Source organism: Talpa occidentalis, unplaced genomic scaffold (assembly GCF_014898055.3).
Source record: "Talpa occidentalis isolate TD23 unplaced genomic scaffold, MPIMG_talOcc4v2.1 talOcc4.5, whole genome shotgun sequence".
Taxonomy (NCBI): Eukaryota; Metazoa; Chordata; class Mammalia; order Eulipotyphla; family Talpidae; genus Talpa; species Talpa occidentalis.
In genome coordinates this window covers 95,530,724-95,602,812 of record NW_023604861.1, presented here as the reverse complement: position 1 = coordinate 95,602,812, position 72,089 = coordinate 95,530,724, and the positions used below count along the sequence as shown (strand labels likewise).

The following is a 72,089-nucleotide window of genomic DNA, read 5'->3' as shown; positions in this document are numbered from 1 at the left end:
GTAAGGACATGAGACATGAGGAAGATCAGCCCAACTGAGTTTCTCACAAGTGATCAGAGACTCTGCTTCTCTGTTTTAACTTAATAATCCTGCCTGGGACTGCTCCAATGAGCTGTAATGTTTTTGAATTCATTCATTACTGGTCTTTCATTCAAATATGTCAGGAGGAGAATGGAGTCCTGAGAAAATAGGAAACTAAGGTCTATAAACATCCACCTTCTCACAGTGTTTAGAGAATATACGGCCTCAGAGGAAATCCACGTCTACTGAGAACTCTTTGAACTGATAGTAAATCAGAATGTGCATCTACGACCTATTTGCTGGTGGGTGACCATCTGCTGTTAGGAAGCAAAGACACCGCCTAACACAGGTGTCAGAGCGCAGGATCCCACTGTGGTCCACTGGCAGCTTGGGCAGCTCTGCTGCTGCGGGGTTGGTCTCCATTCTCATGGAAGAAAAGGTCTCACTTTTCCTTTTTTGTCTTTCCCCGACTCTTACAACAACCATCTTTATCATGTGTGTGTCTGAGCACTGCCCTGTATCCCTTACAGAATGCTTCCTCAACACTGCCTGAGCACTCACTCTTCTCACTCTTAGAACCATCTTCGTTGCATGTTTTCAAACGCTGCTCTAAGGCATCACAGAATGTCTATCACCTCATTCCATTAAAGAACATCACTTTCTATGCCCCAACCTAGTAATACAAACAATTTTTTCAACTAACATATATGTCACATAGAAGGCTGTGTAAGTTTACAGTGTGTGTTTACAAGTTGACACTGCAATGTGTTCTTTGCATATATTTACACATTGTAATATCCATTAAGCATCCATTTCTATTTGTTTAGTAACTCCATGTTCTTTTCACCAGCTTACTTTTCCTTCATCCATGGGCAAGGCTGCCTAGATAATAGCCATGTAACAGGGATGAGGGGATCTCTCTTTTGAGTTTGGATTTACATTTCTTGATGATTAAGGATATGATCATCTCTTCAAGTACCTATTGACCGTTTCTATACTTTCTTTAGAAAAAGAACTGTTCAGTTATTATGCCCAATTTTTTAATCAAATTCTCTCCCTTTTTTATCAAACTCAGCCTTTTTGAAATGACGAAATGTCTCCGATTCATGGAAAAACACGTGGGAAACTTGCCGAATGCCACTTAAAGTTGCTGGTTCAACTTTTCCCATATGAACCCAAGGACCCCACTCTTCGACTCCAACATCTCCAAAATCATTTTATCAGGAACAAATGTAGCAGATGAACTAAATCAAACAGAAACTAACACGAGGATTATGAACCGATGATGCTTACCAGAAAGAAGGATGTTGGGTAATTAGGTGGAAAAGGGACAATTGTGTGGTGGAGGATAGAAGCAGACTTTCAGGGCTGAACTTAATGTAGCAACACAATGACTTCCAATGGTAAATGCCTGAAACAAGATGTTATAACACAATGTTAGATCAAAATAATGATAATAATAATTGGAATAACAACAAAAGAGAAACCCTTCCAATGGTGTCCTTCATTTCTGGCCTCACAAAGAGTTACAGTCTCTCCCCAAAGTGTCAATTTAGCTGCCAATCAGGAGCTTCCTGGTCAGCCCTTGGGGCTCACCCTCAAGACAACATCCCCAAATGGACGTGGCTTTTCCTAATTTATTTTTTTTACTTCTCCCACCATCTTTCCAACTGTAATACCATCCATTTTGAGTAACTTTTTGAACAACATGTGCACTTTCTAGAAGGGATGCGGACTGTTTGTTAGTCATTTAATAAAAACAATTAGAGCTATAAATTTAGCAAGGTTGAAAGTTTGCTTTTTAACAGATACATAACAGGGAATTCTTGGATAAGATCCAGTCTGTGATGATATTGGAAGGAAACTGTGATGATGGACAACTTGAGTGGCTGGGGAGGAAGGGAAAGTGAGGGAGGATGGGATTCAGGAGACAAAATTTTCTAGTGTTTTGATATTTATTATAAATTTGAGACTTGAAGCAATGAAAGTGCTGGAAGAAAAAGCAAGAGGTAAAAGTTGAGTTAAGTGGTTCAGCATGAGTTAAGGATGTCAACAGAAGATTCTAAAATCATGGACACTGAGGGATGGCAGGGCTGCTCTCTGTCAGGTCCAGTCCCTGGCCCTGGGCCAGCCTCTCACAGCCTGATCCTCCCAGCACCACTGCAGGAGCACGGACTCCACCACATGCATTTCCTCCAAACAGAGATGATACTGTGTTCTCTCTCCTCACAAGAGCTTCCTGCGTCCCCTTTTTGGCTCTCCCCACCCAGCTGCCCCCAACCCAGAGCATTTGCATGAGGGTCCTCAGGGAGGAGCTGCCCTTGCAAGTCTGAGCTAAAAGGTCAGCTCTGATCTTGCCTTGACTCAGGGGGCTCCTCAGTTCAGCTTCTGAAAATGAGGTTCCCAGCTGAGCTGTTGGGGCAACTGATGCTCTGGACCCCAGGTAAGGCAGAGGGGAGGGGAGAAAAGAGCAGGGGTGGGGAGGTTGAATCAGGGTGACCACTCCTGTGTATTCTGTACACGCTTTAGACACATACCTCTCAGTGTCTGGGGAGCAGCAGGAGAGGATTAGGACTCAGTGTCAAGGACTTGTGCTCTAGTGAACTGTGACACAGAAAGAGAAGGAGGGTGTAGAAGGATTCTAGAGATTCGTGCAAGTCAAAACCACAGTGATGTAGCAGGAAATAATTACCAAAGGAAATGTACGAAAAGGTTCATTAAATTTGTTCATAACTTTGTATTTCTTCCTCATTTCTTCAGGATCCAGTGGGGAGGTTGTGCTGACCCAGACCCCTCTCTCCCTGCCCATTGTCCCTGGGGAGCAGGTCTCCCTCTCCTGCAGGGCAAGTAGAGCCTCTGACATAGTGATGGAAACACCTATTTGCATTGGTACCAGCAGAAGCCTGGCCAGTATCCAAGGGAACTGATCTATAAAGTGTCCAACAGGGCCTAATGGAAAATCCTATAAGTTGCTGCATCACACATCAGCCATTAGAGGTCACCAAACCCCAAGTAAACAGCAGACTAGATCTGCTAAAAGAAATACTTAGTAAGAGGGAGCCCCTAAGGCAAGATGGTCTCTGGCTGGATGGGGAGCCTGGGGGACTCCAGTGCTGAGTGGGAGCAAACCTGCCAGCACCTGAGCTCAGTGTCTGGAATCAGCTTTGCCCTCCCCACTGCGGCCTGTGTCCCCACAACCATATTTTACCTGGAACACATTTGTTAACCTTTTCCTGTGTTCATTTTTCATTTTGTTCAATGAACTTTGGAGAAATTGCTTTGTTTTGTTTTGTTTTACTACATCTTAAAACATTATCAGGGCTTCCCTGGGGGCCCAAGTGCTTAAGTCTCAGCACTATGAAGCTGTCTGCAGCCTCTGCAGCATGATTTCGATCCAGGACAGGGAGCTGACCCACAGGGCACAGCAGACCTCTCCTGTTTCGTCTTCTCCTCTCCTCAGCAGTGTATTTCAGTCGATCTGCCTGTTCTGCCCCCCACTCTGTCTCTGGTGAATCCTCTCACCACTGCCCCGTATCTCTTGCCTGCAACCCAGCTCTTGCGTGCATACATAAACACAATCTTTAAAAATAAATCACCTGTCCTTAAACAATGAAAACATTACCAGCCCCAGGCCCTGGTAAACACATACTACTCTTTTTATGGGTTCAATTCTTTAGACTTCAGAAAAAAGAGATGTCATATAATTATTATCTTTACTTTTCTGACTTATCTCACTTAGCATAATGATATCAAGGCTCATTCATGTTCTCTATATTATATAAATTAGCCCCCAATTGTTTCCACTCTGTTGATAGGTTGTTTCCATATGTTGGCTACTGTGAATAATAACCAGGGGAGTGCTGCTATATCTGATAACCAACCTATTCTAGTTTCTTCCCAGATATACTCATAATTGTAATTACTGAATCATATGGTAATTCTAGTTGCAATTCTTTCTGAGTAACTCCATACACTTTTTCAGAGCGGTTCACCAACTTACATTTCCACTAACAATGTGTAAAGTTTTCTTGATGACCACCCATAAGAGGGGTGTGGTGATATCTCACTGGGGTTTTGATTTACATCTCCTGGTGACTAGTGATGTCGCTCCTGTTATCATGTAAGTAGGGTTGAGCCTTGAACAAACTTCTATTCAGTTCCACTGCCCAATTTTTTAATCAGATTGTGTTTTGTCTTGGTACTGAGTTGTATGGATTCTTAATGTATTTTGTATTTACCTCTTATCCACTATGTAGCTTGGAAATATTTCACCCTAGTCCTTGGTTACTTTTTGAATCAGTGGCCAACTTCTTTTCTGTGATGTTTCTTAGATTGATGTGGTCCCACTTAATGATTTTTGCTTTTGTTGCTCACACTTTGGTGTCTTATCCAAAAAAAAAAAAAAAAAAAATCATCACTTAGACCAATGTCAAGCAGTTTCTCTGCTTCATTTCCTTTTAGGAGTTCCACTCTCTTATGCAAGTCAGTTTTGCATTAGTTATTTAATTCATTTAACTTAATTCTGTGAGTGGTATGAGAGAGGGATCAATTTTATTTTCAGCACGTGGTCATCCGAGTTTCCAATATATCTGTTGTGGCGACTCTCCTTCCCCATTGAGTGCTCTTGCTCCCTTGCAAAAAAAGCTAATTAAATGTATATGTGGATGTTTATTTCTGGGCCTTTGATGCAGTTCCACTGGTTTAAGTGTCTGTTTTTCTGATAAATACCATAAACGATGCTCAGGGCTGGTGGGGCTGTTCTCTCCAGGCCTGTCCCTGCCCCTTGGCCAGCCTCTCACAGCCAGATCCTCCAGGTACCACTGCAGGAGCACCGACTCCACCACATACATTTCCTCCACACAGAAAGAATACTGTGTTCTCTCTCCTCACAAGAGCTTCCTTTGGACTCCCTCCACCCAGGTGCACACCCCCAGGGCATTTGCATGAGGGCCCCCAGGGAGGAGCTGCCCTGGCAAGTCTGAGCTAAAAGGCCAGCTCTGATCTTGCCTTGATTCAGGGGGCTCCTCAGTTCAGCTTCTCAAAATGAGGTTCCCTGCTGAGCTGCTGGGGCTGCTGCTGCTCTGGACCCCAGGTAAGGCAGAGGGGAGGGGGGAGAGGACATGGGGTGGGGAGACTGAGCCCAGGGGATATCAGTCCCTGTGTATCTGTGCACTGCTATATTCCTACGCCTTACTCTCTGGGAATCAGCAGGGAATGTTTAAAGCTGTGAGAATTAGAAGAGTTTTCTATCAAGGGCCTGTGCTTCAGGGAGCTCTGTAACACGGAAAGAAGAGGAGGATGTAGGAAAATTCTAGAGACACTTGTGTGCATACGAATCTATTTTCTAGTGGATAAGTGTCAATGATATATCCCAGAAGACTATGTAGTAAGAAATAATACTAAAAATTCCAAGAAAAAGGATCATGACAATTGTCTGTAACCTTCTATTACTCTCTTTTATTTCAGGATCCAGTGGGGAGGTTGTGCTGACTCAGACCCCCCTCTCCCTGCCCGTCGTCCCTGGGGAGCAGGTCTCCATCTCCTGCAGGGCCAGTCAGAGCCTCCTACACAGTGATGGAAACACCTATTTGAGCTGGTTGCAGCAGAAGCCAGGCCAGTCTCCAAGGGGCCTGATCTATAAGGTTTCCAACAGGTATTCTGGTGTCCCAGACAGGTTCAGGGGCAGCGGGTCAGGCACAGATTTCACCCTGAAGATCAGCAGGGTGGAGGCTGAGGATGTTGGAATCTATTACTGCGTTCAGGGTACCAAATTTCCTCCCACAGTGGTTCAGCCTTGAACAAAAACCTCCCTGTTCAGCAGCCCCAGATGTCCACACATGCTCCTACTCTGGGGACCAGGTCAGAAGCTCTGTGTGTGAGGAGAGGAAGCTGATGGGGACTCAGGAGACTGAATGAGGCTCATGGCTCTGTGCCAAGGCCAACTGCAGGCACCCACTTTTCTAGCCCAGTCAGCACACAGCCTGGGCCTGCACAGCAGCAGGGAGATGCAAGGAGTCAGAGCCCCAGTCATGAAGAAGGGGAGATGAGGCATCACCCTCATCCTCCCTGTCTGTGTGCAGTGTGGTCACATCAGCCTGGAGCACACAGGGGGAGGGGCAGGAACAATCCAATTGAAGCATGTTGAGATTCTGCATTTTTTGTCATATACTTTGGATAATATTTGATTATATTCAGGAATTAGTATTTCCCCATTTCTAGAATTCCTGCTCAATTTTATACTTTATCTCCCCATCAAGAAAACTGTTTAGTGATAATATTGCACATAATATATCCTCAGCGAGAGTATTTCTAAAAATCAGTATTTGAGTTTACATGTAAACTGTTATAAATTCTTAGTTGTTCAAGGTCCCTGTGCTATTGTATAAAAAGTTTTTGAATCATCACAATGACCTCTTTCTTTCTTTTTTAAAAAAAATATTTATTTTATTTACGCAGACAAGAACTGGGTAGAGGCCAGAGGTGTGGGGGGTAAGAGGATTCACCAGAGAGAATGGGGAGTCAACAGGAGGATCTACTGAAATACACTGCTGAAGGGAGCAGCAGGTGAGACAGGAGAGTCTGCTGTGCCATGTTTGCTGCTCTCTGGCCAGCAGGAGATCAGTCTCTCTCTAGGGATTGAACTCGTGCTGTGGTGGCTGCCAAATGCTTGACAGAGCTGTCTTTAACACCTGTGGCACCAGGGAGGCCCCACAATGACCTCTTTCTAAAAGAGTGTAAAAGTCCTTGAAATGCCAAAAGTTGAATTTCAAAAATGAGAAGGACATATGGGAAGGTGTAGAGCATGCATCTTGTACCAATAGCATTGAAAGAACACACATGGTATGAGATTTAAAAAATAGAAAACATGTTGAAGCACAGCACATTCAGGGAATCAGTCTGCTTGGTCCTGACTCTAGTCCTTTCCTTTGCCTGACCCTAGGGCCCTGGTGTTGGCTGAGGATGGTGTGTTCGGGTCATGAGGGACACAGGTGTATAGCTCTTTTTTAGCATCTTGGATGCTGACCTCATAGAGTGAGTCACAAAGAGTCCCCTCCTTATGCATTTTGAGGAGTTTTATTGCAGAAAGATCAGTATTAGTATACTTGTAAAAATAATTGACCCTTGAAGCCACCTGGTTCAGGACTTTTCTTGTTGGAATGTGTTGGATTCATGCTCCAAACTAGCCTCATCCCTCCTGAATGACTCTGCTCTTTCTCTGGGTTGTGTGAGCAGAGTCCAGCAGAGCCACATTCCACATCATCACCTTGTGCCCCTCAGAGGGAGTCGCCCACCACCCCACTACAAGGGGAGGAGACTCGGCAGTGTATCAGCATGTTCTGTAAACCCTCACTCCTGAGCTGCTTCCTACTTGAAAACAGAGGGAGGCCTGGTAATTTAATTAAATAGGAGAAGGCTCTAAAGCAAACTTTCTAAGTTATCCTGATCTTCAGAAAGTCAGTTTTCCATAGCAATTAGTCCAGGTTATCCTAGACACCTTGGGTCAAGGTCTGAGAGCTCATCAATATAGAGACCTTTTCAGCCTAAGAGTCTTGTCCCTCATGGCTGTGCTCTCCAGCATGGGAGAAGCACACGGCGAGACAGACGAGAAGCTCTGGGTCTGCACAGTGAGACACACGAGGCCTGATCACCATCAGAGAGTTACACTCAGTGTTTCAACATTCATTCAGGTCTAGTTACTCACAATCCCCCTTCCCTCAAGACACCCCTAACTAGGAAGTGGAAAACCAAAATTATTTTCTGTGAAAGGATTTTTTGGGGTTCGCCTACTGTTGATGTTTGGGGACAGATAATTCCACATCTGGGAATTCAGCCTATGAAAATAAAATGAACACTGCTACACTGTGTGTGGTGCGGAATGATTTCAACAGAGTAAATGTCCTTCACTATGATGAGTTTCTTTGAAATTGTGTCTATTCCATCTGTGATACTCTACAGCCATTAGAAAAAGTTACTTTGATAGGGCCTCCATGGTGGCGCAGCAGTTGAGCTCTGTGCTACGAAGTTGCCCACAGCCTCTGCAGGGCTGGTTCAATCCCCGGCCACTGCTGAGCATCACACATGGCGCGCAGACCTCTCCTGCCGCCCGCTGCTCCCCTCAGCAGTGTACTTCGGTCCTTCTGCCTGCTCTGCTCCCCGCTCTGGCTCTGGTGGATTCTCTCACTCTCCCGTGCTTCTGACTGTACCCAGTGCATGTATAAATAAATAAATAAATCTTTAAAAAAAAGTTACTTTGATAAACGCAGGACTATTCACTCAGATTCCCCTGATGGGCTGACATGTGACAAGAAGTCACTTGGTCAACAAAAAGATAAAAACTATTTTTGATAAAATAAAACTATGAATATGTTCAGAAATTTGGTTTAAAATCTCAGAAAAATGACTCTTCTTTTCCTGTTGCCTTAAACTCTTTTACTAAACTGTTTTAATTTTTTTATTTTATATACCTTTGACTTCATTCTTCACTTTTGTACAATGCATGCTTTTCCTCTCAAGTGTAGTCCCGGTGAAATTCCTACCACCAATTCATCCGGGCACCATCACCCCAGTCCCTTGTGCTCTTTCACCCCGTTTTCATCCTTCCCTCCACATCCTCTGAAGAATGTTTCTGTTACATATTTGTTTTTCAAACATTTTTTTTTTCTTATTACTGTATTGTGTGACATGGGCAAAATCAACCAATAAATTTTATTTAGGCACTAACACCTGTTGTGATTCCTTCTATTGTCCATCACTTCAGTTCCTCCAAAGTTTGATTCATAGTCATCAAAATATTTCTTTAACAGGAATTTTGCATCATCTACTGATTATATTTATCAGCCCAGGATAATCAAGCTCCATGACCTGCATCACACACTGATGACATCTCCCAGATGTCACCCTCATTCGTTGAGACCCCATTTCTTCAAGCAGTTTAACTCTGGGTCATTTTTAGGGTCACAGTGGATGGATCTGCTGCTGCTCAGTGTCAGACACCTCCAAGCCTGAGGAAGAGTCCAGTCACCAGACCCTGCAGCCTATCTGCCATGACATTCCTCATCCTGGGGGCCAACGTGTTCTCTTTGCAACTTTCCCTCCCACAGCGCCACGTGTCTGTGTCTCTGCTCACAGGGGACTTCTCTCTCCACCCTGCTGCCCCACCAGGGGATTTGCATGTGGGTCCCCAGGGGGTTTGCCCTGGCAGGGCTGAGATAAAAGGTCAGCTGTAGTCTGGCCTTGCCTGCTCAGGACTCTAGCTCAAACTCTCAAAATGAGAGTCTGAACTCAGCTCCTGGCACTGCTGATGCTCTGGACTCCAGGTAAGGGCTGAGGGGATGAAAAAGGACATGGAGTAGGAGGGGCTCTGGGGGAGCCAAGTGTTCTGTGTCTTCTCTGTCTGGGTGATATGAGATAAAGTTCTCATCCAGAATGAGTGTGTGATGCTTACATCTGTAAGAGTGAGGAATAGTCCAGAAGGAGCATGGACTGTCATCATGGTTGTGACGGGAAGTAGACAATGATGTCTGGGACTCCTAAAGGCACCTTCACACCTCCTGGTTCATGGTTCTTTATGTGGTTGCATAATTTGGGAGTGTGATTCTGAGTCACACAATTATAACAGTGAAATGAAATAGTATTTTACTTATATCAGAAAATTAAATCATGAAGTGGCTAATGATTTCATTCATAACCTTGCATTTCTCTCTCATTTTTCAGGATCCAGTGGGGAGGTTATGCTGACCCAGAGCCCCCGAACCCAGGCCGTTGTCCTTGGGGAGCAGGTCTCCATCTCCTGCAGGGCCAGTCAGAGCCTCCAAAGTAGTGATGGAAACACCTATTGGAGTGGTTCCAGCAGAAGCCAGGCCAGTCTCCAAAGCTCCTGTTGCATTCGGTTTCCCGCAGGCCCCCTGGGATCCCAGACACGTTCAGTGGCAGCGGGGCAGGCACAGATTTCACCCTGAAAATCAGCAGGGTGGAGGCTGAGGATGTTGCAGTCTATTACTGCTTTCAGGGTACACATGCTCCTCCACAGTGGTTGAACCCCAAACAAAAACCTCCCTGTTCAGCAGCCCCAGCTGCCCACATGTGCTGCTTCTCAAGGGAGCAGGCTCAGAAGCTCTGTGTGTGGAGAGGCAGATGTTGGGGACTCAGCGGAATGAGTGAGGCTCAGGGTTCTGCACCAAGGCTACCTCACAGGAGCCCCTTTCCTGGCCCTGTCAGCACAGCCTGGACTTGCACAGCAGCAGGGAAATGCAAGGAGCTCTGAGCCTCAGTCACGACAAAGGGGGGATGAGTAGGGCACCCACATGATCCATGTGTGTGTGCAGTGTGGTCACATCAGCACAGGAAGGGGCGGGTCCCATCAATGTAACAATGCATCTTGAAAATTTTCATATTTTGATGCATTCTTAGGATAATATTTGATTATATTGAGAAATCAGTATTTTCCATATTTCTCAGATTACTACTCCACTTATAATATCTTCCCATTCAAACATGTCTTGTGATATCATTACAAACAAATATTCTCAGGGTATTATGACTGAAAACAAATTAGTAAAAATGTTTATATTTGCATCTGTACTTAACCTTCCATAAATTCAGAACAAATTGAAGTGCCAGTGTTATCATGCAAAAAGTCTTTGATTCAACATCTTGACCTCTTTCTGAAGAAAGTGTAAAACTTTGAAATTGGAGAGCTGGGTTTCAAAAATAAGAAGGCCAAGGTGAAGACATAAAACATGGAAATTGGCCCAGGTAGCCCTGTGAGAACACGGAGTGTATGGGCTTAAAATAAACAAGTATGCATGTATGTTGTCACCCACGTGCATTCAGGGACTCCATCCCGCTCTAATCCTTTCCTGTGCTGTGTGTCCCAGCCCTGGTGTTGGCTGAGGGTGGTGCCTCTGTATCCTGAAGGACACAGGTGTGTAGTTGCCTTTCCTTTGGAATTTTGGTCAAACTTGGGGTAAGGAAGATGCTGACCTCATAGAGTGATTAACAAATTGCCCATCTCAATATTTTTTAAGGGTTTTTCAAAGATTGGCATCTGTATATATTTTTCCATTGTATTGGGGGTTTTTTTGAATTTTTAGTTTTAATTTATTTTTTAATATTTTATTTTATATAATTCTTACATCATTTTTCACTTTTGCACAATGTATGCATTTTCATTTTGGTTATATTCCCCATACAATTGCACCCCCCCTTATTTTGACCCTAATCCTTCCTCTCCCCGCCCCTCCCCCAAGTGTGTCTCTGGTTTATAGTTGCTTGTTGATTTTGATTTTGTATTAAATCCAAAGGGCACTTGCACCCTATGTTTATAGCAGCACTATTTACAATAGCTAAGCCATGGAAACAATCCAAATGCCCAAAAATAGATGACTGGATCAAGAAGATGTGGTACATATACACCATGGAATATTACTGAGCAATCAAAAAAGATAAACACATGCAGTTTGCAGCAACATGGATGAAGCTGGAAGGGATCATGCTCAGAGAAATAAGTCAGAAAGAAAAAAAAATACTGGATGGTCTCACTCATAACAGGAATTTAGAAAACCTAAATAAGGGACCAGGAAAAAGTGTTTTTTTAACGGATGGACAGAATTCACCCTGGAAGCCATCTGGTTCAGCACTTTTCTTCTTGGGACAGTTGGAGTCATTCTCCAAACGAGCCTCCCTCCCTTTTGAATGACTCAGCTCTTTCCGTGGGCTGTGTGTCAGAGTCCAGCATATTCACACCCCAGAGCCCCCACCAGTGATCCCAGAGGGAGCCTCCAACTGCCCAGGCACAGGGGCAGTCAACTGGGAGCTGCTGTATCACAGAACGGCCGTTAGAGGGCAGCAAACCCCACAGAAACATAAGACTCAGGCTGAGGTTTGGAATCCTGAGACAGCAGGAGGGAGGCTGTCCCAATATCTAGTGGGAGCCCCCAAGATTGGAGAGTCTCTGGGGGATGGGACACCTGAAGGATCTTTAGTGTGCTGAGTGATAGTCATTCACCATTTCTCTTGGTCTTTGGTGTCAGGACTTGTTTTAATACAGAGAGTTAGAGTTTAAACTAGAATCTTTTAATTAACTGGTTGGTGTGTGGTCAGGGAGGCAAATATTAGAACTGGGGATTGTTGCTGCTCCCCAAGAGACCAGAGCAATCTTCCTTGATCTTTCATTATGGCCTCTGAACATGTGGAGCAAAGAGAGCAAAAAAGCAGAGACGGGTATTTCTCCTATGCCTCCTGAGTCTGCATTGCAGTGATTGTTGCTTATTTCGGTTGTTTGTGAATAATGGTGATCTTTACCTGTTAGGGAAAAGGGTAATTTGGTTCTGGCTATAAAGAGAATTTCTAGAAAAATGATTTGCACAGCAAATCCTATAGGGGAATCAAGCACAAGATCTCAGCCTGAAGAACATAAAATGTATTATGTATAACTTGGTTGCTCTTAAAATGATCATATTTGAGAGTTTGATATATTTAGAGATGTGAGGACCAGGGAATTAAAGAAATTCAGAAGTATGTCTGAGTTCATTTTCCTGTTTTTCCGGTATGGCAAGTATGAGAAGAAAAAGAGAAAAGGTCTAGGAATAAAATTCTTGAGGGCTTCCCCTTCTTGGATTGACATAACTCCCTAACCCCAGGTATGCAAGATGCTACAGTGTATACCCCACTGCAGGGCCAGACCAGAGACAGCAAAGAATGGGCCACAGGGAAGTCCTTTGCCAAAAAGCCCGGTCCATGCCATTTTTCTGAAGTTTCATAAATGTCTTGCTCCTCTCTAAAGGAAAAACAGAACTGACATTTATCAAGTTGCCACTTTAAAGTTGTTCCTTTCTGGCAGCCTCCCTGGTGTCGCAAGGGGTTGAGCACAGCACTGTGAAGCTGTCCACGGCCTCTGCAGCATGAGTTCGATCCCCAGTGGACCAGGGAGCTACCCCCATGGTGCTGCAGACCTCTCCTGTCTCTCCTGCTGCTTCTCTCAGCAGTGTATTTCAGTCAATCTGCCTGTTCTACTCCCCACTCTGTCTCTGGTGAACCTTCTCACCCCCCACAGCTCTGGCCTGCATCCTAGTTCTTGTATGTATAAATACATAAGTCTTTAAAAAAAAAAAAAAAAAAGATCTCAGCCTGGTTGCTACCAGGCAACCCAGAAAGAGAGAAAGAGCTCCCTGATCAGTTTCAGCAAGTTTTCAGTTTTGGATACAATTACTGGGCTATAAACTGCTTGGAATACTCCAAAATTTGACTTTTCTCTCCATTTTCGACGAGTAAGTTCAACACAGTTTTTAGTTTCACTATTATGATACTTAAATTTGAGCTATAACTTCCATACTTTTGTACCTACTTCTTATAGGTTCAGTAACTGCACACTGGGGGTGGGGGCAGGTGCAACTGCAATTCTCAGTAGACTTTCATCCTCTTTCGAATTTTGCTCCAAAATATGCATTTTGCAATTTTTTTGAAGCTGGTAATAAATACTATGGATATGTTTAATGAAGTCATGCCATTCTCTCTCTCTCTCTTTGTTGCTCTTTTTCTGGGTTGTGTGAGCTGAGTCCAACATAGCCACACCGCACAATCACTATCCAGTGAACCCCTGAGGGAGGCACCTAGCACCCCACTACAGGGGGAGGAGACTGGGCAGTGTGTCAGCATGTTCTGGAAACCCTCACTCCTGAGCATGGTATATGAATGTGTCATATGTAAATATGAAGAATTCCTCCTCATAACTCTAGTTATAACATAGGAACAGGACAGGGTGTGAGCAGAACACAAAGGTCACGGCAGGGAGGCGGCCACCGTTACATCTCCACGTGCTCCTGCTGCTGTGGGAGAGGAGAGAAGTTTCGTTTAAAACCAAAACTGGTTCAATTTTAAATGCTGATTTCCTACAAATATTTGGCATCCACTTCTACAATGCTTAAAGCAGAAGAGTGGATGTGATATTTAAAATATTTAAATCATTTTTCCCTTTTTTAGCACTCCGTGTCCATGTAGCTAGCTGTCAACTCCAAAAGCTGAGCAGGCTGTGTGACTTTTCCTGCCTTGTTCCACCCTCCAGTGCTGAGAATGTGCTACCCAGTCTCCACGTGTCCCACTCGAAACTCCAGGAAGGAGACACATATCTGCTAATAGCAAGTGTCTGCATTGACACCAAAATAAAATGGCAGCAAAAGCAGCTGATCAGCTTAAACCACCTCTTGTGAATTATGCTTCCCAGGTGCTCCTTAACATTGTGGCCCTATTCAGCGGGGTGGACCCAACACAGATTTCACACTCACTATCTGTAGCTTGACTCTTGAGGAAGGTGAAGATGTCCAGTCCCTAAGGGGACACCGAATGAAGGGCCCCATGTGTAACGTGCTCTCCTGGAGAGAGCAGAACCTTTGAGGACCTCAACCCATAGACTACGCAAAGGTTGTCATTCCAAGAACTCCCAAGCGTGCCCAGGGATGCTGTTCCTGTAGGGGTGTCGCATTCTGTAGACGGTGCCTGTCTAGCAGACCAGAGTCCCTGCTGGCCTTGAGCAAGGGAACTGCTGTGCTGTGGATCACAGTGGAGAGTGAGACTTGCAGGGACCTGCCAGCACTTCCAGGATCTGAGAGAAACCTCCAGTCAATTGCTCATAAGTAGGTGAATCCTCAGACATCCCGCCCAAGGAAATGACTTTTGCAATAACCTTGGAGAGCTGTGAAGAGGGAATTTTCTCCTGGGAGTCTCCAGAAGACGATGCAGCCCTGTCACCCCTTGGCGCAGCCTGTGAGATCTGGAGCAGAACACCCAGCAGAGCCTTATGCAGACCCCTGACCCTCAGAAACAGCGAGATTATAAATGATAAACTTGTAAGTCACTACATTTGTGGTAAATTGTTTATGTCACAATATAAACCTAACACACGTGCTATATATGAATATCAGGCGAGAGTCCTGCACACTCAGTCCCTGCCACACAGCCATCATTAGGTCCCTGGCGCTAACTGCTCTACTTCCAAAACTGTCTTTTTCATACCAAACTCACAATAGCTTCCAGTTCTATCACTCCAGAACAAGGAACGTCTGGAAAGAGATAAAGCTACAATAAAACCCACCTTTACATACCCTTCCTTGTTTGTTTAACTATGGTAGATATTAGAGCCACAGAGACTGGGCTTCATCTGGCCTAAATGGAGGTTCACCTTACCCCTTTATTACCTCACTGTGTCTTGTCTCAGTCACCAGTTTAATATTCAAATGTTTCTATAATAGTGCAGTATTTTCAAGGACAACACTAGAAAACTTTCAGAAGACATCACGAGGAAAAGACACATCTGATAAGCCCCAAAGCTTAGAGAATTGAAGGTGAAACAAAAGAGGCACAAATCTTTTATGAAATGGAACAAGGGATGGAAATTTCTATGCCTCCACTTCCCACAGTCTGTCATCTACCATCCAGGTTCTTCATGAACCTCAGAGTCCAGGCGTAGTATCGTTTATCCTCAATATCTCATCCAACCTGCTTAAAAATCATATTGACAGAGACCTTCCCAAAGTGTAATCAGCCAATGTATATTTTGGATGAATTTCTGTAATCTATAGAACTCCATTTGTTACTTTATTTTTTTTTTTAACGAGAATGGGTATGATTTTGAATTCCACAAAAATTGCATAATATCCAAAGCTATTTCAATTGTTTAATGGTTCTTTTTTTTCCTTTTCTTTCCTCTTTTTTTTTTTTTTTTTGGAGGCCTGTAGCTATTTCTGTTCAAAATTGGAATTAATTTTCATGTTCAAGTCCATATTACCTTTGTGAGTACCTGAATGAAATGAAGGAGAATGTACTGAAATAGAGAAAGGCCTGGTAACTGCATAAATTTTAGGGGGCTCTATTTCTAGCTTTTTCAGTTATCCTGACCTTCACAAATTCCATTTTCCATGAGGAATTAGTCCAGCTTATCCTCTGGTCCAGTTTTGCCAGCTTGACCTTGTGGAAACATCTTTAATCAAGAGTCATGTCCCACTTGCTTAGCTTCTCCAACACAGGGAGCCCTCAGTCAGCGAGAAGGAAGACTGAGAAGCTCTGGGTCTGCACAGTGAGACAGTTGTGGCCTGATCACCAGAGAATTACACAAAACTGTTTTAATATTAGTTCTCGTCTACACCCCATCACCCCATTCTCCTTATGACACTCCCATCTAGAGAGAGGGAAAGTCCCCTTCATTGCTGCAAAATGAAGATTGTTACAGCATCTGTGAAAAGCATTCTGTCAGGACCTCTTAATAAAGTTTATGATTGGGGAAGGATAATTCCACATCTGGGAATTAACCTACTAAAATATGGTGTCATTCCAAAAATACAATTGTCATTCCAAATGACAATTATAAAATATAATACTGCTAGAGGATTTAAAACAATACTAGAGGGCGGTTGGGCCCAATGATTTAAACAGGGTAAATGTCCATCAATATTATTGTGTTGCTTTGAAATTGTGTCTATCCCTTCTGCAGAACACTCTGCAGCCATTAGAAAAACTTCCCTTGATAAGGCAGGATTACTCCTTCAGAGTCCCCTGATGGGCATTTATGTGACAAAAGAAAGCAGTCATTTGGTCGACATATAGACAAAATCTATTCTGTGTAAGTAAAAAAGATTTATATGATCAGGAATTCATTATACTTTGAGAAAAATCATTCCTCTTTTCCTGTTACCTTAAACTCTTTCACTATCTTATTTCAAATATGTGTATTTGTATTTTTTTTAAGATTTAGTTTATTTATTTATGCATACAAGAAATAGGGTGTAGGCCAGAGGTCCTGGGGGTGAGAGGATTCACCAGAGACAGAGTGGGGAGCAGAACAGGCAGATCTACTGAAATACACTGCTGAGGGGAGCAGTGGCAAGACAGAAGAGGGACACAGGGGTGTAGTTGCCTTTCCTTTAGGATCTTGGTCTGACGTGGGGTCAGGGGGATGCTGACCACATAGAGTGTGATATATTGTGTCCCTGCAAGATCTTTGAAGATTTTTTTTAAAGATTGGCATCAATACACTTTATTTAATCATTGGACAGAATCTACCCTGTAGCCATCAGAGTCCGGAGTTTTCTGGGACAAGTTGGATGCATTCTCCAAACTAGCCTTCATCCCTTCTGATATCTCGGCTCTTGTCTCATGGGCTGAATCCAGCGTAGCCACACCCATAAACCCCACCCAGTGACCCCCACCACCCCCACCCCAGAGGGATCTGCCAAACACCCCAGCACAGAAAGATGAGACTGGGCAGTGAGTCAGCATGTTCTAGAAACCTTGCTCCTGAGCATGGTATGTGTGTGTGTCACATGTAAATATGAAGAATTCCTCCTCTTTCTCATTATAATTTGTCCTCATTTCACACTTTATAAACAAAGTATTTTCATTAACTTCATAAACTCTTTCCCTTATTATCTGGTTGATATATTGTATCTGTGAAAGGATTTTGTGTTTTGAGATAGTGTCAGCATCACATTTTCCCTACTACACAAGTGGACATGAGTTACCCCTCAGTGGACTGTCATAGAGATAGTTTCCAGGAATCAGGGGAGTCTCTATGTGAGGGGAACATGCACACAGGTGAGACTGTGGTACCCAGGTAGGAGGAGAGGGGACCCTGATGGAAACCATGCGCAAGAAAAGCTGAATAGTGTAATTTCAGAAGTCATTCAGTTCCATTAACAATCAGGCAATGGAGGTAGATCAGTGATTTTTGGGATTCAGGGAGACCTCTGGCATCTATTCTAGATGCAGCCGAGTGATAAGGAAGCAGCCGAGTGATAAGGAAGCAGCCAGTGCTCATGAGAGAGAATACAAATTGCCAAGACCAAGGAACCTGCACAGGAAGTGGAGGAACACACAGATTGCAGATAAACCATTCAGGGCTTCTTGAAAATGTTCTCTTTCTAGGATTATCAGACAACTACTATTAAAGAAACAGATGCTACTAAGTACATTGTAAGTGCTCCGTAGCCACATGGGCATGTGGTCAGCATATTGGACAGCACAGGTGAACACACTTTTATAGTTACAGATAGTTCTGTAGTTCAGTAAAGCTCGAAATGTTTCACATGGTGGCTCAGGTGTCAAGCTCAGCCCATGAGCCCCCTGCTGTGTGGTGACGCCCCCTGCTGGCCCATCTGCTGTGATCCCAGTTGTCCTGGAATGTTTCTGGAAGGACATATGAGCCTAGATTGACATATTTAGACCAGGAGTCCTCTGCTGGTAGTATCATCCAGCCCATGATAGTACTGTGGTTCCCTCCTGCCCACACACTCTTTTCCAAACCACTTCTTTGGCATCTCAGGTGATCACAGCAGCTGGTCCCTACAGTCTTGTCACAAATATAGTATTGCAGCTTTCTACACACCTGTTAGTCTTTCATATTCAACTAGATGATGGGTTTTTGAGAAGAGAAATCAGTTTGTGTTCCTTATCAGTCCAGCCTGTGTTCCCAAGCAATGACACCAGCTTCCAGAGAAACTTCAGCCTCCCAAACCTGCTGTATCACAGATCAGCCAGTAGAGGGCACCAAACACAAGTAAACACAAGACTCAGACTGATGTCAGGACTCCTGATATGGTAAGAGGGAGGCTGCCCCAGTTTCTACAGGGAGCCCCTAAGGTTTGTTTGGCTCTCTGGAGATGGGGACACCTGGGAAGTGCCAGTTTATGTGTGTGAGCAAACCTGCCCTGTGTCTGTGCTTTATGTTGAAAGCAGCTGAGCCCTCCCCGCTGCCATGGCTATGTCCCCAGAGCCATCCCCACCCTCTCTGCACCAGGGTCAGCCTCAGGGGGCACCTCAGGGACATGGGGCTCCAGCTTTGCTCCTTTCTACTGCTGTTCTTTCTCTCTGAGGGAGAACACCTCGGACTTCATCCTTAGCTAGTTTGCAAAAAATGAGATATTTACTTGAAGATGAAGCTTCTAGTTTACTCTGTATCCTGAACTTAAGTAAATCTGAGTGAATGAATTACCCAATGGGTTTTGGTGTTTGGGAATGTTCACATTTACTTCCACACTTAGATGTCAGTGGGGACATTGTATAGGCCCAGCTCCAGATCCCTGCGTCTTAGAAGAGGGTTATTGTCACCCACGTGGCCAGCCAGAATGTTAACTGTTCCAGCATGAAATCAGCAAAAGCAGAATTAGGTCCCAGGATCCTTCTCTCTGGTGATTCCCCGGGACATGGTACCTGCCAGGGGCAGGGACTGTGGGTCTGGACATGATCCTCTACTCATCAGAGGCCGAGCTGCCCAAGCACCCTGGTCCTATCGCCTGTCTGGGGCTAAATCCCCCCAGGTGTTCCGCCTGGCCTGGGGTGGCTCTGGACTCTGAGATCTTCTCAGGGGAGCAGGCCTGGACAGACAGCTCTGCAATCACATCCCCTTTCTTTTTCTCCCTCTCTCCCTCCTCCTCTATCAGCCACCTAGTTCATCTCCTCTGCACCCCTGAGTGGAGGCTGCAGTGTGCCTGGACCCACCTCCTATTCTTAGTCCTCCCCCGCCTTCCAGGTCATCCTGCTTCACACACAGGCTGAGGTGCGTCAGATTAAGGCCCTGGAGAGTCTCCCCATGCGGCCCTCTGCTGTCCTGAGGCTCTGCCTCCTCCTGTGCAGGGTCATGTTGGGAGGGTGGGGGTGGGAACAGGATGCACAGTAGGATGTGCTCAGAGGCCACACATGGGGGCAGACACAGCATTGAGGGCAGCATCCTGGGAGCAGGAGAAGCAAAGGGAGCTGGGCAGGGAGACCCCGCCTCACCCTGAGACTTGAGCTGCTGTCTCCTGGGACCTGGAGGAGATGTGGCAGTGGGGGAACGTGCAGGTGCAGGGACACAGCAGACTCCAGGGATCACTGAGGAGTTGGTCTGGGAGGACCTCAGCTCGGAATGGAGCACCTGGGGGAAGGAGGATGAAGGACATGAGCTACAGTCCAGGGAGACCGGGGCGTGTGCTTGGTTCTGTGTGATGACACAGAGCTGGGTAGGGAGGAGACTGTCATATGTGGGGGAGAACACCCTGACCTTGGATGGAGGATGGAAGGTGGGACAGGACCTCAGACGTGGTGGGGACACAAGGCTCAGCTGGAGATGAGGTCAGCATGGAAGATGCTCAGTGACTGGGCACTTATAACTCCTGACACCACACATTTTATTGCCCTTTTACCTGCATCTTAGGCTGGTGGTGATGATAATTTCTCATACCATGAATATCAGGGAAAGAGAGCAAATAGGAGGTCTTGCTGGCCTCATTAATGTCCACATAATCAATTAAGAGAAACCTGTACAATTATTTCTAGAGTTTTCTTTTGAAAAAGTATCATATGGAAAGACAGTAAATAAATAAGTTGAAACTCTTTTAATAATATATATTAAAGTCTGTAATGCTGGTTAGTAACATTGTATGATTGAGGGGCAGGTTCACAAATGCACCTTATCACACCACCACCCCCACCAGACTCCCATAATCCCCACGAAGGTTGATTGCCATACTCTCTACTCCTCATCCCAGCCTCTCCCTCTGGTGGCGTCAATCCTGCTATCAGATGTCTAGTTTTGTTTTAGTTCACTTCTGTCTGTTCCTTTGTTTGCTATATCCACGTGTGAATGAAACCTTCCAGCATTAAGTCTTTTTTTCTTCTGATCTATTTTACTTAGCATAATACCCTCCATTTGCACCCATGTGGTGGCAAATGTCCAGATTTCATCGTTTTTAATAGTTGAGTAATAATATATTGTATATATATACAACAGCATCTTTTTATGCCACTGATATTAAAGAGATGAAGACCAAACTGTATTCTCAAGGCAATGGGCTGACTCTAAGTTTCTATACCCAGCCCAGAAGAAACACAGTCTTCACAGGCAAATTTTCCCTGCCCAGGGGAAACTGGTCATTGGGGAATCCTGCTTCTGTGCTGTCTCTGAGATAAACTGCTCTGTGCTCTCAGGCCCCTGCTGGTTGGAGGAGGAGTCAACCCTGCAGCTGTGCCCAGCCTGCCCCACCCTGCTCATTTGCATCTTTCCAGGCCTCAGTCCACCTCCCTGGAGACTTATTAGTAGGCCGGTCACAGCCTGTGAGAGTCAGTCCTAGTCAGGACCCAGCGTGGACATGAAGGCCCCCACTCAGCTCCTTAGCTTCCTGCTGCTCTGGCTCCCAGGTGAGGAAGGAAACACCAGGAGTTGAGCAGCTCCAGGTGGGCAGAACCTCTGGCCCTCAGGGAAGTCCTCTGAAGACATGATGACAGTGTGGGTGTGTTTTCTGTTTCCATCCAGGAGCCAGGTGTGCCATCCAGATGACCCAGTCTCCACCCTCTGTGTCTGCATCTCCAGGAGACAGAGTCACCATCTCCTGCCGGGCCAGTCAGGGTATTAGCAGCAGGTTAGCCTGGTATCAGCAGAAACCAGGGAAAGCTCCTAAGCTCCTGATCCATAATGCAAACAGTGTGCAGCCTGGGGTCCCATCCCGCTTCAGTGGCAGTGGCTCTGGGACAGATTTCACTCTCACCATCAGCAGCCTGGAGCCTGAAGATGCTGCCACTTACTACTGTCAGCAGCATAACAGCTACCCTCCCACAGTGACACAAGCCTGAACAAAAACCACTCAGGGAGCAGATGTGTGAGGCTGGGCAACCCCAGCTGCTCCTCCTGGTGCCCCATGTGCTGAGAGCTGTTCTCGCATGCAGCTCTACCTTGATGGAGTCTGGAGTTTTCTGTTAGAAAACTCTTTCAAACATTGAACATTTCATACCAGAGATATTGACATTTCCTTATAACACAAGACCACAATACATAAGAAAGAATGTTCTTGGTATTGTATATTTCAGGAAAATTTAGAATGAGGACACAATGCCATGGCATGTAACCACCATTACAGCATCTGAAGAGCAGTTTCACTGCCCTGAAATTGCTCTGAGCCCCACCTGTTTCCCCACTTCCTCCCAATGCCTGAAACCACTGATGTTTTCACTGCCTCCCTGGTGCCTCCCTGGGGTTGCTTTTTCCAGAATGCCCAGTGGATGGAGCCACACAGAATGCAGCCTGTTTCACACGGGCTTCCTCACTTACATATGCACGTATGATCTTACACGTCCTGTCATGGCTTAGCTCGTTCGTTCCTTTGCAGCGCTGAGGATGCTACGTTGTCTGGGAGTGTCACTGTCAATTTGCCCTCCGGCTGAGCTGCTTACATAATTTGCTGCTGTGTCTGTTAAGAAGGACTTTGGCTTAATGCTTTTTTGGGTTGTATGTTCTCGTATAGTTGAGTTTGAAGAATTCTTTGTATATAATGAATAATGGTCCCCTATCAGATTGGATTTTCCAAACTTTTATCTTGGTGTTTCTTGTCAGGACTGGTTTTAATACAGAAAGTTAGAATTTAAACTAGAATCTTTTAATGGACTAGGGTGGTGTGTGGTCAGGGAGGCAGATAATATTAATAGAACTGGGGATCCTCTCTTGCTCCCCCAGAAACCAGAGCACATCTTCCATATCTGCTGTTTGGTCTCTGATCATGTGGAGCAAAGAAAGGGAAATAAAAGAGAAAAGGGAGACTCTGTGGTGGCGCAAAGGGTTAAACACTGCACTATGAAGCAATACGCAGCCTCTGCAGTGCGAGTTCGATCCCTGGCCGGTCAGTGAGAAACCCACATGGCGCAGCAGACCTCTCCTGACTTGCCCACTGCTCAATCTGCCTGTTCTGTTCCCCACTCTGTCTCTGGTGAATCCTCTTACCCCCGACACCTCTGACCTGTACTCCAGCTCTTTTATGCATAAATAAATACATCTTCAAAAAAAGAGAGAGTGAGCAAAGGGCATTTCTCCATTTCTCCAAAAGGGTGCACCTCCGTGTGTCTGCATGTACCCATTGTTCCTCATATTTGTTGTTGATGAATAACAATGATCTTTACTTCTTTGGAAAAAAAAAAATTTGGTTCTTGTGATAAGGAGAGTTTCTAAAAAAAATGATGTGCACAGCAAATCCCATAGGGGAATCAGGCACAATATCTCAGCCTGGTTGCTACCAGGCAACCCAGAAAGAGCTCCCAGATCAGTTTCAGCAAGTTTTTAGTTTTGGATACAATTACTGAAGTGTAAACTATTTGGAAAACTCCACAATTTGACTTTGCACTCCATGTTCACAGATCATAATGATGGATGTCCTGGTCATTATTCATTATCTACAAGAAAGTTAGACACAGTTTTTAGATTCACTATTTTGATTTTTTTAATTGGATTTTTAAATTTTACCTACTTATAGGTTCAGTGACTGCACACTCTGGGGTGGGGGTGCAACTGAAATTCTCAGTAGATTTTTATCCTCTTCTGAATTTTGCTCCAAATTATGCATTTTCCTAATTTCTGAAGTTGGTAATAAATACTATGGGCATGTTTAACCAAGTTGTGCCATTCTTTCCCTCTCTTTCTCTGTCTCCGTAGTGTTAATCAGGGACACATTTTGTCAACCTTTCTCTATGTTCATTTTTCATTTTGCTCTATGAATTTTAAAAGCTATTTTTTACTGAAAGTTAAATCTTTACCATTAAAAAAGAAACTTTACTGATCTGTAAATATATGTATGTTTTCACCAAATAACCAAAAGTTTCTAGAGGTAATATTTCCTTGCACAGATTACTAAATTTAGTTATTATAATGGAATCTGAATTACATCTAGAGCACGAGGACACCAGTATGTGAGAGACCCAAAGATTCCCTGAGCTGAGAAGGGTCTTAATTTCTGAAGGTAAGGACATGAGACATGAGGAAGATCAGCCAACTGAGTTTCAGTTATTAATTTATTATTTATTTATTTATTTCTGCAAGACTTGGGTTACAGGCCAGAGGAACAAGGGCAGGGGGTGGGGTGGTGGTGGTGATTGGACCTGCCAGAGACAGAGCGGGGAACAGAACAGGCAGACCTACTGAAGTAGACTGTTGAGGGGAGCAGCAGGCAAGACAGGAGGGGTGTCTGTGCCAGGTGGGCAGCTACCCATCTTGCCTGGGACCCAACCTGAGCTGCAGAGGCAGCAGACAGCCCCACAGTGTTGCATCTACCCCCCTGCACCAACAGGAAGCCCCCAACTGTGTTTCTAACAAGTGATAAGAGACTCTGCTTCTCTGTTTTGACTTCATAATCATGCCTGGGGCTGCTCCAATGAGCTCTAATTGACTTGATTTGAATTCATTTATTATTGGTCAGAAGGAGAATAGAGTCATGAGAAAATAGAAAAGTCAGGCATATAAATCTCCATCTTCTCACAGTGTTTAGAGAATGTATGAACTCAGGTGGTGCCCACATCCACAGAGACTTTCCTGAGCACTCAGTAAATCAGAATATGTATCCAGCACTTCCTCTCAAGAGGGTGATTCTCTGAGGGACTGGGTCCCTGAAAGAGGTTTGTCCTTATATATGTGCTGCACTACACACACACACACACACACACACTATACACATACACACTACACACACACATACACACACAGAGATTACATCATTGTTCTTCAACAAAGAAAGGAAGACCTGTAAATAGTTTCTGGCATTTTTGTTAACTGAAGGAGATTAGTTTCCAGCATTCTTAGATAACTGCCACAGGAGAAGCTCTGCCGAAGTCTTGAAGGCACCCCTTGATCTTACAAAGTCTATTCAGTCAGAGCTTTCTGTGTTTGGGAACATAAGGACCAAAGGTTATTTGAATCTCTAGTCCTCAAGAAGTACCCATGAGGTGTGAGGGCATGGTCAGGTGTTACCTCAGGTCCTTCCAGTCACCATCTAACACTTGCAACCACCATGTTACACAGGTGAGTGAGGAGCAGTTGTTAGAATAAAGAACAAGTGAAGCAGATGAGAGAACTAAATCAAACAGAAACAAACCCGAGGACTATAAACCAATGAGTAGTTGCCAGAAAGAAAGGAAGGTGGGTCATCAGGACAAAGAGGACAATTGTGTGTGGAGGATAGAAATGGACCTTTAGTGCTGAACTTAATGTAGCACACACGATGATTTCCAGTGGTAAACGCCTGAAATGTAAGAAGTTATAACACAATGTTATAGCAAAATAATGATAATAATAATTGGAATAACAACAAAAGAGAAACCACCCAATGTTGTCTTTCATTTCTAGCCTCACCAAGGCCGAATACCTGACCTAATAGTAGTTTCAGTCTCTCCCAAAAGTGGCAATTTAAAATAGCCAATCAGGGGTTACTTCGATGACAAGCCCCCCTGCTTTCCCCTGATGGAGGTGGCTTTTCCTTATTTATTTTTTTACTTGTCCCACCATCTTTCCAACTATAATATCGTCCATTTTGAGTAACTTTTTGAAACACATGTGCACTTTCTAAAAGGGATGCTGACTGGTTTGTCAGTCATTTAATCAAACCAATTAGAGCTATAGAGTTTAATGATGTTGGATTCTTGCTTTTAACAAACACATACCAGAGAATTCTTGAAATAGCTCCAGCCCATGATGGCATTGGGAGGAAACTGTGATGACAGGCAATTTGAACGGCTAGGAGGAGAGGGAAAAACAGGAAGGTAGGGGCTCAGAAGATGGGGAGATTAAGTTTTCCAGCATTTGATATTTATTGTAAATTTAAGACTTGAGAATGAGACTTGAAACAATGATAGTGCTGAAAGGAAAAAGCAAGAGGTCCCTGGGGAGCAGGTCTCAATCTCTTGCAGGGCCAGTCAGAGCTTCAGTCCATGATGGTATTGGGAGGAAACTGTGATGATGGGCAATTGAGTGGCTGTAGAGGCGGGGAGGGGGAGCAGGGAGTAGTTTAGAGTTAGTTAAGAGAGTCAACAGAAGACTCTAAAATGAAGGATGCTCTGGGCTGGCAGGGCTGCTCTCTGTCTAGTCCTATCCCTGTACCTGGGCCAGCCTCTCACAGCCAGATCCTCCCAGCACCACTGCAGGAGCACGGACTCCACCACATACATTTCCTCAACACAGCGAGGATATTGTCTTCACTCTCCTCACAAGAACTCCCCTACCCTTTTTGGTGCTCTCCCCCAGCTGCCTCCCACCAGGCATTTATATGAGGGTCCCCAAGGAGGAGCTGCCCTTGCAAGTCTGAGCTAAAAGGCCAGCTCTGATCTTGCCTTGACTCAGGGGGCTCCTCAGTTCAGCTTCTCAAAACGAGGTTCCCTGCTGAGCTGCTGGGGCTGCTGCTGCTCTGGACCCCAGGTAAGGCAGAGGGGAGGGGAGAAGTGTCAGGGGGGTGAGGTAGCTGAATCAGGGTAAGCACTCCCGTGTAGTCTGTACACTTTTTTAGATTCAAAAGACTCAGTATCTGAGGAGTAGGAAGAGTGTTTAAAGCTGTGAAAATTAGGTGGATGTGATACTGGGAAGCTCTGCTCCAGTGAGAACTAGGGGGCGCATGTAGGAGAATTCCAGGGACCTCCGTGTGCTTTACAAATCTAATTTGAAAGTAGATATTTGGGGTGTCAAATGATGCAAAAGGCGATGTAGTGTGAAATAATTATCACAGGGAAATCATGTAAACGGCTCATAATATTTGAGTACAACTTGTATTTTCCCTCTTGTTACTTTAGCTTCCAGTGGGGAGGCTGTGCTGACCCAGACCCCACTCTCCCTGCCCATCGTCCCTGGGGAGCAGGTCTCCATCTCCTGCAGGGCCAGAGCTTCGTACATAGTGATGGAAACACCTATTTGCATTGGTTGCAGCAGAAGCCAGGCCAGTCTCCAAGGCGTCTGATCCATAAGGTTTTCAACAGGGACACTGGCAGGTTCAGTGGCAGCGGGTCAGGCACAGATTTCACCCTGAAGATCAGCAGGGTGGAGGCCGAGGATGTTGGAGTCTATTACTGCGGGCAGGGTACACATACTCCTCCCACAGTGGTTGAGCCCTGAACAAAAACGTCCCTGTTCAGCAGCTCCAGCTGCCCACACATGCTGCTTCTCTGGCATACTATGTTCTGCCCCACAAAACATAATTAGATAATATCACCTCATGATGAACAAGGCTAATATACTGGCTAAAATATACATTTTTTTTGACTGATTGCTTACTTGCTTATACAAGTAGTTCCAATTACCACAATTTTTGGATATCCCATAACACCCCAAGGTGAAAGGATTCATTTCTGTCCATGAAAACCTTGAGCCCAGCAACAAGAAAAACAATTTGCCGATTGGGTTACTATGAGTAGTGACTAGAAAGGCTGTTTCTCATCCTTTCTCTTGGCTTCCAATCCCATGAATACTTGCTATTCAGCCCATCATTTCAACAGTTAGGATACATCTTTAAGGAAAGTTTCCAACAAATGCACCGTAGCCTACCTTTTATGTGAGGATCGTTTTATTCCATGTCATGGCTTTATTATTACATGTACTTCATTACAAAATAGGCTCCTGCTTCTGAAAACCCCTATATTGGTAAATTATCAACTCTGTGAAACCTCAAATGGTGAGGTCAGCTGAGATTCTTCAGTGGGTAGGAGAGTCTTAAGTACAACCAGAATATAATAAATTCCATTAAAGATGAATCTGGACTTGGGGAAGTGACCTGATTGTATACAAGATTTCCCCAGTGACTGTTAGGGTTAGTCCCTGGTGCTGAGAATTCATATCCAGACAGGATGATAATTAACTGACCCTGGCAGAGATGGCATCTGTAAGCTCAAGTCACTGGGCATAAATATAGCCTCCATCCTTATCATCATGGTCACACAATTCACAAACATTGTACAAATACTGTGGTGTCTGATACAGAGTCAGGGGTCAACTAATCTAATCAGAGGGTGGTATTTGGTATCTCAACTGGCCATTCTCTGCTGAACTGTGACATGGGACTTCTGCTTTCTTAGTGCCACTTGCATAAGGTATATCCATAGGCCTTTCTCCCAGGTCTCTTGATCTCTGATCTTCCAACTACTTACAGGCCCTTGATTATCCTGTTGTGTGGGATCCTTGTAAGCCTTCATATCAGGCCAGTTCTCTATCTACAATAAATGGTTGACCTGTGCACTGATTAAATACCTGCTAACTCACCATTGTGTTTCAGAGTCTCTGCATTACATTGTTGCTGTTTTGTGTGTTACCATTTATCAGAGGTAGGTCACTGCCCTTTGGCAGGATGGATTCCAGCAGGTGCTGCTCTGGACCCAGGGTTCTGTGTCTTTGTATTCGGTGCTCTGCTTCCAGCTGAGAAAAGAAACTTGGGGTGTCCATATGACAGTGCACGGGCTCCATGACGCTGAGAGTGGGACCTCTTTTCAGCCACTGCAACCATCACAGCCCCTTTTGATCAGCCAGTAAGACTTTACTGGGGAGATGATCAGGTGGGACACAGAAACCATGGGTTGTTTTTGTGTTCAGGATCCAAACCTGAACCTAGAAGTAGGAAAAAAAAATAGGAAAAGTTCCCAAAAGCTAGCAGATGCGTCATCCACCTTGATCACACCACACCCCACATTTTGTATACCTGCTGTATAACAGTCTCTGTGCTTGACAATTAACAGCCTAGTTTTCCTGATGATATTCCTGAAAATTAATTTATAAAGCTGCATCCTGTGAATTCTAACCTTACATGGCTCTATGAATTTAACTTAGAACTAATTGTAATTAGAAATTTAGCTCTTCAGTTGCTACAGGTATATTTCACATGCTGAATAGTCAGTGATATGATAATAATATCCATGTTGGACAGCACAAATGTATACATTTTACAATTAGAGATAGTTCTGTTGTTCAGTAAGGTCTAAATGGTTACACTATCACTCATGGTGTCCTTGCTCAGAGCACAAGTCTCACCAGTTGCCTGCGGGTGCCACCCCACGGGTGCAATTTTGTGGTTTTCAGAACTGCTCTGGGATGTTTCTCTGAGGAGGGAGGAATAGGGTTGAGATCTAAACCAGGAGTCCTCTGCTTCCTGCCTCACATCCCTCTTGTACCTGTCGGCCCCCTTCTGGTCACCCCCTCTTTTCCAAACCAGGTTTTGGCTTATCAGTGATCACAGGACCTAGTCCCTGCAGACTTGTCACCAACATGGTATGAACACTTCTTACCCATCTATTAGTCTTTCATCTTCTACTCCGACTGCTTTTTAAGAAGAGAATCTATTTGTGAGCCTGCGTGGTCTGATCCCTAAGAAAAGTACTGGCATCATGACAAATATCAAAAAGTCTCATACCCTGAGTGGGGACCACATAGAAAATCCTGTAAGCTGCTATATCACAAAACGGGCACTAACGCCACTGTAAACCTCAGACTCAGGCCTGACTTTAGAAACACTGTCAGGGTAAGAGGGAGGCTGTCCTAGTATCTACAGGGAGGTGCTAATGTTGGGATGCATCTCTGGGGGACAGACACCTGGGGGAGCTCCAGTATATATGTCTGAGCAAACCTGCCAGTGTCTGTGTCCTGTGTCTGCAAGTGGCTGAGACCTCCCAGCTGCCACAACTCTGTCCTCAGAGCCACCCCCACCCATCTGAGCAGGGTCAGCCTCAGGAGGCAACTCAGGAACATAGGGACCCCATTTCTAAACTTCTTTCTCTTGCTGGTCTGACTCTGCTGAGCAATGAGGACATAGTCTTCATTAGGAACACCTGTGGACCCCATCTCCAGCTCCTTCCCTGACCCCAGAAGAGGGTCAATGTGACCCTCATAATCAGCCTCAACATTGTTCAACCTGAAATCAGCAAAAAGCAGAACCAACCCTGAGTTCCTAATTTCTTGTCCTGGCCCTGACATGGTGCTTGTTAGCACAGGCAGCGGGTTTGGATACATGTCTCTCACCATCAGGAGTCTGACCTTCCTCTATAGGAGCAAACACTCCTTGCATGTCATATTCTTGCCTGGGACCTGTGTTGTCTCTGGGAACTTGTCAGAGATTTAAGGCTGTGAGATAATCTTCGGTCTTATCCCCCCTGTTCACATCCCTCCTTCCTCCTTCCTCCATCAGCCCAACACCCCTCAGCTCCACACAGAGCATGTCCCTGCACCCCTGAGTGGAAGCTTCAGTGTGTCTGGTCCCACCTCCTTTTCTGAGTCCCCCCAGGTCAGCCTGTTTCATACACAGGCTGAGGCGCCTCAGAATGAGACCATGGAGAGTCTCACCATCCTGCCCTCTGCTGTCCTGAGGCTCTGCCTCCTCCAGGAATCCCGTGCAGGAGGGTGGGGGTGGAAATAGGACACACAGTAGGATGTGCTCAGAGGCCGCACATGGGGGCAGACATGGCATGGAGGGCAGTGTTTTGGCAGCACGAGAAGAGAAGGCAGCTGGGTAGGGAGAACTTGCCTCACCCTGAACTAGAGCTGCTATCTTCTGGGATCTGGAAGAGACATAGCAATGGGGGAATGTGCAGGTGCAGGGACACAGTAGACTCCAGGGATCACTGAGGAGTTGGTCTGGGAGGACCTCAGTTCAGAAGGGAGCACCTGGTAGGGGGTGAGGATGAAGGACATGAGCTACAGTCCAGGGAGACCAGAGCGTGTGCTCGGGTCTGTGTGATGACACAGCTCTGGGGAGGGAGGAGACTATCAGATATCGGGGGAGAACACCCTGACCTTGGGGCCAAAGTGTACCTGATGGGACAGGGCCTCAGACATGGGGTGGGGGGGACAGGGCTTAGCAACCCCTGACAGTTTTTATTGCCCTTCTATATCAATGCATTTCTCTCTAATAGTGAAGGCAGTTTCTCACACAGACTATCCTTTAATTATAGCTTAAAGGAACCCTCTTTGACAACCGTAATATTCACACAATCAAAATATGTTAATACAATTTCTTTCCCTGCCTCTTTGCTGTCACTGAGATCAGCCCCTGCAGCTGTGCCCAAGGCCCCGCCCCTGCTCATTTGCATGTTTCCAGAGCACAGCCCCTCCCTCCACACTATTCATAGTCTGCCCCAGCCCCTGAGGGTCAGTCCAGTCAGGACCCATCTGGACATGAGGGCCCCCGCTCAGCTCCTCAGCCTCCTGCTGCTCTGGCTCCCAGGTGAGGAAGGAAACACCAGGAGCTCATCAGCCCCGGGTGGGCAGGACCCCTGGCCCTCAGGGAAGCCCTCTGATGACATGATTAACATGTGCTTTTACATTCCCATCTCAGGGGCCAGGTGTGACATCCACCTGGCCAGTCTGGCTCATCAGAGATGAGCCAGTCTCCACCCTCCGTGTCTGCATCTCCAAGAGACAGAGTCACCATCTCCTGCCGGGCCAGTCAGGGTATTAGCAGCAATTTAGCCTGGTATCAGCAGAAACCAGGAAAAGCTCCTAAGCTCCTGATCTATTATGCAAACAGTGTGCAGCCTGGGGTCCCATCCCGCTTCAGTGGCAGTGGCTCTGGGACAGATTTCACTCTCACCATCAGCAGCCTGGAGCCTGAAGATGCTGCCAATTACTGCTGTCAGCAGCATGATAGCTACCCTCCCACAGTGACACAAGCCTGAACAAAAACCACCCAGGGAAGCAGATGTGTGAGGCTGGGCAGCCCCAGCTGCTCCTCCTGGTGCCCCATCTATGGAGGCGGCATCTCAGATGTCATCACACAATGAAGAACTGGAAGGTTCTGGTAGAAGGGCCAGGCAGGGAGACTACTCTTCTCTTTCTCCTCCTTAGACCAGCAGAACAAACATGTCAACATTTCTGCTGATTTAATAAAGACAGATATGATTACTCCCTAACTGTCTGCTTGTGAGATCACTCAGGATCATACAGTAGGAGAAGAATCAATATAGGTATTTTGAGCAAGACCTTTCTTTTACAAATTACTTTTTTTAAAGAGTATTCTTAGGTTACCGGAAAAAATTAGCAAAATGTATGGAAATCCCATAGCAACCTTGCCCCACACAAAAGTAATATACCATCTTTTCTGCTTTCAATCTCCCCCACCACAATGGTACATGTGTTATAATTGATGAACCCAAACCTGTAGTTTACAAGAGGAGTCACACCTGGTAGGATTTGGACAAATTGACAATGACATGTGTCCACCATGACCGTGTCCTACAGAGCAGTTTCACTGACCTCAATATCCTCCACCAGTTGACCCTTCCCTCCAGCCCCTGACACCACTGATGTCATTACTGTCACCTTCCCCTTCAGATGGAATCACATGGCATGGGGCTTTTCTCAGATTGACTTGCCCCCTTAAATTGAAATTCTTCCATATCCTTTCACAGCTTATAAACTCATTTCTTTTTAGTGCTGAATAATGTCCCATTTTCTGGATGTGTCATAGTTTATATGTTTACCACAAACTGAGGGATCCTGGACACTCCCAAGTTCTGGCATTTATGAATAAAGCACCATAAACACTGTGAGCAGATTTTATGGGACACCAGCTTCACTGTTTGGGGTAAATATCAAGGAGTCCACTCGCTGGATCATATGGTAGAGGAGGTTTCATCTTGTAAGAAGCTTACAATCTGTGGTCAAAGTGCCCCTGCGTCCTCACAGCAGGTATGGAAGACTCCTGCACCCCACTGCCAGCCCAGGGCAGAGCTGTGCTCTAGATTCAGGCCTCCCAGCAGGGCTACATTGTGTGTCACCACTGATTTTGTTGCAATTCCTGATGACATGTGAGGTGGAGCATCTATTCATATGCTGATTCAAGAGTGGTATTACTTCTTGGTGGGGTATCTCTGAAGGACATAGGTCCAATTTTGGGGGGTTTTCTTTGTTCTCTTATTGTTGAGTCTTCAGAATTTTTTATATATATTAAATAATAGTCCTGTATAAGATGTCTTTCACCAATTTTTTTCTATTTGTGTTTCCTGTTAGGAATTGTTTTACTACAGGGAGTTAGAATTTAATGCACAGTCTCTTAATAGACTGTAGGGGATTAATCAGGGAGGCAAATACTAGAAATGGTGATTTTCTGTTGTTTCCCTAGAAGCCAGAACACATCATCTACTGGATGGATAAGTTGCCTGCTCTTGTGGTCTTCAGATCTTTCTGGAAAGCCCAAGTTGGGGAACTGGCGCTCTAGCTTGTATGACTTTCCAGACCTCACCTTGTCCTTCTCTACCTGCAGGTGTGATATGTCCCAACTTTTCCCCTACCTGTTGGTGGGTTATTTCCATACTGTGAATGGAGAGAATGCAGCTATTTCTGATAACCTAGTCTCACTTTTTTGCATTTATGCTCATAATTAGAATGACTGAATCAAATGGCAGTTCTATTTGCAAGTTTTTGGAGTAACTCCACCTATTTTTCCAGAGTGGTTTCATCAGTTTACTTTGCCACCAACTATATGTAAGGGTTTTTTGATGATAGTCCATAAAAGGGTGCAGTGATATCTCACTGGGGTTTTGATTTACATCTCCTAATGATTAGTGATATTGATCATGCTCTCATGTAAATAGGGTTGATGCTTCGTATATGCTCTTTGAAAAGACACCTGTACAGTTCCACTATTTTTAATCAAATTGTGTTTTTTCTTGTTACTGAGTTGTATGAACTCTTAATAGATCTGGTATATTACACTTTTATCCAATATGTGACTTGCAAATACTTTCTCCTAGTCCATAGGTTACCTTTTCACTTGATTGATTACTTCTTTTTTGTGAAGCTTTTTAGACTGATGTGGTTCATTTCCTGATTTTTGCTTTTGTTGCTTGCACTTTTGTTGACATCTCCAAAAACTCATTGTCACTGTTAAGCAGTTTTTTCCCTAATTTTTCCTGTAGGAGTTTTATTCTTTTACATAAGTCACTCTTACATTACTTATTTAATTCATTTCAGATTAATTTTGTGAGTGGTATAAGATTGGGATCCAATTTTATTTTCAGCAGGTGGTCATCCAGTTTTCCCAATAACATTTGTTGAAGAGACTCTTCTGCCCATTGAGTGTTCTTGGCTCCTTGAAGCTAATTAACTACATATTTGGAGGTTTATTTCTGGATTCTCTACTGTTCCATTGGTCTAAGTGTCTGTTTTTATAGCAAATACCATAAAGGACACTCAAGGCTGACTGGTCTCACTCTCTGTCCAGTCCTGTCCCTTGCAACTGGATAAGACACTCACACATAGATTATCCTCCCGGCACCACTGCAGGAGCAAACATTTCCCCACTTACATTTCCTCCAAAGAGTGAGGATATTGTGTTCTCTCTCCTCCCAAGAGGTTCCTGTGTCCCCCTTTGGGCTCTCTCCACCCAGCTGGCCCCAGGGCATTTGCATGAGGGTCCCCAGGGAGGAGCTGCCCTTGCAAGTCTGAGCTAAAAGGCCAGCTCTGATCTTGCCTTGACTCAGGGGGCTCCTCAGTTCAGCTTCTCAAAATGAGGTTCCCTGCTGAGCTGCTGGGGCTGCTGATGCTCTGGACCCCAGGTAAGGCAGAGGGGAGAGGAGAAAGGTTATGAGGTGGAGAGGCTGAGCCCAGGGTGACCACACCTGTGTATTCTATACACACTTTCAACACATATGTCTGTTTCTGGAAAGCAGCAAGAAATATTCAAAGCTGTGAGAATTAGAAAGTCTTACTACCAGAGACCTGTGCTCCAGTGAGCACAGAAAGAGGGAAAGGTTGTAGTAGAATTCTAACCCCCCTCACCACATAGGCCTTAAAATTTGTTTTGAAAGTGGTTATTTTTGGTGTCAATGTCACATAAAAATGATACAGTATGAAATAATTAGCAAAGGACAATCATAAAAAGGTGCATAAACTTTAACCTTAACCTTATATTTTCTCTAGTCACTTTAGGATCCAGCGGGGATGCTGTGTTGACCCAGACGCCCCTCTGGCCATCGTCCCTGGGGAGCAGGTCTCCATCTCCTGCAGGGCCACTCAGAGCCTCCAACATAGTAATGGAAAAACCTATTTGTATTGGTACCTGCAAAAGCCAGGCCAGTCTCCAAGGCGCCTGATCTATTGGGTTTCCAACAGAAATAATGGAGTCCCAGACAGGTTCAGTGGCAGCGGGTCAGGCACAGATTTCACCCTGAAGATCAGCAGGGTGGAGGCTGAGGATGTTGGAGTCTATTACTGCCATCAACGTAGCCATCACCCGCCCACAGTGGTTGAGCCCTAAACAAAAACCACTGTGTTTAGCCACCCCAGCTGCCCACACATGCTGCTTCTCTGGGGAGCAGGCTCAGAGGCTCTGTGTGTGTGGAGAGAAAGATGATGGGGACTCAGGGGACTGACTAAGGCTCAGGGTTCTGTACCCTGGCTGGCCAACAGGCCCTCCCTTTCCTGGCCCTGTGTGCACACATCCTGGGCCTGCACAGCAGCAAGAAGATGCAAGGATTTCTGAGCCCCAGTAAGAACAAAGGGGGTGATGAGTAAGTCACCCTCAGGCTCCCTGTCAGTGTGGTCACATCAGCATGGAGCAGACAAGGGGGAGGGGAGATAGCACAGAATGAATACATGTTGAGATTTTGCAGTTTGGGGTGTATACTTAGTATAATATTTGATTATATTCAGAAATTGATATTTTCCCCTTTTCTCAGCTTCCTACTCCATTTTGTACTTCATGTCCTCACTTGATAAATGTCCTTAGATCACATTGCACACAAAATATCCTCAGGGGGAGTATGTCTGAGAACAATTACTAAAAACATTCATACTTGAGTGCCCACTCAAATTCTATAAATTCATAGCAGATTCAAGATCCCAATGCTATTATACAAAGTCTTTGATCACAATACAATGACCTCTTTTTCAAACAAAGGGTAAAACCTTGTAATTCCAATAGTTAGGTTTCAAAATGAAGATAAAGGGGAAGGTATAAAGCATAGAACTTGTCCCAGATAGCACTGCAAGAACACAGAGGGTATGAGAGTGAAAAAATATATGTTGAACCAAAAGTGCATTCAGGGACTCAATCCTGCTTGGTTCTACTCCTTTCCTGTGCTGTGTGGCCCAGGCTCTGGTGTTGGCTGAGGGTGGTGCATCTGTATCCTGAGGGACAGGGGTGTGTGGTTTGCTTTAGACTCTTGGTCTGACTTGGTGTCAGGGGGATGCTGAACTCACAGAGTGAGTTCGGACATGTCCTCTCAAGATTTTGCAGCACACACACACACACAAACACACATCTGAGCATGTTAACCAAAATGGATCTCTAGTTTGCATGTATCCTGCCTCTGACATCTGAAGTGCCCTGCCTTCCAGAATCTTACAGGACTGTTTACATCTTAGATGTGAGAGGAACAAAATTGATAAGTCAAAAGCAGTGAGAGTGTCTCCATCACAGGTCTGGATGCTTCTGCTCCTCTGGGTTCCAGATGAGAATATTTGCACAATGTTAAAGTGGGAATAGTTTAATCACTGGTCTGTAGGCAATGAGCCCATAGACATTGCTCTAGAACATAGGAAACATCGGCTCTCCAGCGAGAATGTTTGTTTGGAACACGAGACACTATGGAGACTTTTGTTGCCATTTTGGGGAATAACGCAGGTGTCCTGGCATAGAGAGGTAAAATCCAGAATCCTCAGTTTCCCTATTTAGATTCCTTTCCCCTAGGTGTGAATCTCAAGTCATTTAACAAGAGAGAAGGTGACTTGGGAGCTCAAGCAAGGGTGGAAAGGTTATATGAACATTGACATTATATGACATTTCCTATCCTGATTGCCGTATAAAACACAGGGGTTCACCACTCACCCTAAGAAGGAATATTCTTTATGCTTATCAGAGACTCTGTTATCTCCTCCCTTATTGCCCAGGGAGACCAGGGCATGTGCTCGGGTCTGTGTGATGACACAGTGCTGGGGAGGGAGGAGACTGTCAGATGTGGGGGGAGCACACCCTGGCCGTGGGGCCCAAGTGGACCTGGTAGGACAGGGCCTCAGACATGGGTGGACACAAGGCTTTGGTGGAGATGAGGTCAGCAGGGAGGATGCTCAGCGTCTAGGCTCTTACATTCCTCACACCACACTCTGCATTGTCCTCCTGTCTCACTGCATCTTGCTGACAGTGATGATAATTTCTCACACCAACAGTATCAGGGAATCAGAAAACATTGTTTTCTGCCATATGTTTTCTGCCTACAAAATTCAAACTGCACTTTGAAAATCATTTCATTTGACTCTCACCATAACATGCCCATGTCCTTCTCTCAGTACTTTTTATTACCCAGAAGAATTTAAGTGCCTGTATTTGACGATATTTCCATTAAATTGTTCATTCATTTAACACTAATTTTTGTGGCTTGATAAGATCAGCAAGAATGCAGATTTCTATCACAGTCTATGACATTTTTGTTAGTGACTTTCACCATATTTGGAGGAAAAATTGCACTCGTTTACTTATTTTTTTTTAAACTAAATTATTTTTCCCAAGTGAAAATCACATTGTAAGAAGTGATATTTCTGGGCCCCCCTCGTGGCACAAGGGGTTAAGACATAACCTACGAAGCTATTCCCAGCCACTGCAGCACGAATTCGATCCCCAGCCAGGGAGCTACCCACATGGCACAGTAGACCTCTCCTATCTCGTCCGCTGCTCCCCTTAGCAGTGTATTTTAGTGGCTCTGCCTGTTCTGTTCCCCACTCTGTCTCTGGTGAATCCTCTCCCCTCCCCGCACCTCAGGCGTGCACCCCAGTTCTTGTATGCATAAATAAATTAAAAAAAAAAAGAAGTGATATTTCTACACGGAAGCTTTAGGCAGGTACTCACTGTTTGCTCCATTCAATAGATTCAAGATACAAAACATCCGTGGGAGAAATTTGAGTTGTGGGTCTTGATTATATAAACACAAATGTCCAGAAAGGGTGATAAAGAGAACATTGTATAAGTTATTTGTGTTGTTGAAAACATTGTTTTCTGCCATATGCCGCTTGTAGCTGGGAAGTGGCGCCACATCCCAGACACGTGATGCTCCCTCATCTATCCTGGTCATAGTCTACACAACCACCAGGGCCACACTCCATGTGAAGACACCCTCCTTCCCCACTCTAGCTCCAGCACCCCATGCTGGGCACCCCCTCATGCACTCCTGCTGTTCTTCCTATCTACTGTGGGCTGGATACCTTTGAGGGTGTCCACCTCCACCCCTGTGTGGTCTCCTCAACCTGCTGGGTCCTGACATCTTGTACCTGCCTCTGCAAGCTGCTGTCTCCTGGGACCCAGAGGAGACGTGCGATGGGGAAACGTGCAGCTACAGGGACACAGTTGACCCCAGGGATCACTGAGGAGTTGGTCTGGGAGGACGTCATCTCGTAAGGGAGCACCTGGGGGAGGAGGATGAAGGACGTGAGCTACAGTCCAGGGAGACCAGGGCTTGTGCTTTGGTCTGTGTGATGACATAGTGCTGGGGAGGGAGGAGACTGTCAGATGTGGGGGGAGAACACCCTGGCCTTGGGACGAGGTGCATGTGGTGGGCCAGGGCCTCAGACGTGGGGGGGACACAAAGCTTAGGTGGAGATGAGGTCAGCAGGGAGGATGCTCAGTGTCTGGGCTCTTACATTCCTAACACCACGCTCTGCATTATCCTCCTGTCTCACTGCATCTTGCTGACAGTGATGATAATTTCTCACACCAACAGTATAAGGGGAATCAGTGTAGAAGAAGAGTCTTTGGCCTCAATAATAACCATATAATCAAATAAAAGCAGCAGCCTGTATAATTTTTTGAGTATCATACTTGATAGGATCTGTATCATATGGAGAACAGGAAGTGAAACATGCCATAAATGTTGAGGAGAACAAAAGAACACTACACTCATAGGATAGTTCACTGATTCTGTCTTGTGTTCTTCGGACAGAAATGCTTTCTCTGCAGGCAAATTTATGTTGCATCTGTGCTACTGAGATGATCACCGCCTGCGTCTGTGCCCACTGCCCTGTCCCTGCTCATTTGCATGTTCCCAGGGCACAGCCCCTCCCTCCACACTATTCATAGTCTGTCTCAGCCCCTGAGGGTCAATCCAGGCAGGACCCAGCATGGAGCTTAGGGTCCCCCTACGCCCCCCCACCCGCTCAGCTCCTCAGCCTCCTGATGCTCTGGCTCCCAGGTGAGGAAGGAAACACCAGGAGTTGAGCAACCCCGGGTGGGCAGGACCCCTGGCCCTCAGGGAAGTCCTCTGATGACAGGATGACAGTGTGTGTGTTTTCTGTTTCCATCCCAGGGGCCTCGTATGAGATCCAGATGACCCAGTCTCCATCCTCCATGTCTGCATCTCGAGGAGACAGAGTCACCATCTCCTGCCGGGCCAGTCAGGGTGTTAGCACTAATTTACACTGTATGAGCAGAAACCAGGGAAAGCTCCTAAGCCCCTGATCTATGCTGCATCCAGTTTGCAGCCCGGGGTCCCATCCCGCTTCAGTGGCAGTGGGTCTGGGACAGATTTCACTCTCACCATCAGCAGCCTGGAGCCTGAAGATGCTGCCACTTACTTCTGTCCGCAGCGTAAGAGCTTCCCTCCCACAGTAATTAAATCTCTGAAATCTACCAACTTCCTAGACCTCAACCACCACCTGACACTCCAACATTTCTTCCCATCACTCTAATCCTTACCTTTATATCCAAGTACACCTAGTAGGTGACTCCAAGCAAAACTGTGTCATGAAAGATACTGTAAATAAAAGAGACTTCTCTGCAGTCAGAAATCCTGGAGCATCATGGGTCCAGCCCCAGGTAAGGAGTGAACACGGGGAGGAGCACAACTGACTACAACCACCCAGCAGTTCCTATCCCATTGCCTGCCACAGCCACCTCAACATCCTCAGTGCACCCCTGCTTTTCCAGGGCTTTGACTCATAATCTCTGGCCCCTGTATCTCAAACACCAAGTTTTGATAGTCATGGAAATAATGCTGAAACATTCGCTTGTAACAGAAAAAATAGGTAAGATCCAGTAGAATGGAAGTATTCTTTAGGTCAGCGATGCTAAAATATTTGGACCACCAGTGCGCAAGGCGCACAACATATGTCTAATTTGCATTAAAAAAGCAGTAATTACCATTACTCCACATAATGGAACCTGGGATATTCACTTCTACTCTCATGTACCCCAGTTTATTCAATTTTTTTAGCACATGTCATTAAAAATTTTGTCATTACTGGGCCTCCCCGGTGGCGCAGCGGTAGAGCGCTGGATTGCGAAGCTGCCCGCGGCCTCTGCGACGCCGGTTTGATCCTTGGCTGCTCCCCGGCCACCGGAGGAAGCTCCCACATGGCGCGCAGACCTCTCCTGCCGCCCGCTGCTCCCCTCAGCAGTGTACCTCGGTCCTTCTGCCTGCTCTGCTCCCCGCTCTGGCTCTGGTGAATTCTCTCACCCTCCCAGGCTTCTGACTGTACCCAGTGCTTGTATAAACAAAACAAACAAACAAACAAATTAAAATTTAAAAAAATTAAAAAAAAATTTCGTCATTACTAACATTATTTCTTGAGCCAAGATTTCATAAATTCTTCCATTTTACAAATTACTACCATGGAGAACATATTTCTTAGTGTGACATACAGAAAATGATACAGAGAAAAGTTGGAAAAAATTGTACTGGAGCAGGCTCCAAATAAATGGTAATACTTTTTATTGATTCTAGTGTTTAGCTACTATTAGTAAAAAAGTGAAAGATTTTAAAATTGAATAAGAATTAAATAGCAAGAAGAACAGCATAAAACATGGGAATGACAACGCTTTTTAGAAAAGCTTTTGATAATGGGCCTGGGAAAAAATGCAGTGTAAGGTCTGCAGGGTCTTGAAAGTATATCTGAAGAGTTGATCTCAGATCAACCAACTGTGCTTAAGGGACTTGTGACCCAGTTAGTGAGGCGCAGCACTGGGCACTGCCTGTGGATGGAATGCCCCCAAAACACAGTAGCTATAGTTACTTCCACAAATACAGAAACTGAGGCAAAGAGACTGTGAGATGTGGTTGATGTCACATGGCCAGGAAGTGGAGCTCCCAGATGATCTGATTTTAGGTCCTGCTGTGTTAATTGGTCAACAATGGCTATGAGGGAAGCTCTCACTGCTGAATGTGTGTGTAGACATGACTTACGTGGAGTTGCACTGGCAATGTGGTTTCATTGTCATGGAGATCAAGGAAGGGGAAGCAAAAGATTTTACCTGCTTTAGGGAAAAAGCAGCTTTATAAGAATGAGAATTAGAGCCAGAGTATGTGCTAGAACATGCTTGTTATTCTTTGCAAGGAAAGACTTTGGACCCAGCAGTCACGCTCATATGTGTACAATACTAGAAACACTGGGAAACCCCTAGTGAACAGAAGTTTTTCAATAGGCAGCTAGGTCTAGTGAGATGGATGCATCATGAAGAATGAGGGGTGTGGAGATGGCAGGATTGCCCCAGCAGCATACCCCTGCCACTCTAGCTCACCCCCTGTCTCCAGTGTGTCTTCAGGTGTCATGACACTGGGGGCTCAGAGCCTGGTCCCGCTCATCTGTGCGATGGTGACTATCACTGCAAACATGTTGCCAGACCTAACTCAGTGTTTGTGTCTCTATGGATTCCTACAAAGAATGAGGCAAATCATGGGCCCTCAGGAAAGGTCACTGATGAGCAAAAAAAGGTGTGTCAGGAAGATCATTGTTGATAAAGCCCTTAATAAAACCTGATCCAGTCATGCACCAATGGAGATGTCTGGGAATACTGGAGGACAAAGGAGAAATGAGAAAAGGCATCTATTATGTTCAGGCCTGTACCCAACACCCTTATGTGAGCCTGAATATAATGTGAGGATGGCTGCTCAAGTGTAGAGAAGGGGAGGCCTCTGGTCTCCGCAGCTGGAGGCCGGGTTTGCCCTGCCCCACTGCTTTGCATGCCCCCCAGCCCGCCCTGCTGCCCAGAGCCCATATCAGTGCTGGGCAGACTCTGGGCAAGATCTGCCTCAGCCAGGACACAGGGGACCATGGAAGCCCCAGCACAGCTTCTCTGCCTCCTGCTGCTCTGGTTCCCAGGTTGGGGCACCCGGGATGGTTCTGTTCCTCAGAGGACATTTTGGGTTGTGGATTCCCAGGACCTGGCTCTTTGCTCTGCAAGACAATAATGAGAGCTCACTGTTGATCAGCCTTCCTGCTGTGCTGGGAAGACAGTGGTGAAGACAGAGATTACAAGGGTGACTTCTGTGTTTTATTTCCTATTTCAGGTACCACTGGAGAAATTGTGATGACACAGACTCCAGCCTCACTCTCATTGTCTCCAGGAGAAACAGCCAGGATCACCTGCAAGGCCAGTCAGAGTGTTAGCAACTACTTAGCCTGGTACCAGCAGAAACCTGGACAGGCTCCCAGGCTCCTCATCTATCGTGCATCCAGCAGGCCCAGTGAGATCCCAGCCCGGTTCAGTGGCAGCGGGTCTGGGACAGACTTTACTCTCACCATCAGCAGCCTGGAGCCTGAAGATGCTGCCACTTACTACTGTCAGCAGTGGAATAGTTCCCCTCCCACAGTGACACAAGCCTGAACAAAAACCACCCAGGTAGCAGATGTGTGAGGCTGGGCAGCCCCAGCTGCTTCTCCTGCTGCCCCATCTGCTGAGAGCCTGTCTTAGAAGCAGCAATGTTTGAAAGTGACAGTAGGCTTTTCATAGAAGGGCAAGGAGGCTCTTTGGAGTCCTAAGTTTCCACCTTCTGGGCCTTATCAGCACACACAGGACAGAGCCTGTGCTGATTTAATAAACACAAAGATGATTACACCAGGGAACCTGGCAATGGCATCCGTCAAGGCTCATACAGCAGGGGAGGAGCCACTCTAGATAGTCTGAATAAGGGTTTTATTTCTTAGTACATGAAATTTGAATCTAGAACTATAACGTTTTAAAGTCTAAGGAGTGTGAGACTAAGGGAAACAGATGGTAGAAATGGGTGACTCTTGTGCTCCCCTAGAAGTCAAAGCACTTCTGTCATTGATACATAGGTTGCCAAACTGGGTGGGCCTGAGACTTTTCTAGCCCAAGAACCCCAGGAGTGGGGGCTTCTGCTGTCAGTTGCCTGGAGCACATCACCAGGCGACTCTTCCATCCTCACCTCTGTAATATGTCTGCCTCTGGGAGCCCCTAGGAATCAGTGACTCCTCCCCTCCTGACTCAGTCTGGTCACTGAACAACTCCATAAGCCAATCACAGTGTTGAAAATGTGTTTCTAGAAGAGATGGTGATGGCTTGACCACAGAGAGCCATGTAGAGCCACTGTTTCTATTATTCAGAATATTTCTGGTAAGAGATTAGCACCCAGAACACACTTGGATGTGCTCCCGACTGCCGTCAGCAAGACTGGGTCATAGCAAGCAAACAACAACATTAAGTATATTGTAAAAAGAAAATTAGGAATTTGTAGGAAATATATAGTAACCACTTGACAGTCAGGTGAAAACACTTTCTTTACAGAAAAAAATGTAAATGTGTTAGTGGCATTATTTTACCTCTATGTGAAAATACCTTGCTGCTCAAGATTTGTTCAGAATTCATCAACGTCATCACTTTCAGTGATAAGTTGATTGGTACAAACATGAAACTGTAGGCACGCTCTAGACTTACTAAATGAGAATCTGCTTTTAACAGGATGACAGGTGATCAACAATATTAAGGGAGATTTATTTCATCTAAAAAATTGTCTTTGTCAATGAAGTCATTTGTATACTTTTTACTTAAAGTCATTTTTGAAAAGATACACCTAGATTTACTTTGAATTAACACAAAATTATCTTAAACAATACTTTTTCAAGATAATAAAAGATGAAAAATATAACTGTTTGTCAATGACATGATAAAATTCCCTGATCTTTGAAACATGAGGAATTATCAAGATGAAAGACTATGTCAAAACTGGGTACATATACTTGATTTCAAGTCTTACTACCTACTTTAAGGAAGCAGCAGCTTTAGAGGAATGAGAATTAACACCAGAACATATGATCCAAAGAGCTGCTCAGTCTTTATAAAGAAAGACTTTGGGTCCAGCAGCAACCCCCACATGTGCACAATCTGAGAAACACTATGAAAGTCCAATTGGATTCCATCTCAATCAGGCCTGTAAACAGAAGTTTTTCAATTGTTTAAGAACAGGGAGCTGGGTATGGTGGGATAGAAGCTCCATGTAGACTGCATAGGGGGCTGGGGGAGGGTCCAAGGGATTGCCCTAGCAGTAGATGTGCCGGGCTCTGAGCAGCACCCTCTGTCTAAAGTGGAAGGTGTCAATACACTGGGGACTCTAGCCTGGTTCTGCTCATCTGTGCGATGGTGACTATCCCTACACCTATGTTGTTGGACCTAACTCAGTGTTTGTGTCATTATTGATTCCTACAAAGAATGAGGCAAATCAAAGGCCCTCAGGAAAGGTCATTGATGAGCAGAGGAAAGGTGTGTCAGGATGATCATGACTAACAAGCTCCTCAATCCAACCCAATCCAGGCATGCACCAAGGGAGATGTCCAGACATACTGGGGGACAAAGGAGAAATGAGGAACAGACATCTATTTTGTTCAGGCCTGTACCAAACACCCTTATGTGAACCTGGGATATAATGTGAGGGTGGCTGCTCAAGTGTAGAGAAGGGGAGACCTCTAGTCTCTGCAGCTGGGGCCCTGCTCCCCCACCCCTGCTGCTTTGCATGCCTCCTAGCTTGCCCTGCTGCCAGGAGCCCATATCAGTGCTGGGCAGGCTCTGGGCAAGATCTGCCTCAGCCAGGACACAGGGGACCATGGAAGCCCCAGTGCAGCTTCTCTGCCTCCTGTGCTCCTGCTCCCACATGGGGACATCCAGGATGGTTCTGCTCTCCAGAGGACACTTGGGTTGTGGATTCCCAAGACCTGGCTCTTTGCTCTGCAAGCACGATAATAAAAGGTGTGGGTCATCAGACAACCTGGTTCTGCTAGGAAGACAGCGAAGATAGGGTTTACAAGGGTGACTTGTGTGTTTTCTTTCCTATTTCAGGTACCACTGGAGAAATCATAATGACACAGTCTCCATCCTCCCTATCATTGTCTCGAGGAGAAAGGGCCACGATCTCTTGCAGGGTCAGCCAAAATATTTATAACTACTTAGCCTGGTACCAGCAGAAACCTGGACAGTCTCCCAGGATCCTCATCTATGTTACAACCAGCAGACCCAGGGACATCCCAGCCTGCTTCAGTGGCAGCGGGTCTGGGAGAGACTATACTCTCACCATCAGCAGCCTGGAGCCTGAAGATGCTGCCACTTACTACTGTCAGCAGAGTAAGAGCTCCCCTCCTACAGTGACACAAACCTAAACAAAAACCATCCAGGGAGCAGATGTGTGAGGTTGAGCCTGTCTCAAAAACAGCCAAGCTTTGAATGTGACAGTAAAGTTTTGGTGAAGGGGCAGGAGGCTCCTGGGAATCCTTAGCATGATGTTCAGATGTAATTAAATCTCTAAAATCGACCAGCTCTCTAACCCTCAATCACTACCCAAGAGTCCAACATTTTTTCCCATCCTCTAGTCCTAAGCTTTCCATCCCACTTCATCTAGTAGATGACGCCAAGCAAAACTGTGTCATGAAAGATACTGTGAATAAAAGAGACTTCTCTGTAGTCAGAGATCCTGGAGCATCATGGGTCCAGTCCTAGGTGAGGTGTGAGCACGGGAGGAGCACGGCTGACTGTAACCACCCAGCAGTTCCTATCCTATTGCCCACCACAGCCACCTCAATATCCTCAGTACACCCCTGCTTTTCCAGGGCTTTGACTCAGTACATCTTTGCTGCCTGTATCTCAAACACCAGGTTTTGATAGTCATGGAAATAATGCTGAACTTTTGTTCATAATAGGAAAAATCAGTAAGATCTAGTATAATGGAAGGATTCTTTAGTGATGCTAAAATATTTGGATCACCTGTACATTATGTAATCAATGTAGTCCTAATAAATAGGGAAAAAGAATAATAACTGTTACTTCACATAATGGAACCTGGGATTTTCAATTCTAATCTCATTTACCCTAGTTTTTTTGATTATGCAAGTATATGTTTTTGAAAAATTTGGCCATTACTTCTTGATGTATATTGCAACATTGTCCAATTTTACATATTACTACCATAGAGAACATACTTCTTAGTGTGACATATTGAATATTATGTAGAGAAAAGTTTGAAAGCAATGTACTGGGGTAGGCCCCAGATGAATGATGAAAATTATTATTGATTAAAATTGTTTGGCTACATTTTAGAGAAAAAGTGAGAGTAAAAGTTGAGTAAGAATTAAATAGCAGGAAAGACAGCAATATAACATGTGAATGACAAAGCCTTTCCTAGGAAGGCTTTTGATAATGGGCCCTGGGAGGAAATGCAGTATAAAGTCTGCAGGGTTATGAATAGTGCTTTTGAGCGATACAGCTCAGGTCATTGAATTAATTTGAGGGACTTGTGACCCTGTTAGTGAAAGGAAACACTGGGCCCTGTCTACTGATGTAATGATCGCCGAACATACATAAATGGAGTAGCTACAGTTATTTCCACAAATATGGAAACTGAAAAAGAAGATGATGAAGCATGATTGACATCATACAGCCAGTATATAGCGCTCCCAGATGAACTGTTTTTGGGACTTGCCATGTTAACAGGTTGACGATGTCTGTTGGGGAAGCTGTCACTCCTGAATGTGTGTGTAGAGGTGACTTGTCAGGTGGAGTTTCTTTAGCAAAGTATTTCATGGTCATGGAGATCAACAAAGGGGAGCAAAAGAGTTTACCTGCTTTAGGGAAGCAGCAGCTTTAGTGGAATGAGAATTAGTGCCAGAGCATGTGACCCAAGTTGCTGCTCAGTCCTCAGGAAGAAAGATTTTGGACATGGCAATTACCTCCACATGTGCACAATTCTGAGAAACACTGGGAACCCGGATGGATTCCATTTCTATCAGGCAAATAAACAGAAGTTTCTCAATTGTTTGATAACATGGAGCCCTATGGTAAAATGAGGCTCTGTTCTGAATAGGGGCCATGGAGACAGCAGGATCCCCTGAGCGGTGGACCCACCTACTCTCAGCAGCAACCCCTATCTTCATGGAACTGGTGTCAGCACGTTGCGGGCTCAGAGCCTGGTCCTGCTCATCCGTGCAATGATCACTGTCCCTGGACCCATGTTCCTGGACCTAACTCTGTGTGTTTTTGTAGATTCCTACAAAGAATGAGGTAAATCGAGGGCCCTCAGGAAAAGTCACTGATGAGCAGAGGAAAGGTGTGTCAGGAAGATCATTGATGGTAATCTCCTCAATCCAACCTGATCTGGTCATAAACCAAGGGAGATGTCTAGACATATTGGGGAACAGGGAAGAGATGGGACAAAGTCATCTGTTATGTTCAGGCCTGTACAAAACTCCCTCCATGTGAAGCTGGGATATAATGTGAGGGTGGCTACTCAAGTGTAGAGAAGGGGAGGCCTCTGGTCTCTGCAGCTGGGGGCTGGGTTTGCCCCACCCCCACTGCTTTGCATGCCCCCCAGGCTGCCCTGAGCCCAGAGCCCATATCAGTGCTGGGCAAGCTCTGGGCAAAATCTGCCTCAGCCAGGACACAGGGGACCATGGAAGCCCCAGTGCAGCTTCTCTGCCTCCTGCTGCTCTGGCTCCCAGGTGGGGGCACCCAGGATGGTTCTGTTCCTCAGAGGATACTTTGGGTTGTGGATTCCTGGAACCAGGTTCTTTGTTCAGCAAGACAAATGGGAGCTCAGTGTTGATCAGCCTTCCTGCTGTGCTGGGAAGACAGTGGTGAAGACAGAGATTACAAGGGTGACTTTTGTGTTTTGTTTGCTATTTCAGGTACCACTGGAGAAATTGTAATGACACAGACTCCAGCCTCACTATCATTGTCTCGAGGAGAAACAGCCAGGATCACCTGCAAGACCAGTCAGAGCGTTAGCAACTACTTAGCCTGGTATCAGCAGAAACCTGGACAGACTCCCAGGCTCCTCATCTATCTTGCATCCAGCAGGCCCAGTGACATCCCAGCCCGATTCAGTGGCAGCGGATCTGGGACAGACTTTACTCTCACCATCAGCAGCCTGGAGCCTGAAGATGCTGCCACTTACTACTGTCAGCAGGATAGAAATAGACCTCCCACAGTGATAGGAACCTGAACAAAAACCACCCAGGGAGCAGATGAGAGGAACCAGGCAGGCACAGCACTCCTCCTAGAGCCACATCTGCTTAAAGCTTGTCTCAGAAGCAACAATGTTCTGAGGCTTCAGCAATTTTTGGTAGAAGAGGCAAGAAGCTCCTTGGAGCCCTCAGTCCCCACCCAGGGCCCTAGCTGCACACATAAGCAGAGCCTCTGTTGATTTAATAAACGCAGAGATGATTACACCAGGTACCAGGCAACTGTATCAGTTGGGGGGAGAAGCCACTGTGGATAATCTGAGTAAGATTTTTACTTTTTAGTATATGAAATTTGTGTCTAAACTATAACATTTCCATGTCTAAGAACTGTGAGACTAAGGGAAGCAGATGATAGAAATGGGGACTCTTGTTGCTCCCCCAGAGGTCAGGGCACTTCTGTTGCTGAGATACAGGCTGCCAAACTGGGTGGACCTCAGACCTTTCTGGTCTGTCGATGAAGCCTGAGAGAAGGGCACTGATGCTTTCAGCTGCCTGGAGCACCTTACCAGGGACCCTCCCGTCCTTCTCTCTCCTGTCCTGTGTCTGCCTCCATGAGTCCCTGGGACACAGTGGCTCCTTCTTTCCTGACTGAGTCTCCTGGGGGGCCCATCAATGAACAACTCTACAGGCCATGAAAGAGGCAAACAAGTTTTGGAAATGTGTTTCTGATGTGATGGTGAGGGCTGTGCAGCAGATCGCCCAGTAGAGACGCTGTTTCCGTAATTCAGAATATTTGCAGTGAGGGACTAGCACCCAGAACACACCTGGATATGCTCCCAACTGCCCTCAGCAAAACTGGGTCATAGCAAGCAAACAACAAAAACAATATTGAGAATATTGTTAACAGAAAATAAAAATTTAATTTGAAATACAGAGTAATCAATTGACAATCAGATGAAAACACTTTCTTTACAGGAAAAAAAATGTAAATGTGGATGGTGCATCATTTCACCTCAATGTGAAAATACTTTGCTGCTCAAAATTTGTTCTGAATTGATCAATATTATCATCATCACTGACAAGATTATTAGTACTAATGTGAAAGGGCAGGGGCCACTCTAGACTTACTAAATGAGAACCTGCTTTTTATCAAGGTGACAGTTTACCTATAAATTTGGGGGGTTTTACTACAACTAAAAAATTATCTCTGTAGATAAAGCATTTAACAAAATTTTACTTAAACTCTTTGTCGAAAAGACACACCCAGATTTACTTTCTAATTAACACAAAATGAAATCAGAGAAAACTTTTTCAAAATAAACAAAGATGAAAATATATTTGTCAATTACATGATAAACTATCTTGATCATTAAATGGATTTTCAAGCCCTCTCTGGTGGCCCAAGAGGTTAAGTCTCATCACTATGAAGCTATCCACAGCCACTGCAGGACGAGTTCGATCCCCTGCTAGGGAGGTACACACATGGTGCAGCAGACCTCTCCTGCCTTGCCAGCTGCTCCCCTCAGCAGTGTATTTCAGCAGATCTGCCTGTTCTGTTCCCCACTCTGTCTCTGGAGAATCCTCTCACCCCCACACCTCTAGCCTACACCCCAGCTTTTGTGTACATAAATAAATAAATAAATCTTTAAAATATATAAGTGGATTTTTGAAACATGAGCAATGATCAAGATGAAAAATATGTCAAAACTGTGTAAACATACCTGATTTCAAAACTTACTGAAAAGCTACAATGATCAAGTCAGTATGGTGATGAAGAAATAACAGACACATCAATGGTTCAGAAAAAAGAACCCCAAAATAGTAAACATGAACATAGTGGGAGGAAGGTAGAATGTAGACACAATCTTTACATCAAAAACCCAAAATAGCTCAAATTGATTAAAGACCTGAGTGTGAAATGAAACATGACACAAAATTCCTAGAATATATAACAAAGGAGAAAATTTCAATGACCTACGATAAGAATGTGACATTTTAGATACATAACAAAGACAGGATCTATGAAGAAAATAAACACTAATTTGCCTTTCATTAAAGTAAAAACTCTTGCTCTGAAAAATACTATGTAAAGTGAATTAGAAGATGAGTCTCATGCAGGAAGAAAATATTTGCAAAAGACACATCTAATAAAAGACTGTGATCCAAAGTAAATGAATGAGCTTAAAACTCAACATTAAGAAAACAAGCAACTAAACTTTAAAAAAGTGTCAAAGACCATTAACAGATACCTCGCCGATTGTTTAGGAACAGGGAGCCAGATCTGGTGGGATAGATGTCCCATGCAGAATGGGGAGTGGAGAGACTGCAGGATCACCCCTACAGAAGGCCTCAGGCTCTGAGCACCACCCCCTTTCTTCAGGGAAAAGGTGTCAGTACATTGGGGACTCAGCGCCTGATCCTGTTTCCTGTGGAATGATGACTAACCCTGCACCCATATCACTGGACCTAACTCATTGTTTGTGTCTTTATGGATACCTACAAGGAATGAGGCAAATCGAGGGCTCTCAGGAAAGGTGTGTCAGGAAGATCATTTCTGATAACCTCCTCAATCCAACCCTATCCAGGCATGTTCCAACGGAGATGTCCAGACATACTGGGGGACCAAGGGAGAAACAGGACTAAGGCATCTACTATGTTCAGGCCTGTACCAAACAACCTCCATTTGAACCTGGTTATAATGCGAGGGTGGCTGCTCAAGTGTAGAGAAGGGGAAACCTCTGGTCTCTGCAGCAACAGGCTGGTTTGCCCCACCCCCGCGCTTTGCATACCCCCAGCCCACCTTGCTGCCCAGAGCCCATATCAGTGCTGGGCAGGATCTGGGCGAGACCTGCCTCAGCCAGGACACAGGGGACCATGGAATCCCCAGTGCAGCTTCTCTGCCTCCTGATGCTCTGGCTCCCAGGTGAGGGCACCTGAGATGGTTCTGCTCCTCAGAGGACATTTTGGGTTGTGGATTCCCAGGACCTGGCTCTTTGCTCTGCAAAACAATAATGAGAGCTCAGTGTTGATCAGCCTTCCTGCTGTGCTGGGGAGACAGTGGTGAAGACAGAGATTATAAGAGTGACTTTTGTGTTTTTTTGCTATTTCAGGTACCACTGGAAAAATTGTGATGACACAGACTCCAGCCTCACTATCATTGTCTCCAGGAGAAACAGCCAGGATCACCTGCAAGGCCAGTCAGAGCATTAGCAACTACTTAGCCTGGTACCAGCAGAAACCTGGGCAGGCTCCCAAGCTCCTCATTTATTATACAAAAAACAGGCCCAATGGCATCCCAGCCCGATTCAGTGGCAGCGGCTCTGGGACAGACTACACTTTCACCATTAGCGGCATGGAGCCTGAAGATGCTGCCACTTATTACTGTCAGCAGGCTTATGGTTTCCCCCCACAGTGATACAAGACTAAACAAAAACCACCCAGGGAGCAGATGGGTGAGACTGGGCAGCCCAGCTGCACTTCCTCATGCCCCATCAGCTGAGAATCTGTCTCAGAAGCACCAGTGCTTTGAAGGTGACAGTAAAGATTTTGTAGAAGGAGCAAGGAAGCTCCTTGGAACCTTAATTCCCTCCTACTCGGCCCTAGCAGCTCACACAGGACAGAACCTCTGTCCTGTGTCTGCCTCATGAGCCCCTGAGAAACTGTGGCTCCTCCTCTCATGATTGAGTCTCATCATTGAATGACTCACAGGGCAGTCACAAAGGCATAATGTTTGGAGATAAATTTCTAGAAGTGATTATGGGGGCTAGATAGTAGATAGCCTGGTAGAGCCTCTGTTTCATTATTCAGAATATTTCCACTGAGAGACTAGCCTCTAGAACACACCACGATGTGCTCCCAACTGCCACTAGCAAGACTGGGCTCAGAGCAAGCAACAACAAAAACAATATTGAGAATATTATAAATAAAAAATCAGAAATTGCATGAAATAAAATCACTTGGCAATCGGAGAAAAAAACGCAAATGTCTATGGTACAACAACAATAAAAATATTGAGAATATTATAAGCAAAAAATCAGAAATTGCATGAAATATAATCACTTGGCAATCAGAGAAAAAAATGTAAATTTCTATGGTGCATCACTTACCTCAACGTGAAAATACCTGCTGCTCAAAATTTGTTCTGAATTCATCAACATCATCATTGTCATTGCAAAATGATTGATACAAACATAAAGGAGCAGGCCCACTCTAGACTTATGAAGTGAGAATCTGCTTTTTAACAAGATGACAGGTGATTGACAACAGGTGATGTACATGATTCAAAAGCTATATTTCCAAGAGTATATTTACTTCAGCTAAAAACGTTGCCTTTGTCAATGAAGTCATTTCGAAAATTTTTACTGAAAGTCATTTGTTGAAATGACACAGCCAGAGTTACTTTTTTTAATTCTTTTTTTCTTCCCTTTTTTCCTCTTATTATTTTTAAAGATTGATTTATTCATGCAGTCAAGAGCTGGGGTACAGGCCAGAGATGCAGAGGGTGAAAGGATTCACCAGAGACGAGTGGGGAGCAGAACAGGCAGACTGGCTGAAATACACTGCTGAGGGGAGCAGCGGGCAAGACAGGAGATCTGCCATGCCATGTGGGTAGCTCCCTGGCCAAGGATTGAACTCGTGCTGCAGTGACTGCAGATAGCTTCATGGTGCTGTGTCTTAACCCCTTGCACCACCAGGGAGGCCCCCAGAGTTACTTTTTGATTAATGCAAAATTAAATAAGAAAACACTTTTTTGAGATAATAAAACATTAAAAATATTTGTTAATGACAAAAATACCTCAAAAATTAAATGAGTAAATGTTTTTTGAAACATGAGGAATGACCAAGATGAAAGTCAAAATTGTGTACACGCACTTGTTTTCAACACTTACTGTAAACTATAATAATCAAGTCAGCATGGTGTTGAAAAGTAATAACAAGTCAGTGGATTGCAAAAAAGAACCCCAAAATACAGTCCAATGAACATCAGAGTCAACTGCTCTTTGATAAAGCAACAAAGGAAAAACAATGGAGCAAAGACAAGCTCTCAGCAAATTTTGCTTGAAAAACTGGGCATCCAATAGAAAAAGAACTAAAGGAAGGAACTAAGCAAAAAAAAGAAGCAATAATTGTCATTACTCCAAAATGAAACCTGGGATTATTAATTCTACTCTCATTTACCCTCATTTATTCAATTATTCTAGTATTTGTTACTAAAAATTTTAGTCATTGCACACATTCATTCTTGATCCAGGAATTCATACATTTCCCCCTTTTACAAAACACTACCATAAAGAACATACTTCTTAGTGTGACATTGAAAATGACAGAAAAATTTTGAAAACAATATGCTGGAGCAGGCCCCAAGTAAATGGTGGTAATTTTTATTGATTTTAAGTTTTTGACTTAGTGTTAAAGAAAAAGTGAACAGATGTAAAAAGTTGAATAAGAATTAAATAACAAGAAGAGCAGCAATATAACATATGAATGACAAAGCCTTTCCTAGGAAAGCTTTTGATAATGGGCCTGGGAGGAAATGCAGTGGAAAAGTCTGCAGGGTCTTGAAGCTACATCGGAGAACTGAGCTCAGAAAACCAATTAGGCTTAAAGGATTTGTGACTGTGCTGGTGAAAGGCAGCACTGGTCCCTGCCAACAGATACAATGATCATCCAACATACATAAACGATGTAGCTACAGTTATTTCCACAAACATGGAAACTGAGGCAAGGAGACTGATGAGAAGTGATTGACATCACACAGCCAGTAAGTGGATCTCCCAGATGATTAGATTTCGAAACCGGCCTTGTTAAACAGTCGAAGATGGCTGTGGGGGAAGGTCTCACCCTCAGTGTGTATATAGAGGTGACTTGTCATGTGGAGTTGCTTTTGCAAAGTGTTGCATTGCCATGGAGATCAAGGAAGGGGATGCAAAAGATGCTATCAGTTTTGGGGAACAGAAGCTTTAGAGGAATGAGTATTCGAGTGTGAGCATGTGACCCAAGAAGTCCTCAGTCCTTTGGAGAAAAGATTCTGGGTTCAACAGTCACCCCGACATGTGCACAATTCTGAGAAACACAAGGAAACCTCCAATTGGATTCCATCTCAATCAGGCCTGTGAAAGAAGTTTCTCAAATTTTTAAGAACAGGGAGCTGAGTCTGGTGAGGTGGATGCCCCATGCAGAATGCGGAGGGAGGGGGGCATGGAGAAGGCAAGATCACCCAGCATTAGAAATCCTAACCCCTCCACCCCCTCACCCCGGCTCTCAGCACCACTCCCTGTCTTCAGGGAAATGGTGTCAGTACACTGGGGACTCTAGCCTGGTCCTGCTCGTCTGTGTGATGGTGGCTGTCCCTGCACCCATGTTGCCGGACCTAACTCAGTGTTTGTGTCTCTGTGGATTCCTACAAAGAATGAGGCAAATCATGGGCCCTCAGGAAAGGTCACTGATGAGCAAAGGAAGGGTGTGTCAGGAAGATCATTGCTGATCAACTCTTTACTCCAACCCTATCCAGTCATGTACCAAGGGAGATGTCCAGACATATTGGGGGACAAAGGAGAAATGTGGAAAAGGCATCTATTTGTTCAGGTCTGTACCCAACACCCTTATGTGAGCCTGGAATATAATGTGAGGGTGGCTGCTCAATTGTAGAGAAGGGGAGGCCTCTGGTCTCTGCAGCTGGGGGCCGGGTTTGCCCCACCCCCGCTGCTTTGCATCCCCCCAGGCTGCCCTGTGCTCAGAGCCCATATCAGTGCTGGGCAGGATCTGGGTAAGACCTGCCTCAGCCAGGACAAGGGGACCATGGAAGCCCCAGCACAGCTTCTCTGCTTCCTGCTGCTCTGGCTCCCAGGTGAGGGCACCTGAGATGGTTCTACTCCTCAGAGGACACTTTGGGTTGTGGATTCCTGGAACTAGGTTCTTTGTTCAGCAGAACAATAATGAGAGCTCAGTGTTGATCAGCCTTCCTGCTATGCTGGGGAGACAGTGGTGAAGACAGAGATTACAGGATGTCTTTTGTGTTTTGTTTACTATTTCAGGTACCACTGGAGAAATTGTGATGACACAGACTCCAGCCTCACTATCATTGTCTCCAGGAGAAACAGCCAGGATCACCTGCAAGGCCAGTCAGAGTGTTGGCAGCTACTTAAATGGGTACCAGCAGAAACCTGGACAGTCTCTCAAGCTCCTCATTTATTATATAAAAAACAGACCCAATGGCATCCCAGTGCGGTTCAGTGGCAGCAGGTCTGGGACAGACTTCACTCTCACCATCAGCGGCCTGGAGCCTGAAGATGCTGCCACTTACTACTGTCAGCGTGGTAATGGTTTACCCCCACAGTGATACAAGCCTAAACAAAAACCACCCAGGGAGCAGATGGGTGAGGCTGGGCAGCCCAGCTGCACTTCCTCATGCCCCATCAGCTGAGAATCTGTCTCAGAAGCACCAATGCTTTGAAGGTGACAGTAAAGTTTTTGTAACCTTGGCACCTCAATTCCCTCCCACTCGGCCCTAGCAACTCACACAGGACAGAACCTCTGTCCTGTGTCTGCCTCATGAGCCCCTGAGAAACTGTGGCTCCTCCTCTCATGATGAGTCTCATCATTGAATGACTCACAGGGCAGTCACAAAGGCATAATGTTTGGAGATGAATTTCTAGAAGAGATTATGAGGGCTTGATAGTAGATAGCCTGGTAGAGCCTCTGTTTCATTATTCAGAAGATTTCCGCTGAGAGACTAGCCTCTAGAACATACCACGATGTGCTCCCAACTGCCACTAGCAAGACTGGGCTCATAGCAAGCAACAACAAAAACAATATTGAGAATATTATAAACAAAAATCAGAAATTGCATGAAATATAATCACTTGGCAATCGGAGGAAAAAAAATAAATGTCTATGGTGCATCAGTTTACCTCAATGTGAAAATACCCGTTGCTCAAATTTGTTCTGAATTCATCAACATCATCATTGTCATTGCAAAATGATTGATACAAACATAAAGGAGCAGGCCCACTCCAGACTTATGAAGTGAGAATCTGCTCTTTAACAAGATGACAGGGGATTGATACCAGGGATCTACATCATTCAAAAGCTATATTTTCAAGAGGATGTTTGTTTCAGCTAAAAATATTGTCTTTGTCAATGAAGTCTTTTAGAAAATTTTTACTGAAGAAAATCAAAATCAACAAAAAACTATGAACCAGAGACACTTGTTGGGGGGTGGGGGGCGGGAGGGGAAGGATTGGGGTCAGAATGGGCGTTTGCAATTGTATGGGGGAATATAAAAATAAAATTTAATATTAAAAAAAAAAAAAAAAAAAGAAAATTTTTACTGAAAGTTGTTTTTTGAAATGACACAGCCAGAGTTACTTTTTTTTTACTTCTTTTTTTCTTCCTTTTTTTCCTCTTATTTTTTTTAAAGATTTATTTATGCAGACAAGAGCTGGGGTACAGGCCAGAGATGTGGAGGGTGAGAGGATTCACCAGAGACAGAGTGGGGAGCAGAACAGGCAGACTGGCTGAAATACACTGCTGAGGGGAGCAGAGGGCAAGACAGGAGAGGTCTGCCATGCCATGTGGGTAGCTCCCTGGCCAGGGATTGAACTCGTGCTGCAGTGACTGCAGATAGCTTCATGGTGCTGTGTCTTAACCCCTTGTACCACCAAGGAGGCCCCCAGAGTTACTTTTTGATTAACACAAAATTAAATAAGAAAACACTTTTTAAAAAAAACATTTATTTATTATTTATTTGTTTCTTTCTTTCTTTATTTGTTTATTTATTCATACAAGCACTGGGTATAGTCAGAAGCGCAGGAGGGTGAGAGAATTCACCAGAGCCAGAGCGGGGAGCAGAGCAGGCAGAAGGACCGAAGTACACTGCTGAGGGGAGCAGCAGGCGGCAGGAGAGGTCTGCGCACCATGTGGGACACTCCTGCAGTGGCCGGGGAGCAGCCGGGGATCAAACCGGCGCTGCAGAGGCTGCGGGCAGCTTCGCAACCGGTGCTCAACTGCTGCACCACCAGGGAGGCCCAGAAAACACTTTTTTGAGATAATAAAAGATTAAAAATATTTGTTATTGACACAATAAAAATACCTCAAAAATTAAATGAGTAAATGTTTTTTGAAACATGAGGAATGACCAAGATGAAAGTCAAAACTGTGTACATGCACTTGATTTCAACACTTACTATAAAACCACAATAATTAGTCAGCATGGTGTTGAAAAGTAATAGACAAGTCAGTGGATTGGAAAAAAGAACCCCAAGATACAGTCCAATGAACATCAGAGTCAACTGCTCTTTGATAAAGGAACAAAGGAAAAACAATGGAGCAAAGACAAGTTCTCAGCAAATGTTGCTGGAAAAACTGGGCATCCACATAGAAAAAGAACTAAAGGAAGGGACTTAAAGCAAAAGAAGAAGCAATAATTGTCATGACTCCAAAATGAAACCTGGGATTATTAATTCTACTCTCATTTACCCTCATATTCAATTATTCTAGTATTTGTTACTAAAAATTTTAGTCATTGCACACATTCATTCTTGATCCAGGAATTCATACATTTCCCCCTTTTACAAAACACTACCATAAAGAACATACTTCTTAGTGTGACATTGAAAATGACAGAGAAAAATTTGAAAACAATATGCTGGAGCAGGCCCCAAGTAAATGGTGGCAATTTTATTGATTTTAAGTTTTTGACTTAGTATTAAAGAAAAAGTGAACAGATGTAAAAAATTGAATGAGAATTAAATAACAAGAAGGGCAGCAATATAACATATGAATGACAAAGCCTTTCCTAGGAAAGCTTTTGATAATGGGCCTGGGAGGAAATGCAGTGGAAAAGTCTGCAGGGTCTTGAAGCTACACCTGAGGGCTTGAGCTCAGATCAACCAATTAGGCTTAAAGGATTTGTGACTGTGCTGGTGAAAGGCAGCACTGGTCCCTGCCTACAGATACAATGATCGTCCACATACATAAACGGAGTAGCTACAGTTATTTCCACAAACATGGAAACTGAGGCAAGGAGACTGATGAGAAGTGACTGACATGACACAGCCAGTAAGTGGATCTCCCAGATGATTAGATTTCGAAACCGGCCTTGTTAAACAGTCGAAGATGGCTGTGGGGGAAGGTCTCACCCTCAGTGTGTATATAGAGGTGACTTGTCATGTGGAGTTGCTTTTGCAAAGTGTTGCATTGCCATGGAGATCAAGGAAGGGGATGCAAAAGATGCTATCAGTCTTTGGGAAGCAGAAGTTTTAGAGGAATGAGCATTCGAGTCTGAGCATGTGACCCAAGGAGTCCTCAGTCCTTTGGAGAAAAGATTCTGGGTTCAACAGTCACCCCGACATGTGCACAATTCTGAGAAACACAAGGAAACCTCCAATTGGATTCCATCTCAATCAGGCCTGTGAAAGAAGTTTCTCAAATTTTTAAGAACAGGGAGCTGAGTCTGGTGAGGTGGATGCTCCATGCAGAATGCGGAGGGAGGGGGGCATGGAGAAGGCAAGATCACCCAGCATTAGAAATCCTAACCCCTCCACCCCCTCACCCCGGCTCTCAGCACCACTCCCTGTCTTCAGGGAAATGGTGTCAGTACACTGGGGACTCTAGCCTGGTCCTGCTCGTCTGTGTGATGGTGGCTGTCCCTGCACCCATGTTGCCGGACCTAACTCAGTGTTTGTGTCTCTGTGGATTCCTACAAAGAATGAGGCAAATCATGGGCCCTCAGGAAAGGTCACTGATGAGCAAAGGAAGGGTGTGTCAGGAAGATCATTGCTGATCAACTCTTTACTCCAACCCTATCCAGTCATGTACCAAGGGAGATGTCCAGACATATTGGGGGACAAAGGAGAAATGTGGAAAAGGCATCTATTTGTTCAGGTCTGTACCCAACACCCTTATGTGAGCCTGGAATATAATGAGAGGGTGGCTGCTCAAGTGTAGAGAAGGGGAAACCTCTGGTCTCTGCAGCTGGGGTTCGGGTTTGGCCCACCCCCACTGCTTTGCATGCCCCCCATGCTGCCCTGTGCTCAGAGCCCATATCAGTGCTGACAGGCTCTGGGCAAGACCTGCCTCAGCCAGGACACAGGGGACCATGGAAGCCCCAGCACAGCTTCTCTGCTTCCTGCTGCTCTGGCTCCCAGGTGAGGGCACCTGAGATGGTTCTATTCCTCAGAGGACACTTTGGGTTGTGGATCCCCATGACCTGGCTCTTTGCTCTGCAAGACAATAATGAGAGCTCAGTGTTGATCAGCCTTCCTGCTGTCTGGGGAGACAGTGGTGAAGACAGAGATTACAAGGGTGACTTTTGTGTTTTGTTTCCTATTTCAGGTACCACTGGAGAAATTGTGATGACACAGACTCCAGCCTCACTATCATTGTCTCCAGGAGAAACAGCCAGGATCACCTGCAAGGCCAGTCAGGGTGTTAACAACTACTTAGCCTGGTACCAGCAGAAACCTGGGCAGGCTCCCAAGCTCCTCATTTATTATACAAAAAACAGGCCCAATGGCATCCCAGCCCGGTTCAGTGGCAGCGGCTCTGGGACAGACTACACTTTCACCATTAGCGGCCTGGAGCCTGAAGATGCTGCCATTTATTACTGTCAGCATGCTTATGGTTTCCCCCCACAGTGATACAAGCCTAAACAAAAACCACCCAAGAGAGTAGATGGGTGTGGCTGGGCAGCCCAGCTGACTTCCTCATGCCCCATCAGCTGAGAACTTGTCTCAGAAGCACCATTGCTTTGAAGGTGACAGTAAAGTGTTTGTAGAAGGAGCAAGGAATCTCCATGGGACCTTAATTCCCTCCCACTCGGCCCTAGCAGCTCACACAGGATAGAACCTCTGTCCGGTGTCTGCCTCATGAGCCCTGAGAAACTGAGGCTCCTCCTCTCATGATTGAGTCTCATCATTGAATGACTCACAGGGCAGTCACAAAGGCATAATGTTTGGAGATGAATTTCTAGAAGAGATTATGAGGGCTTGATAGTAGATAGCCTGGTAGAGCCTCTGTTTCATTATTCAGAAGATTTCCGCTGAGAGACTAGCCTCTAGAACATACCACGATGTGCTCCCAACTGCCACTAGCAAGACTGGGCTCATAGCAAGCAACAACAAAACAATATTGAGAATATTATAAACAAAAAATCAGAAATTGCATGAAATAAAATCACTTGGCAATCGGAGAAAAAAAAATAAATGTCTATGGTGCATCAGTTTACCTCAATGTGAAAATACCCGTTGCTCAAAATTTGTTCTGAATTCATCAACATCATCATTGTCATTGCAAAATGATTGATACAAACATAAAGGAGCAGGCCCACTCTAGACTTATGAAGTGAGAATCTGCTTTTTAGCAAGATGAGAGGTGATTGATAACAGGTGATCTACATGATTCAAACCTATATTTTCAAGAGGATGTTTGTTTCAGCTAAAAATATTGTCTTTGTCAATGAAGTCTTTTAGAAAATTTTACTGAAAGTTGTTTGTTGAAATGACACAGCCAGAGTTATTTTTTTTTTACTTCTTTTTTCTTCCTTTTTTCCCTTTTATTTTTTTTTAAAACATTGATTTATTTATGCAGACAAGAGCTGGGGTACAGGCCAGAGATGTGGAGGGTGAGAGGATTTGATACAGTTAACAAGTTTGTCTTTCCCCCATTTTTTGCAATTCCCCTTATCTAGCATTAACAGGATTGATGACTTGTCTTTCCCATTTGTTGCAGCTTCCCCTCCCCTTGGGAAGAAAAAAAAAAAGCTGGTGCCCACCGGTTTCCCTGTAGACCCTTCCCCCTCGCCCTAAGGAAAACAAGTTGGTGATCACCCGTCTCTGTGCCTTGACACCTTCCCCTTCCCTTAAGATGAATGAGCTGACACCCATCCATCTCCCTGTTGAGCTGGCGCCCACTTGTCTCTGTGCGGACCCCTTCCCCCTCCCCTTCACGGATGCCTACCCATCTCCCCCTGTATAAATACTCCTGCCCACTGCCTAAGAGCAGGACGGTGGTTTTTCGGACATGAGTCTGCCTCCCTCCTCATTTGTCGACAAATAAAACCGCTTTCCTTTTCCTCAAACTTAGTTTCCTTTTATTGGCTGAGGGAAACTGAGGCCGGCGTTCGGTAACAGATTCACCAGAGACAGAGTGGGGAGCAGAACAGGCAGACTGACTGATATGCACTGCTGAGGGAAGCAGCGGGCGAGACAGGAGAGGTCTGCCATACTTTGTGGGTAGCTCCCTGGCCAGGGATTGAACTTGTACTGTAGTGACTGCAGATAGCTTCATGGTGCTGTGTCTTAACCCCTTGCACCACCAGGGAGGCCCCCAGAGTTACTTTTCGATTAACGCAAAATTAAATAAGAAAACACTTTTTTGAGATAATAAAACATTAAAAATATTTGTTAATGACACAATAAAAATACCTCAAAAATTAAATGAGTAAATGTTTTTTGAAACATGAGGAATGACCAAGATGAAAGTCAAAACTGTGTACACGCACTTGATTTCAACACTTACTATAAAACCACAATAATTAGTCAGCATGGTGTTGAAAAAGTAATAGACTAGTCAGTGGATTGCAAAAAAGAACCCCAAAATACAGTCCAATGAACATCAGAGTCAACTGCTCTTTGATAAAGCAACAAAGGAAAAACAATGGGGCAAAGACAAGCTCTCAGCAAATGTTGCTGGAAAAACTGGGCATCCACATAGAAAAAGAACTAAAGGAAGGAACTTAAAGCAAAATAAGAAACAATAATTGTCGTGACTCCAAATGAAACCTGGGATTATTAATTCTACTCTCATTTACCCTCATTTATTCAATTATTCTAGTATATGTCACTAAAAATTTTAGTCATTGCACACATTAATTCTTGATCCAGGAATTCATACGTTTTCCCCTTTTACAAAACACTACCATAAAGAACATACTTCTTAGTGTGACATTGAAAATGACAGAAAAATTTTGAAAACAATATGCTGGAGCAGGCCCCAAATAAATGGTGGTAATTTTTACTGATTTAAAAGTGAACAGATGTAAAACATTGAATAAGAATTAAATAACAAGAAGAGCAGCAATATAACATATGAATGACAAAGCCTTTCCTAGGAAAGCTTTTGATAATGGGCCTGGGAGGAAATGCAGTGGAAAAGTCTGCAGGGTCTTGAAGCTACATCGGAGAACTGAGCTCAGAAAACCAATTAGGCTTAAAGGATTTGTGACTGTGCTGGTGAAAGGCAGCACTGGTCCCTGCCTACAGATACAATGATCGTCCAACATACATAAACGATGTAGCTACAGTTATTTCCACAAACATGGAAACTGAGGCAAGGAGACTGATGAGAAGTGATTGACATCACACAGCCAGTAAGTGGCTCTCCCAGATGATTAGATTTCGAAACCAGCCAAATTAAACGGTCGATGATGGCTGTGGGGGAAGGTCTCACCCTCGGTGTGTATATAGAGGTGACTTGTCATGTGGAGTTGCTTTTGCAAAGTGTTGCATTGCCATGGAGATCAAGGAAGGGGATGCAAAAGATGCTATCAGTCTTTGGGAAGCAGAAGTTTTAGAGGAATGAGCATTCGAGTCTGAGCATGTGACCCAAGGAGTCCTCAGTCCTTTGGAGAAAAGATTCTGGGTTCAACAGTCACCCCGACATGTGCACAATTCTGAGAAACACAAGGAAACCTCCAATTGGATTCCATCTCAATCAGGCCTGTGAAAGAAGTTTCTCAAATTTTTAAGAACAGGGAGCTGAGTCTGGTGAGGTGGATGCCCCATGCAGAATGCGGAGGGAGGGGGGCATGGAGAAGGCAAGATCACCCAGCATTAGAAACCCTATCTCCTCCACCCCCTCACCCTGGCTATCAGCACCACTCCTTGTCTTCAGGGAAATGGTGTCAGTACCCTGGGGACTCTAGCCTGGTCCTGCTCATCTGTGCGATGGTGACTGTGCCTGCACCCATGTTGCCGAAACTAACTCAGTGTTTGTGTCTCTGTGGATTCCTACAAAGAATGAGGCAAATCATGGGCCCTCAGGAAAGGTCACTGATGAGCAAAGGAAGGGTGTGTCAGGAAGATCATTGCTGACCAACTCTTTACTCCAACCCTATCCAGTCATGTACCAAGGGAGATGTCCAGACGTATTGGGGGACAAAGGAGAAATGCAGAAAAGGCATCTATTTGTTCAGGTCTGTACCCAACACCCTTATGTGAGCCTGGAATATAATGTGAGGGTGGCTGCTCAATTGTAGAGAAGGGGAGGCCTCTGGTCTCTGCAGCTGGGGGCCGGGTTTGCCCCACCCCCGCTGCTTTGCATCCCCTCAGGCTGCCCTGTGCCCAGAGCCCTTATCAGTGCTGACAGGCTCTGGGCAAGACCTGCCTCAGCCAGGACACAGAGGACCATGGAAGCCCCAGCACAGCTTCTCTGCCTCCTGCTGCTCTGGTTCCCAGGTGGGGGCACCTGGGATGGTTCTGCTCCTCAGAGGACACTTTGGGTTGTGGATTCCCAGGACCTGGCTCTTTGCTCTGCAAGACAATAATGAGAGCTCAGTGTTGATCAGCCTTCCTGCTGTGCTGGGGAGACAGTGGTGAAGACAGAGATTATGAGGATGACTTCTGTGTTTTGTTTGCTATTTCAGGTACCACTGGAGAAATTGTGATGACACAGACTCCAGCCTCACTATCATTGTCTCCAGGAGAAACAGCCAGGATCACCTGCAAGGCCAGTCAGAGCGTTAGCAACTACTTAGCCTGGTACCAGCAGAAACCTGTACAGACTCCCAGGCTCCTCATCTATGGTGCAACTAACAGGCTCAATGACATCCCAGCCCGATTCAGTGGCAGCGGGTATGGGACAGACTTTACTCTCACCATCAGCAGCCTGGAGCCTGAAGATGCTGCCACTTACTACTGTCAGCAGGGTTCTAGTGGGTTCCACAGTGATTTGATGTGATACAAAAACCTCTGGGAGACCATCAGTGTTTATGTGGTGACAGCAGCAGCTTCCTTTATAAACAGATGCTATGGTGGCTACTTTCACAGCTGTGCCTCTATTTGAAAGTCTTAATGTTTTCAAGTGTAAAAACTTCTTTACTTGATTTGAACTCTGACTAGGGACTGTTTCTCAGATCTTGCTTATGGCCTCCCTAGAGGCTCATACAGAAGTTACTTAAATAGTGAAAGTGGGGTTTTAATTTTTAGCACATGAATTTGAGTGTAAATGAAAGCCATGCAAAATCTAAGGAGTGTGAGACAAAGGGAAGCAGATGGTAAAAATGGAGGACTCTTGTTGCCCCACCAAAAGTCAGAGTACAGCTGTCACAGAGATATAGGCTGCCTTACTGGGTAGGCCTCAGACCTTTCTGGTCTGTCCAGGAAGCCCAAGGGTCAGGATGCTGCTGCTCTCCCCTGCCTGGAGCACCTCACCAGGGCCCCCTCTGTCCTATGACTGCCTCCTTGAGCCCCTGGGACACGTGGCTCCTCCTCACCTGAATGTTCTTAAGGTGGGTCCATCATTGAACAAATCCACAGGCCAAGCACAGAGGTAGAAAGGAAGGGAGAAAAAAAGAAAGCATATAGAAACAGACTCTGTACCAGTCACCCAAATTAGCTCAAAATGGTATAAAGACCTTTATGTAAAATGCAACATGACTCTCAGACATTCAGGGTCTGGGAAGATGCTGTTCCTGGCCTCCATGGATAGAAGAGACACTGACTCTCTCTGTGCCTGACCCCTGGAGAAAGAAGAGAAGCCAAAGGGGTTCACGGATGCCTGTCTGTCCACAGCACCTCTGGCTTGCCTCTGACACTGCCTGCACAGAGCACCAAAGACCTGGAGCCTGTTGTCTCATAGCTCTTTCTTGTTAGTGTGGGTCAGCAACTCACAAAGAGCTGTATACCGGTATTTTCCAACACTGCCACCTCCTGGTGACTGGTACTGACCAGCAGCACAGCCAGTGCTGCCAGCATTGTTGACGAGTGACCAGCACTCTGTGCCAGGGCACCTCTGAGAGCAGCAACTGTTCCTGACTGTCGGGCACCACTGCCCACCCAGTACTGCTGCCTCCAGTACTTCCATCCGACCTAAAGATGGTGACTGCGGGCTGCTTTGGATCATCTCAGCACCCAGGCTGAGCGCCTCCAGTTGTGATCTCCCTGTGGCAGTGATTTTTTTTCACCCCTTTGAATTCAGAAGGTAGCACAGGCATCTTAAAACAGCTGGCACAACAGAAGTTGCAGGTTGAATAGCATAAGTGTCCAGATGCCTGCCAAGTCCTAGAGGAGAAGAACTGGTGATAATTCATTTTGATTCTAAGTGTTTGGCTAAGTATAAGAGAAAAAAAGTGAAAAGATATAAAAAGTTGAATAAGAATTAAATACATTCAGGATATCAATAGAACATGTGAATGACATCATTGCCTCTGTAGTGTGACTTGGAAGGTGAAATTCATTTCACACCAACTCTACAGAAGTGAATAAAAAGTTCAAAAGTCCTCTTGGATGCCAGATGAACCAGAACTTAGGAACTTTACATGGAGACTGTGTCACTAGTGCTGGAGAACCTTGGCTGGACAGATATATGTTAGCATCGCCCCCCTACTGGAGAGATGGTCAAAATGATGACAGGGTCAGCTCATTGGGAAAGTCGGAGTCCAACATAAAAAGTAAGCAAGCATCATCCACGTTGCTGCAAACTGCATGAGTTTATCTCTTTCGATTGCTGAGCAATATTCCATTGTGTATATGTACCACATCTTCTTGATCCAGTCATCTATTTTTGGGCATTTGGGTTGTTTCCATAGCTTAGCTATTGTAAATAGTTCTGCGATAAACATAGTGGCGCAGGTGCCCTTTGGAACTAATGTTTCTGTGTAATTTGGGTAAATAGCTAGGAGTGGAAGGGATCATGCCCAGCGAAATAAGCCAGAAAGAAAAAGAAAAATACTGATGGTCTCACTCACAGCAGGAATTTAGTAAACCTAAATAAGTGGCCAGGAAAAAGACTAACCATAATAAAGAAAAAATCAAAATCAACAAGCAACTATAAACCAAAGACATACTACGGGGGCGGGAGGGAGGGGGGGAGGGGTGCGGGGAGAGGAAGGATTAGTGTCAAAATAAGGGGGCTGCAATTGTATGGGGAATGTAGCCAAAATGAAAATGCATACATTGTGCAAAAACGAAAAATGATGTAAGAATTATAGAAAATAAAATATTAAAAAAAGACAGATCAGCAGTTGAATAATCCTTGTAGATAGAAGAATAGATTTTAAAATCCTTTATTTATTGTAATAGATACATTTGCAATCAAAAAAAAAAAAAAGCGAACAATCCTCAAAGGCAACTGCGGGGCCTTCCTGGTGGCGCAGGCGGTTAAGTGCAGTGCTATGAAGCTATCCGCAGCCTCTGCAATGCCGGTTCCATCCCCACGCGGAGCAACCCACATGGCGTGGCAGACCTCTTCTGTCTCGCCTGCTGCTCCCCTCAGCAGTGTATTTCAGTCAGTCTGTTTTGTTCCCCTCTGTCTCTCACACTCTCACACATCTGGCTGGTACCCTGGTTCTTGTACAAATAAATAAATCTTTAAAAAAAAAAAAAAGGCAACTGCGAGTGTGCTTGAGAGAAGAGATGCTCACAGGATCTTCAAGAAGCAGGTTCAGTTGTCCATGCGCCCCGGCATCTTTCATTCCTTCAGGCCATAGGGAGCTCATGAATGACCATATACACTTGCCTTCCCTCATGTACACATTTAATTTCCTGTCCTTTTGTTAGAAGGGTCCAGTTGACTTGGAGCACCTCTGATGAGGCTCAAATGTGTATTGTCTTTTCTAAGAACAAAGACAAAGAATCCACTTGATATAGAAAAGATCAAACCTGCTTCATACTGGGACAGCTTTTTTTTTTATAGAGGCATGTTTTATTTATTTATTTATTCATTTGTTTTGTTTATACATGCACTGGGTACAGTCAAAAGCGCGGGAGGGTGAGAGAATTCACCAGAGCCAGAGCGGGGAGCAGAGCAGGCAGAAGGACCGAGGTACACTGCTGAGGGGGGCAGCGGGCGGCAGGAGGGGTCTGCGCGCCATGTGGGGCCCTCCTCCGGTGGCCGGGGAGCAGCCGGGAATCGAACCGGCGCCGCGGAGGCTGCGGGCAGCTTCGCAACCCCCAGCGCTCTACCGCTGCGCCACCGGGGAGGCCCCTTATACTGGGACAGCTTTTAATGCTTAAACTGCTGTGTATGAAACATAAAGTTTAGATTTTTTTTAAAGATTTATTTATTTTTGCATACAGGAACTGGCGTACAGGTTGATTGGTTCAAAAAATAACATAGAATGTGGGGCTTAAACCATAGACTGTTAATCCTAATAGTTTTGGAGATTTCAAGTCCAAGATCAAGGTGCCAGCCATCAAGTGTCCGCTGTGCGCCCTATTCCTGGCTCCCAGACAGCGGCCTTCTCACCATATCCCCACATGGCCAGCAGAGACGATTTTATTCTCTTTCTTTCTTTAAGATGCTAATCCCACCATGGAGGCTTCATCCTCATGAGCTCATCTAAACCTAAAACTGCTTTCCTAAGAACATAGCTCCTAGAACCACCCCTCTGAGAGTTAGGTTTTCAATGTATGAATTTTGGGGTGACATAAACATGCATTCATAACATAAAGTAGTCATTGAAAATTGTAATAATTATATCTAACAATTATTTGTTATTAAGCTTTGGTTATTGGTCTGTGCGCTTAGTATTACTTCTTAAAATATTTATAGGAAATTACATGATAGGATTTAAAATGTTCCCTGACTTAGGGTTGAAGAATTTATACACAGAGAGGAGCATTAACTTTCCTAAGGCTCATATGTTGTCTGTGGTTGGAGCACTTTGAATGTGGTATTTAATTCAGAGGCTGATGCTTTCCATGAAAAGCATAGCTGGTAGCAGAGAGAGATGGAGCAAGTCACATTCCCATTAAGCACAAGATGAGTGACCTCACACTTTGTATTGTAAATTTCACAGTAGCAGGAGCATTTCTCTGAATTGTGCACTGACACTGTGCACTGACACTTTTTTCCTGGAGGTTGCTCATCACCCACTATCTTACCCAAACCTGGCTCTCCACCTTCACATTCCTGTTGGGATATCTCTTCAGCCAACTTGACTCCCAACCCAGCCATTGAGAACTGTGATCTCTTAGGAACATCCATACACTGAATACAAAGGTTTCAGACTTACACATAATCACTTAGTCTTAAAACCTTAGCTTCTGATGGGAATAGTTTAGGTTAAGGAACATGAAGGCAAAAGCAATGATTTAAGGAGCGCAGGGAACATGGGTATGGGGAAAGACACAGAAAGAAAGTTAATGAACCAATCAGAGTGAAAAAAGATCCCTGCCTCTAATGGTCTAATTGGAAATGGTGGGAAGAGCATTCAGACACGGAGGACAGACACATAGCTGGAGAGGACAGGTGAGTGGGGCAGACACTCAGTGACAGACTCGTCCTTACCAAGCATGTCACCCACAGGCTAATTTGTTTTGTCCCTTGCTCTGATGGGTCATTGCATCTTTGACTAATAGAAGTGATGATTTACTACACTAAGGACTTTAAATCTTCAACCAAAACAGAAGCTTCTTTAGCCATAATAAGGTAATAGGTATCAAATGCAAGGGCCGGTAAAGTTTTCTTGCAAGTCCTAGGACTGTTCTATGCCTGGCAGATCCCATCTTAGGGAAATGGAGAGAGAAAAACACCCTGAAACCTGGGCACAACTGAAGAATCCTGAACTCATAGGAGGGTAGACTGAGTCTGAGACTGCCAAAGAGAAACAGTCTCTGCAGGAGATTTGTTCTTCCCCTTTGACCGTGGTTAATTGGCAGAGGCTGCACCTGTGCTGGAAGCGTGAGATCCATCAGCCCTGTAGCTGTGCCCAGCCTGCTCCGCCCCTGCTGGTTTGCATGTTTCCAGAGCACAGTGAACTGGCATGAAGACTTAAATACAGGCTGGTCACAGCCCATGTAGGAGTCAGTCCCAGACAGAACCCAGTGTGGACATGAGGGCCCCCACTCAGCTCCTCAGCCTCCTGCTGCTCTTGCTCCCAGGTGAGAAAGAAAACACCAGGAGTTGATCAGCCCTGGGTGGTCAGGATCCCTGGCCCTCAGGGAAGCCCTCTGATAACATGATTAATATGTGCTTTTATGTTTCCATCTCAGGGGCCAGGTGTGACATCCAGATGACCCAGTCTCCACCCTCCGTGTCTGCATCTCCCGGAGACAGAGTCACCATCTCCCGCCGGGCCAGTCAGGGTATTAGCAGCAATTTAGCCTGGTATCAGCAGAAACCAGGGAAAGTTCCTAAGCTCCTGATCTATGCTGCATCCAGTTTGCAACCCGGGATCCCATCCCGCTTCAGTGGCAGTGGATCTGGGACAGATTATTCTCTCACCATCAGCAGCCTAGAGCCTGAAGATGCTGCCACTTACTACTGTCAGCAGGGTTATAGTTTCCCTCCCACAGTGACACAAGTCTGAACAAAAACCACCCAGGGGCAAATGTGTGAGGCTGGGCAGCCCCAGCTACTCCTCCAGGCACCCAATCTGCTGACAGTGATTGTCAGATGCAGTCAGAAGTTGAAGGTGACTGGAATGTCTTGCAGAAGGGCAGTGAGTTTCCTCAGCACCCTAACTCTGCCTTCTTCCTCAGCCCCAGCAACACAGTGCCTCTGCTGACTGAGAAAAAACACAGCTGATTATACTTAGTCACAGCACAATTGGGGCTTATACAGAAAGGAGCAGCCTCTCTAGAGAGTGCTGTCAGGAATTGTTACATATAGAGAATTTTGTCTGACCTGCATTCTTTCATACACTTGGATATTTTAAAAAGGGGAGCAGATACTAGTAATAAGATGACTCCTGGGTGCTCCTCCAGAAGCCAGAGGAGAGATTCCTTTGGGGGATAAGAGCAGCCTAGCCTGTGGTTCTCAGGCTTGTCTGAAATCCAGAAATTGGGCACCTCACCAGGTGGTTATCCAGTCGTCACCTTGTCCACATGGCCACCTGCATATTTTGATGGTTAGAACTAACATCTCCTCTTGTGATCCCCAAGTATCAGGCAGGACGCCTCACTGTGTCATTTTTAGGAAACCAGAGATGGAAAAGACTTTGGAAAACACACTCTCAGAAGTGATGATTATGATGATATGAAGCAGACAACCTAGATGGCCTCTATTTGTATTTTTCTCAGAATTTTATCAGTCTGGGGAAAGTCCTAGCTATATGAGGATTTACTTCCAACTATCATAATCAAGTCTGGACTCAGAATAAAAAAACTTTGTTAAGTGTCTGAGAGAATGGAGAATGAGGAAATTGTTTATTATCTTGAAACAATTTTATAAACAATAATAGTAATTCTTAGTTAAAAAAATATGGATGGTGCTTTGACAGTGGGGGCGGGGTGGTAACATACGTCTGTTTTCCTAAACCATGTACAGTGTGGTAAACCAACGTTATCTTAATAAAAACAAATGAATCCACAAAGTTCATTTAAAGTCTTTCCCATCCCTTCCCCTTATACCATGTGCCCAGTGTGAACTTGATTTCCATTTTCCCCTGGGGGTTTTGCATCTGTTTTATCACAGTTTGCTTGTGAGTATCTGGAGGAGAGAGCCCAGGGTCCTTACTCCTCCACCCTCTGCCTAGGATCCCTTTCTTGCCTTATTTGTATTGAGACATTGTTCATCAGAATGAGAGAATGTCCTTTTATCTTTGCTAAGACTTTTATCTATTTCATCAGTGCAGAGACTAAAGAGTGGTATATTCATATTCCGGCACACTGAACAGCAATGAACATGAGTGAACTGCAGCAATTTCACGACAAGATGACTCTGGTAAACATGTAAAGTCTTCATATAGAGAAGTATTTGTGATCCATCCTTAATGGGCAGAAGTATAAATAAAAATGAGGAAATGATTGCAGTGAAAGTGAAGATTGTGGTGTTTGGGTAGTTCATTCATTTCTTATTGCTGGAAAGTATTCCATTGAATGGATAGATCACATTTATTTATCCACTTGCATGTTAATGGGCATAACGGGCTGTTTCTACTTTGGATGCTTATAAATAAGACTGCTCTGTTCATTACTTTCAATTCCTCTGTGGGCATTTGTTTTAATTTGTCTTGGATAGAATTAAAGGGTAGAAATGCTGAGTCATATGAAAACTTAATGTCAATTTTTAAATAATTTTTCCACTTTTTTGAGGTGATATTGGTTAACAATACCGTATATATTTGGGGGCGTATATGTGAAGTGGTATCTCATTTTGGAGTTAATCTGCATTTCCCTAATGACTAATAAACAAGCATCTTTTCATCTTGTCTAGGACCTTAGGATGTTCAAGCCAACAGCCAGGAAAGCCAGGACCCTTCATCAAAAGGAAAGAATTCTTTTTACAATTAAAACAACCTAGGAAGCAACTTCTTCTAGTGTCCAGATAAGATTGCAGTCTGGTCAACACCTTAGTTTCAGCCTGTGAGACCCCAGTGGCACCTGCAGAAAATCCCTGCCAGGACTCTTGAGTCAAAGGGATGGTGCAATTATAAATATGTGTTGTTTTAAGCCACTTAGTTTGTGGTAATTTTTAAAAAGTGACAGACAACTAATACACTAAAATTTCATATATGAGATAAGATGTTTGCTTAGAAACAAACGTAATCTGAGCAGACAGAAATGTTATAGTTCTGTAACAGGGTGGTCCCCAAGAAAAAAGGGAAGTTTTAGGTTTCCTGCCCCACCCAAAGCAGGGTGTAGCTGAGCAGGGAGAGAAGCTGCAGAAGAGACTGAGGAAGGAAGGAAGCAGGATGGAGAGCCAGAAGGAGACCTGGAGGAGGCACATGGAGCAGAGAGACATGTGAAGAAACATTGCTTGCCTTTTGATCCTGGACTGGGTGACACCAATGTGGGTGAGAGACCTGTGGGGAGGTGACAATGGCGGTGTTTGTCTCAATTTTGATTTTGCTCTTTTCCTCCCAGACTTGTCTTGTTGTTTCTGATCCTTTTCTGTGGTTCCCCACTGGAAGATGCTTTATACTTGTGGCAGGCTTTGGGGCCTTGCTCTGAGTCAAGCCTGCTTGGGTGGACTTTTACCCAGGAGGGGACGGGTAACTCTAGGT

At 45.0% G+C, this 72,089-nt stretch overlaps 4 gene segments (V, D, J or C); all 4 read left to right on the top strand.

Moving 5' to 3' along the window:
- Positions 1–21,134: 21,134 nt before the first annotated feature.
- On the top strand, positions 21,135–23,927 carry LOC119259165 (immunoglobulin kappa variable 1D-13-like; the record flags this gene model as incomplete). The annotated part of the segment is given in 3 exon segments: positions 21,135–21,183; positions 21,299–21,607; positions 23,908–23,927. Coding segments are annotated over 3 exon segments (378 nt in total), but the record flags the coding sequence as incomplete, so codon positions are not given.
- Positions 23,928–31,137: 7,210 nt separating this feature from the next.
- On the top strand, positions 31,138–42,347 carry LOC129144655 (immunoglobulin kappa variable 1-27-like). The segment is given in 4 exon segments: positions 31,138–31,390; positions 34,240–34,314; positions 39,052–39,134; positions 42,114–42,347. Coding segments are annotated over 4 exon segments (645 nt in total).
- Positions 42,348–59,021: 16,674 nt separating this feature from the next.
- Positions 59,022–59,562, top strand: LOC119258607 (immunoglobulin kappa variable 3-11-like). The segment is given in 2 exon segments: positions 59,022–59,070; positions 59,258–59,562. Coding segments are annotated over 2 exon segments (354 nt in total).
- Positions 59,563–63,329: 3,767 nt separating this feature from the next.
- On the top strand, positions 63,330–63,880 carry LOC119258606 (immunoglobulin kappa variable 3-11-like). The segment is given in 2 exon segments: positions 63,330–63,378; positions 63,567–63,880. Coding segments are annotated over 2 exon segments (363 nt in total).
- The last annotated feature ends 8,209 nt before the right edge of the window (positions 63,881–72,089 follow it).